Below are 61,756 nucleotides of genomic sequence, written 5' to 3' on the forward strand. Positions count from 1 at the left end.
AGGCTGTATGTTACGTACTGGCCCATCTAGCTCTCTGCTCTGAACTCTAGCCACGCGTTTCTCAATTTTTTTGAGCTGTTTGCTTAAAGCTACCATGTAGGTGGCTAGTGTTACTTCTCCAGTGTGGGTGGACATTCCCTTTTGAACTCTATATGGTCTTCTATAAAGCATTTCAAAAGGACTCAGCTTTTCTTTAGCTCGAGGTTTAGTTTGGATTCTCAATAGTGCCAGTGGAAGAGCTTGGGGCCAGGGTAGATTAACCTCCTGCCCAAGTCTCACAATTTGCTGCTTAATCAAATGATTATTTTTCTCTACCTGGCCACTTGATTGGGGGCGGTATGGAGTGTGAAGTTCCCAGTCTATGCCCAGGTGGCTACTAATCTGTTGCACTATTTTGGAAATGAAATGTGATCCTCTATCTGAGGATATTGTGGTTGGAACTCTGAAGTATGGTATTATTTCTTGTAATAACACCTTGGTCACTTCTCGGGCTTTGACAGTTCTGGTGGGGAATGCTTCTGGCTACTCTGAAAATGTATCTGTCAATACTAATAAATATTGATACCCCCCTTTCCTTGGGAGTTCTGAAAAGTCAATTTGCCACTGCTGTCTAGGCCTATGGCCTCTCCCAGTCTGACTGAGTTTCGGTTTGGGAGCATTTTTGGGGTTAGTCTGGAGGCAAAGATCACACTGTCGGGTTACTTGAGTAAGAGTGGCATATAAATTCTTAGCAACTATTCTTTCAATCAAGTAGGTGTATAGGGCATCTATTCCCCAGTGTGCTTCCTGATGCTCTTCCCTTACTAGTGACCACAATAAATGGGAAGGGATTACCAGCTTCTTTTCAATGGTAGCCCACCCTTCTTGGTTATATGTCTCTTTTTGATCTTCAATTAATTTTCTATCTCTCTTATTATATTCTGGATTACCTTCAAGGGAAATTTCTCCATCTGGAATTAGGGCTCCTTCAATAGTTACCTCACCTTTTGCTGCTTCCTTTGCCTCTCTATCCGCCAGCTCATTTCCTTCTTCCAATTCTGAGCTCACTCTTTGGTGTGCCTTGATAGGCATAACTGCTACCTTTTCAGGCAGCTGAACTGCTTCCAACAGCTGAATTATCTCTTGTGCATATTCAATGTTCTTTCCCTGTGAGGTCAGAAGTCCCCTCTTATTTCAGACGGCTCCGTGTGCATGCACGACTCCGAATGCACACCTCGAGTCTGTGTAGATGTTTATCTTCTTTCCTTTTGCCATTTCTAAGGCATGGGTCAGGGCAACTATCTTGGCCTTCTGTGCAGAGGTGCCTGTTGGTAAGGGTCTGGATTCTATTACTTCTCTGCAGGTGGTCACTGCATACCCAGCATGTCGCTTTCCACTGGCGACATAGCTACTCCCATCAGTGAACCGGGTCTCTGCATTGCCTAAAGGAGTGTCTTTTAAGTCTGGGCGGTTGGAGTAGGTAGCTTCAATGGTCTCCAGGCAATCGTGGTGCACTGCTTCTCCTTGATTTTTACTGAGAAAGGAAGCTGGGTTGACAATATTAGTCACTATTATTTCTACATCATCTTGCTCTACCATGATGGCTTGGTATTTCAGGAACTTCTGTGGTGAAAGCTAATGGCCACCTTTTACTTTCAGTACTGTGGACACTGTATGGGACACTAGCACAGTCATTTTTTGTCCCAGGGTAAACTTGCGTGCCTCCTGAATATTCAGCACGACTGCTGCTACAGCTCTGAGGCAACTTGGCCATCCTTTGGCCATCACATCTAGTTGCTTGGAGAAGTAAGCAACTGCCCTCCAGTATGGACCCAAGTCTTGGGCCAGTATTCCCAAGGCAATTCTCTGTTTTTCATGAGAAAGTAGAAAAAATGGTTTACTTACATCTGGAAGTCCCAGGGCTGGAGCTGTCATGAGGGCACTCTTTATCTGGTGAAAGGCCTGTGTGGCTTCTTTCGTCCACTGGAGATCTCTGTTTCCATTGACAATAAGAGCATAGAGGGGTTTGACGAGCAGTCCATAAACCCACAGCCAGCACAACCCTGCCATGCCCAAGAAGGTTCGGAGTTCTTTTATTGTCTGGGGTTTTGGGGTTTGGCATATGGCTTCTTTGCGAGCTTGCCCTAGAGTCCGTTGCCCAGCACTCACCTCATACCCCAGGTAGATTACTTTCTGTTTTACTACCTGTGCCTTTTTCTTTGATACTCTGTATCCTTGGAGTCTTAGGAAATTCAAAAGGCTTACTGTCTAGGCTACACACATGCTTCTCTCGTCTGAGTGGCTATTAGACGGTCATCCACATACTGCAACAGCCTCTCTTCTTCTTGTGGAGCTTCTCAGGACTCCAGATCTTTTGCAAGTTGCTCTCAAACAGAGTGGGGGAATTCCGAAGTCTTGAGGCACATGGACTATGTGAGTTGGGTTTTGCACTGCTTTCAGGGCTTTCTCCTTTGAATGCAAAGTTTTCTGGCTGGCTTTGTAGATAGGGAGGCAAAAGAAGGCATCTTTCAGGTCTAAAACAGTAAACCAGGTTAGCTCAGGTGTTAAACAAGTTAGTAAAGTATATGGATTTGCTACTACAGGGTATAAATCTTCTGTTACTTTATTGACAGCTCTCAAATCTTGTACTATCCGGTATGACTCATCAGATTTTCGAACAGGTAAAATGGGAGTATTGAAATCAGATTGGCATTCTTTCAGTAACTCTAATCGCAGAAAATTTTTAATTACTGAGCTGATTCTTTCTCTGTCTTCTTTCTTTAGGGGGTACTGCTTAATTCTCACTGGTTTTGTCTCTTCCTTGAGCTTAATTACTATGGGGGAGGCATTTTTTGCCTTCTCTGGTACATCGGAGGCCCATACTCCGGGAAATACCTGACTTAGTATCTCTTCATCAATTTCTTCTTCAATTTTAATAGCTGTTAAGGTCAAACTTAATACCTCTATGTACTTTTGATTATTTACCTCTAGAGTAACCTCTCTATTTTTGAAGGTAATGGTTACTTGTAACTGCTCCAATAAATCTCTGCCTAAAAGTTCTTTTGGTGAATTAGGCATGTACAAAAATTTATGAATACCCCATTGTTTTCTCAATTTATACTTCAAAGGTTTGTAAAAATATGCTCTTTCAGACTGGCCAGTTGCCCCCTACACTACAACATAATCATTTTCTACAGGTACTAGAGCTCTATTTAAAACTGAATATGTGGCCCCTGTATCAACAAAAAACTCTACACTTTTCTTTTTTTCTGGTCTCATTGCCCCTCGAAGAGGGGTTTGTTACTTCTTAGTTCTGGATGAACTGCCAGGAGGGGGATGGGTGCGAATGGGTATACCTTTGGAGCTTGAGTCCTCTTCCCTTTTGGGGAAGTCTTCTTTATCTTCTTTTACTTTAGGAGGAGTCTTTAATAAATTATAACTACTTATTTTGTGAGCTGTAATCGCTTTGCATTTCAGTATGATATACTTTCTCTGACTTCATACATTGCTGTCTTATGCTGCATGCTGAACAACACATTTCATTTGCTTTCTCTTTGCTTTGTTTTCTTTTTCAAGGGCTAACACCAGCAGGTCAGAGGGAGCTCTGAACCCACAGTTACTCTGCTATTCTGGGTGAATTCTTAAAATAAAACTACATCAACATATGGGACTTTATTTCATTTCCTTTATTTTAAAACAGCATTAACTATAATAAGGTGTTATAAATCCTTTTCTTTTCTGAGCTGCCCCTACTGGCAGCTTTCTCCCAGTGAGCCCCTCCCAAAGGGGCTAGTTCAGGAACCTCTTTGCTCTAGTTAGTTCTCATTTTCTCTTTCTCTTTATACTATCTTGTTTCTACCCAAGCCTCACAGTGTCGTCTTTTCTCAGTTTTTCCCACACACAGACCTTCAGGTGGCAGGTATTAGATGTGATCCTCCACACATAAGCTTTAAGATCTCAAGTTCTGAATTGGCTTGATCAGGAACCTTAAATTTACACTTAAGGCACAGAAATCTGCATTGCACGCAAGGTGCCAGCTTCTCAATGCTCCAAAAGCTCTCAGGAATTGTTTGCAGGCTATTCTATTTATCACTTCGGCATTTATCACTTAACCTCTACGGCGGGCTGTTTTCAGTTCAAACTTACTATATTACCAACTGAAGTCTCATAAACTCATTCATCTCTTCTATCTAAACTCTGTTTTACAAAATCGCAGTCTTTTCTAGTTCTCTTCTCGCACAGTCTAATTCAAGCATTTTTACTGACACTCACTTTACTGCCTTGCAATAGGCTGTGCTTGTTACAGCAAAAACTTTGATATGCCCACAAACACAGACACACACGGCTCTCCCCCTTATCTCAAATTCACAAGTCAGGGCTGGAATTGCTGTGGGAGGGGAATTCTTGGAATTCCTTTAGTTCAAAACATAAATCACCATACCCTAGTTCTTCTGTGTAAAACGCTACATTTGTTACAAACAAAATCTTAAAATCTCTACAAACACCACTATACAATTCGAGCATCAAATTACCACAATGTGGGAGAAGAACCACACAAACTCACCGGGAAAGGGCATATCTCTCAAAGTGCCCACTTTTCTCAACACAACACAGCATACAATACACTTCAGCATTTACCTACACGAGTTTCCTCTGGTCTTCACACACTCTGGACACAATCAAAATAACAGCGCACAGCAAAATTCTAGAGATAAAGTCTAACTACCAGGGCAGAGGAACTCCCTGAGTTCATACTCATGGTTAAAATGTGACCGATCTACACAATTCACTACCTTTAAACACAATACACATCTTGACCAACGTTTCTTCACTAGTTCCACTTCACCGCAGGGCACTCCCTGCTCTAACAGCCTGCCCTGGCTGGTACCTCAGGCCTCACTCGGCCCCTTCAGTCGCGGGTAGAAACTCCCCCGCACTGTAGATATACTTTTTTGTACACCATGCACTCACACAATTACAAACACACACAATGCATTAACTACACAGCAATACAGTGTCCGGACACCACACACATGAACGAGTTCACTCGAACCCACCCCCAGGGTTGCTAGCAGCCGCTCTATCGGACAGTGAACTCTCGCCTCTCAGTTGCTCTATTGACTGGTCTGCCTGCAGGCACAGGCTGAGCACTCAGACGTCTCTGAGTGACTTATTCAGCCTTCCTATCCTCCGGGGGCCCTCTTAATACATACCGAATCTGCACGTCAGCAGCAGGTCCTTGTCTGTCTCCGCAGAAGGCAAAGTGGACAGCGGAGCTCCTCCAGGAAGATCCCGGGGCACTTCTAGGAGGTCCCTCTATCACTCCTGCCCTGCGGGGACAGAGACGGAACCTCCTGGCTGGCTCCCCAAAATGTTTTGCGGAGAAAATCAAAAACTCCACAACTTTGTAAAAGTTGTAAAGCCGGTATGTTTATTGCAGCACTGGATGCATGCGGGGATTACTCCCCTTAAAAGGCATGCGTACCTCTGGGATCTTCAGGTCCCATTTTATCTTTCTCCCCAAATACATATGCATACAATTTCACAACAGGTTCATACATATTCAGTTTACAGACTTCGCATGACATTTAGCGCTAGTTCTTTTGTTATCAGAAAGAATTCCTAGGCCAAGTTAACCTGTCTCCCCCCCCTTATCTCTGTCTTTCACTGAAGCAATTTCTGAGCTCAGACTAAACAGCTAACATTCCAAGGCTTAACTAAAAGATGTACATTTAACCTAAATCAAAAAGGATTTCTACCCGGCAACCTGGAAAATTTCTACTCTGTCTCAATATCTTTGAATATGTTTGGGTCAGGTTTGTGTCTTGGTTTGGAAAGACAGGTGCCTGCTAAGGAAGGCAGAAGCCTCCCCTGAAATGGAGAATGCAAACCCTCCCCACCCCTATGAATTGCTATAAATTTTAAATTAAGGGGCTCTCAGGCAAAAAATATGGGAGCAGGAAATAACAGTTCTTTAATAGGGAAGAAAAATAAAATGATAAAATAAACAATGCAATACGCTAGAACAACACTGACAGAGTCAGAACTCAACCTTACACCCTGTTGGTCAGGGTGTTGGTAGCAGTCCAATTGAAAATGTGGCTGCAGTCCTCCTGAAGTGTCAGGTGTGGTTCTGTTGGAGCAGGGGGGTCCTGTAGAGAAAGGGTGTATTCTTCCTCCGAAGATCCAGTGGAAGAAGAGGCAGCTGCTGTTCCTCTGGGGAATCCAGTGGAGAAGCTGTGTTGATGTTTCAGAACTTCTGGATTATATCTGGGTAGGAATGCTTGGCTCCTCCCTCTGGGCAGAGCATCTCACAATGGGATGTTATAGTTTATTACTGCGGTTTTCTGAGGTCCCAGGATGAGGGAAGAGACGACAACGTTGACTCCATGCATCAGAAGGCTTTGATTTATTATGATATGATATATAAGATATAAAAACTATACTAAAAGAGTAAAGAGAAAGGTTTCACTACAAGGCTATGCTAAGAATAGAATAGGAATGTGTAAACTCAGTCTTCTCAGACTGAGGCCAGTCGAACAGGTGTCCTGTGATTGGCCCTTAATTGCAAACAGTCTGACCGGGCCAATTACAGATTTCTTCTGTTGCATTCCACAGTAGCAGATAAGAATTGTTTACAGTCTGCTCCTGAGGCTTCTCAGCTCTCAGGAGAGGAAAAATCCTAAGTAAAGGATTTTTCATAAAATATGTTGGCAACAACAGTTCTTCTCAGTCATGCAGTCACATTCAATAGCCTGTTATCAGCAGATGTCCCCTACTGAGGGAGGAGTGATTGTGATCACTCAGGGAGAGAAAGAAGGAAAATTGCCCACTTGACAAAAGACAACTGCCATACAGATGGTAATAGAATACATCTTGCCTTGCAATCTGGAACAGTTTGTCATGTTAGTTACTTTAAACAGTGCTTTCAGACCCAATTCCTTTACTTGTGCCAATATTCATGGGTGTAGCCTGGCCTGGAGCCTTATGTCTTCCACTGGTGTGAGACCTAGAAGTTGAGAGACCCCTGCCCCATAATGTGGGTTCTCACTTGGGAGCTTTAGATTTTTTAACCCCTGTTCTTCAGCACTGCTTTTCCATGCTGATTCAAAAACCATATATTGGATGGTTGAAAACATCAGTTTTGCTAGTTGCTTTATATCAAAGAGAGTTACCTCCTCGGTGGTTAAGAATCATAGCATATTAGCAACTTCAGTAGAACCCAAACCATGCTTGGCCACAAGCTGGCGTAGTTCAGCTAGAGCTGGCCATTGAAAATGGGTATATTTGTCAGAAGTAGTCCCATTGCCCCTTAGTTCAGGATAAGCTCCTGGTGTCTCTTCCTCAGGCTCCCAGCCCTCCAACATAGGAACTTGAATGAGTTCTGCTCTCTCATAATCCCCACTCATGATAGCAGCAAGCTTTACCTTTTCCCAGATGCTTGAAGGATCTGGCAGGGCTGTCAGCAACAAGACGACTGTGGTATTGTTGTGGTGTTCTGCAGGGGGATGATGATCTCTTCTGTCCCTTGCCAGCATGTAAGGCTGTAAATTCTGGTAGAGGTGGGCTGAGGGGATGGCTGCTTCACTTCCGGGTTTCACATCTGCAGGAGGTCCTGGTGGTGACATTCCCAGACCCACCCATGGGGGCAGGGTCGGGAGTGTGGTCACAGTCACTGGAGGCATGGCCAGGTTCCACGGAGGTGGGGCCAGGGGTGGGGTCAGGCCCCAAGACATTGGCTAGATGGGGGGTGTGGCCAGGTCGGCCGAGGAGGGTGCAGGGGCGGTCCCTTCAACCATGTGGCATGGAATGGCTGCGGGGTTTTCCCTTGTCCAAGGAAGGGTCAGAGCAGCCACCACGCAGTCTGGTCCCTTGTAGCAGGGCAGCATGGTGAGCCCGCCCAGATAGGCAATATACTGGCCCGAGGTGGCCACATAGTGATTACAGCAGTCTGGGGAGGTCACAGGGCATCTTGGAGCTGCCAGGGCTGTGCAGCCAGCCAGGGTTATGGCGGCCGCCATGTCTTCCTGTAGCAGGATTGCACAATCAGTCCTGCCGCCTTTCTGGACAATGCCAGCGTCCACAGCATGGGCAGCCCTTGGAATGCCTCTGTTCATCGGGATTTCCCCACTCCCTGGGGTTGCCCCACTCCCCAGGATTGCTCTGCAACATTCAGCCGCGATGCCACTGCAGCAGGGCATGTTCTCGCAGCAGCCGAGGTCCACTGGCTCCCGTGCAGGGGTGCATGAAGAAACAGCTGTGCTACTGCCCTTCACCCCTTGCCTCTCATATTCCAACTGTTTTAGCAAGTCTGTAAAGACTATGGCTTTATGACACCGATGGCTGTGTCCTTGCCATTGGAGGCTGCAGCAAGTATATATTGTCCAACTTCCTCCCAAAAGGTTACATTTAAAGCAGTCTCTTCAGATATATCCAGCTCATGGCTTTCACACCACATGAGCAGGGCTTGCAGAGTCCGTGCATTGTAATCAATCCCTCTTTTTTTAAAGGTAAGATCCGTACCTTTGAGACGGAGTTTTCTGGTGCTGAGATCCAGGCTCCCATGTTCTCCAAGGTGATTCCAGTCCACAAAAACAAGCTTTTAAAACCTCGCAGCACTTTCTGCTGTCTGCTGAGGGGGCTTTTTGCCACAGTCTACCAGTGAGTCATGTTTTTTCACCCTGCTGGCTCTGTCGCCGTTCCCAGCTCGCAGGCTGTATGTATTCCAGTTCTAAACACAGATCCTAGCTCCCACGCTGTATTTTTCTGGTTCCAAACACCGATCCTAGCTCTGACGCCCTTGTATTCCAGTTCCAAACACCAATTTCCAGCTCTATGCCAATTGCTCCAGTTCTACACCGATTTCCAGTTCTGATGCCATGTGTCTCCTTTGCTGTGTGCTGCTGAGTTCTGATCACTTCGGGGTTCACCATGTGTTGGATCGCATGAGGGGGAGACTGGTCAAGGAGACAGAGACCACTCACCCCTGATGTTTGTGTGCACAGAGAGCATTTATTTCCCAGGCTACTTCTTATATAGAGCATTTGAAAGACCCGGTCTGGATATTCTCATTGGTCTGAACTCCACGCCCCCTCAAGATCTGGCTGGTGAAATGCTTGCAGGTCCATGAGAGATCTGATTGGGAGAAGCCCCTGTAAGTCAACCCCGGGGCTTAGAGATACAGTGACGTGGGAAAATATGTGGAAGGGGCTAACAGCGGGCCCGTTAGCTAAAGGAGTGAGAAGCAAGAAGAAGCTGATAAGGAGCTCTCTCCAAGGCTGTCACCAAGGAGACCAACAGAAGTGAGGAACTGAAGAAAGATAGAAACTTTGCAGCTGGACGAAGTATTTTTAGAAATTAGTTAAGTCACCGTAATTTTTCACCAATAGAATTATGTTGATTTATTGTGGCCAATAGTTAAGGTAGAAGAAGCATAAACAATTGGAAAGTGTATAAAAGATCAGCCATGTTCAAGAATAAAGAGTTGCCAACTGAGACTGCTTGTGGTCTCTGCTTTGTGTCGTGACCGCCTCGACAGCGACAAAAATATTGACTGGGGACCACATAGCATCCTTAGAGAAAATGGGACAAATAAAAACATCCTTCTGTTCCAAAAGGCAAACCGCAGCATTGTTTGGCATGATGGTGGAATGGCCAGACCATTGATTCAATATTATCTAGGTAGTAATCAATCACGTGTTCACAAGCATCTGTGGAAAATGCTGTTACCTGCCTTCATTAATACCATATGCCAGGTGAACTTGAACAAGAATGCTACACTTGCTAATTTGACAGTACTAAATAATCACTAATGACTTGTACTTCACACCCATATATTTTTGCTTTAGCTAATGATTTTTCCATTAATTATAGGAATGGCTTTTATTTTCTGTCTGCTAATTCTTTTGTTTTCAAATCATGTGTAACCGATGAAGATATGAATAACTTTTCTGTTCTTCTTCCATTTAAGAGAAGATAGGAAATTTAGATACCTGTAAATCTGACTCAGACTTGTTTCAAGGTCCGAGGGACTTGGGAAGGACAAGAAGCAACCCAAAACTGAGGCTGCCAAGATACCGGGGAAATGGAGAAATGGACAGACAACCAGAGAACTCTGCGCAAGGACTGATAAGGACTAATTTTAATGCGAAGCAGGGCTAGTAAAGGAATATGCATGGACCTATTGCGAAACTTAATGCATATGCAACAGGTTAGGGGACAAAGGGGGGTCTGGACTCTCAGGAGGTGTGCATGTTCTTTGAAAAGAGATCCTGTATGCACCCAACGCTGCATAAAGATACATACCTACTTAAAAACTTTTATGAGTTGCGGAGTTTTTTTTTTACGCAAACCATTTTTCTGGCGAGCCAGGCAGGAGATCGTCTCTGTCCCCTGCAGAGGCAGAGTGGGGAGGCGGACCTCTTTGGCCCACCCCAGGGAAATTTCCTTGGAGGGGCTCCGCGTCCTGGCTCACCCCCCCCTTCAGAGGCAGACAACAGCCTGCTGGTATGTGGAGATAAACAGTATGTATCAAGCTTAAAATGGGCCTTGGCCAAAAGGGCTGCTGGTAATCCGCTCAGAGACATCTGGCGCACAGCTCAGTCCCTATGTGAGTAAAGGTTTGGGGCTTGCAAGCAGCCACCGGCCAAGCGTGGCCAGCGGGACGGGGAACGGTCCGCTTGCCAATAGAGTAGCTAATGAAGGGATTCACTGATCGATTGTGCAACCACTAGCGACTCTGGGGGTGGGTCGAGTGAATTTGGACCTTAGTGCTGCTATTCTACTTATTGCTATTGTGTGCTTGTGGTGTCCGGACATTGTGGTTAATGTTAGTGTGTTTTTTTGATTGTGTGAGTGAGTGGCTTTGTGGGCTCAGTGATATGAAAGAGGGGGCGAGTGAGTGAGTGAGTGAGCAAGCATACCCACGGTGCGGGAGGAGGCTCTACCCGCCACTGAGGCAGCCAAGTGAGGCCCAGGGCGGCAGCTGGGGTGTGCTGGATAAGAGGCTGTGGGGGCAGATAGCGTTCTGCGGGGAGGCAGCTGAGAAGCAGAGTGAGAGAAGTGTGGGTGAGGACATGTATTGTGTTTAAATGTATTAGTGTAGATCGTACATGTTTTAATCATGGCTAGACAAACTGAAGGGATTCCACTGCCTCAGTGGTTCGGGCTTGACCCCTGGGAGTTTTTGAATCCAGTAAATCCCTGGATAGAGAGGATGTACAGGTTTATTTAGAGAGGATTTACCGAACTTCAGCTGGTAATCTAGTTTCTTTGGATTGGGAACAACCTGCTGTAGAGAATTTATAAATTCACAAAGGGGTAAATGGAATAGCTTGCCTTTGCAGGCAATTCTTAGGAGCCTTGGGCACATCAAGAGGCTGGCACCCTGCGTGGGTACTATTGCAGTGCAGAGTTTGTGAGAGGAGATCGTATTGCTGTTCCAGTAGGTGGTGGGGCATATACCTGGAGTGTGGACTGAGGTTTCCTAATTGAGCTGATTTTGAACCTCAGATTTTAAAGCTTGTGTGTGGAAAATCACATCTGGTACCCATAAACTGGGGTTGCATGTGGGAGGAAGATTGGGAAAGGACTGTGAGGCTTTGTGAAGAGAGGTTTGGGTGGAACCGAGACAGGACAAGGAGAAGGAGATAATGGGAACTAACCAGAGCAAAGAAGTTCCCCGAGGTAGCCCTTTGGGGTGTATCTTAACCCACTGGAAAGAAGTCGCCAGTAGGGGTGGATAGGAGAAAAAGAAAGATGTAATCCAATACTGCATGTGGTGGTGGCCATTATTTAGGCTGGAAGATGGAGTAAAGTGGCCACCTGCCGGAACTTTAGATTATACCACCTTGTTGCAGTTAATGCTGTTTTTAAGATGGAAAGGGAAGTGGGATGAGGTCTCTTACACCTATATGTTTTTCACCTTACTAAATCATCTGGAATGGCAGAGGAACTGTGGGCTCAGAGCTCCCTCAGACCCACTGGTGTTAGCCCTTGAGAAGGAAACCAAAGCAAAGAAAGGCCAAATTAAGCAATGTTGTTCAGCATGCAGTATAGGACAGTGATGTACATAATCAGAAAAGGTTTACCATGATGAGGCTCAAGAACAAGAAACAATAGATTTGCTGAAAGCTCCTCCCAGGAGACGGGAGAATGAGGATGAGGTGGACTTTCCTAAAAAAGAGGAGGATGCAGGCTTGGAAGGCACATCTACTCAAAACCACTCCCCTCCTGGCAGTCCGGTTTCATCCAGAACCAGGAGGCAAGCAGTGTTACAGGCCCCTCTGCAAGAGGCAGTGGGACTGGAAGGAGGGAGACTAATGATTAAAGTACCATTCTCCACCCTTGATCTAAAGGCATGAAAAAGGCTAAAAATTATCAGAGTGATACAATACTTACTGCAAAGTGTTTACGATATGTTATCAAACAACACAACCCAGATTGGGGGGACATCCAATTATTACTGGATGCTTTCACCGAAACAGAAAAGAAGCTGATCTTGAAAACAGCAGGGACATTGGCAGAAAATCACTGTAAAAGCCAGCGATTGGGTGTAAGATAATTTTTCTCTCCAAGACCCAAAATAGGATCCAAATATATCGGCAGAATTAAAGAAATGAGCAGATTATCATGAGTGGATAGCAACAGGAGTGGAGAGAGCTATTTGTAAGACTATAAATTGGTCTGCCCTATATTCTATTAAGCAGGGGACTTCTGAGACTCTGTCCGAGTTTCTAGAGCATCTGAGGGATTCTATGTGTCGCCATACATCATTAGACCTGGGGTCTGAGACAGGAATGAATCAGCTAGTAAATTCATTTTTGGGACAGTCTACTGGAAATATTAGGCTTAAACTTCAGAAAATCTGGGGGCCGGAAGGGAGAAACCTTTAGGCCTTGCTAGAAGAGGCATGGAGAGTATTTAGTAACCCAGAGGAAGGATGCAAATGGCGAATGAAAAAGATAGTGGCAGTGGTACAGGAGGAAAAGCAAGAGAAACGCGAGCAGGGACCACCTAGACAAGGTCCACCTCAGTTGGGCAGAGACCAGTGTGAAATTTTCAGGAAGACTGGTCACTGGAAAAACCAATGCCCAGAGTGGAGATGAGGTGACCATCAGGAGAAAGAGGTGGTGGTTGCTCATGTGCAGGATGACTGAGGAGGACCGGAGGACTCCACCTCAGCGGATCCACTGGTTATAACAATGAGGCAGGGGGAAGAGGGAAGAAGGTGACATTTTTGGTTCACACAGGAGCAACATATTCCGTTTTAAATAAAGCTTTAGTGCCTGTGGGGAATGATTATGCTGTGCTGCAGGGGGCAACTGGCCAATCTGAAAAGGCATATTTTTGCAAACCTCTAAAATATAGACTGGGAAAACAGTGGGGCATCCACAAGTTTTTATATCTGCCCAATTCGCCAAAGGCGCTTTTAGGGAGAGACTTATTGAAACATTTACAAGCAACCATCACATTCAAGAATGGGGAGGTTACTCTGGAGGTAAATGATCAAAAGTACATAGAAGTGTTAAGTTTAATACTGACAACTATTGAACCTGAGGAGGAAATTAGTGAAGAGATATTAAACCAAGTGTCTCCTGGAGTAAGGGCCTGCAATGTACCAGGGAGGGCAAAAAATGCCCCTCCCATAGTAGTCAAACTTAAAGAAGGGAAACCACCAGTTAAGATCAAACAGTACCCCCTGGAAAAGGAAGACAGGGAAGGGATCAGCCCGATAATTGAGAACTTTTTACACTTAGGATTGCTAAAGGAATGCCAATCTGATTTCAATACTCCTATTTTACCTGTTCGAAAGCCTGATGGGTCATACAGAATAGTATAGGATTTAAGGGCTGTCAACAAGATAACAGAGGATTTATATCCTGTGATGGTGAATCCATATACTTTGATAACCTGCTTAACACCTGAGCTAACCTGGTTTACCATTTTAGATCTGAAAGATGCCTTCTTTTGCCTCCCCATCCACAAAGCCAGCCAGAAAATCTTTGCGTTCAAAATGGGAAAGCCCTAAAAGCAGGCACAAAACTCAGCTCACAAGGACAGTATTGCCTCAAGGTTTTAAAAACTCTCCCACTCTGTTTTGAGAACAACTTGCAAAAGACCTTGAGTCCTGGGAAGCTTCACCAGAAGAAGGAAGGCTATTGCAGTATGTGGATGATCTTCTAATAGCCACTCAGACAAGGGAGGTGTGTGTGGCCTGGATGGTAAGCCTTTTACATTTCCTAGGACTCCAAGGATACAGAATATCAAAGTAAAAGGCACAGATAGTGAAACAGAAGGTAATCTACCTGGGACATGAGGTTATTGCTGGACAATGGACTTTCAGGCAAGCTCGCAAGGAAGAGATATGCCAAACCCAGAAACTTCAGACAATAAAGGAACTCCCAGTCTTTCTAGGAATGATAGGGTGGTGCCAGCTCTGGATTTATAACTATGGGCTGCTCATAAAACCCCTATATGCACTTATTGCTAATGGAAATAGACATCTCCAGTGGACAAAGGAAGCCACGCAGGCCTTTCATTAGCTAAAAAATGCCTTCATGTCAGCTCCGCCTTTGGGACTTCCATACGTGAATAAACCATTCTTTCTATTTTCTCATGAGAAACAGGGAATTGTCTTGGGAATACTGGCCCAAGATTTGGGTCCATATCAGAGGGCAGTTGCCTACTTTTCAAAGCAACTAGATGCAACAGCCAAAGGATGGCCAGGTTGCTTCAGAGCTGTGGCAGCAGTTGTGCTAAATATCCAAGAAGCATGCGAATTTACCCTGGCACAGAAAATTACTGTGCTAGTGTCATATACAGTGTCCACAATACTGGAAGTAAAGGGCAGGCACTGGCTTTCACCACAAAGGTTTTTGAAATACCAGCCCATCATGGTAGAAACAAGATGATGTCGAGATAGTGGTAACTAATATTATCAGTACGGCTTCTTTTGTCAGTGGAAACCAGGAAAAGCAGTACACCATGGCTGCCTGGAGACTTCTTGAAGCGACTTACTCCGGCCTCCCAGACTTAAAGGACACTCCTTTGGACGATGCAGAGACCTGGTTTACTGATGGCAGAAGCTACATTGTCAGTGGAAAACTACATGCTGGGTATGTGGTCACTACCTGCAGAGAGGTAATAGAATCTGGATCCTTGCCAACAGGGACCTCTGCACAGAAGGCCGAGATAATTGCCCTGACTTGTGCCTTAGAAATGGCAGAAGGGAAGAAAAGAAACATATAACAGACTTGAGATATGCATTTGGGGTTGTGCATGCACATCGAGCCATTTGGAGAGGGAGAGGACTGCTGACCTCACAAGGGAAAAACATTAAACATGCACAGGAGATAATCCAACTATTAGAAGCAGTTCAGCTGCCTGAAAGGTAACAATTATCCCTATTAAGGCACACTAGAGAGTGAGCTCTGAATTGAAGGAAGAAAATGAGCTGGCAGACAGGGAGGCAAAAGAAGCAGCAAAAGGTAAGATTCCCACTGAGGGAGCCCAAATTCCAGATGGACGAATTTCCTTTGAAGGTCAGCCAGAATATAATAAGAGAACAGAAAGTTAATCCAAGATCAGGAAGGGATATATGACGAAGAGGGGTGGTCTACAATTAACAAGAAGCTAGTTATTCCTTCTCATTTGTTGTGGTCATTGGTGAGGGAAGAACACCAGAAAACCACTGGGGAATTGATGCCCTGAACACCAATTAAACTGAAAGAATTGTTGCCAGGAATTTATATGCCACTATCACCCAGGTGACCCGGCAGCGTGACTTTTGCCTCAAGACTAACCCTAAGAATATCCCCATGTTGGAACTCAGGACATCCCTCTGGGTGTCCAGAGTTGCCGGGACCCCTGCCAGGGGGCTCAGAGACCCTGGCACACAGCCCAGAATACCTGTGGGTTCGATTATGACCCATGGAGCAAATTACCAGCTTTGTTTGAAGACCTGCAAGCCACAGCAGTTTAAGTAGTGTAATAATAAAATTATCACTGGGTAAAAAAATAGATTTTTGGGGTTTCTAGAATGGGGGTTTCGGGGGCAAGATGAAGGGATTTGGGCGTGTCCAGCCTTTCTTCTTCTTCTCTGCCTCCATCTTCTGCTGTGATGTTGGCACTTTTAGATTAGTTTAGAATAGAAACTCACTGTCTAACATAGGTGATAGGTATTGGAAAGTAATTGTAAGCATGTTATACGTAGTTTTTAGTATAAAGAGATAACACCGCCCCAGGGGCAGGCAGAGTGCCTGGAACTGTCCTGCTGGACAGACCTCGGCAGGGCAGGAGAAAAATTTTTATAGATAAGACGCAATAAACAACTCTGAGACCGAGAACTGAAGAACTCCGACTCATTCTTCGAGCACACGGGCCGAAACAGAGACTTTTCATGTATCTCGGGGTTGCAGTAAATTGCACCTTTTGAGATCCCCAAACCAAAACTGGGCCAAATTTGGAGGGGCCATGGACCCTGGCAGCAGTGGCAAATTGGTTTTACAGAACTCCCAAGAAAAGGAGGGAATCACTATTTATTGGTATTGACAGATACATTTTCAGGGTGTCCAGAAGCCTTTCCCACTAGGACTGCCAAAGCTCAGGAAGTAACCACAGTATTTTTAAAAGAAATAATACCAACCTTTGGAGTTCCAGCCACAATATCTTCAGACAGAGGATCACATTTAATTTCAAAAATAGTGCAGCAGATTAGCAGCCACCTAGGCATTGATTGGGAACTTCATATTGAGACAGAGTAGAAATTTTCCAGGTTGCAGGGTAGAAATTCTTTTTGATTTAGGTTAAATGTACATCTTTTAGTTAAGTCTTGGAATCTTAGCTGTTTAGTCTGAACTCAGAAAATTACACCAGTGAAAGGCAGAGATAAGGCAGGGGATACAGGTCAACTTGGCCTAGGAATTCTTTCTGATAACAAAAGAACTAGCGCTAAATGTCACGCGAAGTGTGTAAAATGAATATGTATGAACCTATTGTGAAATTGTATGCATATGTATTTGGGGAGAAAGATAAAAAGGGGATCTGTAGGTCCCAGAGGTACGCATGCCTTTTAAGGGGAGTAATCCCCGCATGCGTCCAGCGCTGCACTAAACATACCGGCTTTACAACTTTTACAAAGTTGTGGAGTTTTTGATTTTCTCTGCAAAAAAATATCCCATACCACTCCCAATCGAGTAGCCAGGTGGAGAAAATGAATCATTTGATTAAGCAGCAAATTGTAAGGCTGGGGCAGGAAGCAAATTTACCCTGGCCCCAAGCTCTTCCACTGACATTGTTGCAGATTCGGACTAAACCTAGAGCCAAAGAGAGGTTGTGTCCCTTTGAAATGCTTTATGGGAGGCCATATGGAGTGCAAAAGTGAATGTCAATGTCTACCCACATTGGAGAGGTGACATTCGCCACATACATGGCCAATACAGCTCAGGGAAATTGAAAAACGTGGCTGGAACTCAGAGCATGGGGCTAGATGGACCAGTACAAAACATACAGCCTGGAGATTATGTATATGTTAAGTCTCTTACAGAAAATACTTTGGAACCACAGTGGGAAGGGCCATTCCAGTTGCTTCTTACTACTTTCACTACGATTAAGATCAAGGAGCAGGATGCCTGGATCCACTTTCTTTTGAGTGAAGAAAGCCCCAGAAACAGAAGCCCCTTGGAGAGTGACACCAGGAGACAATGAACTGAAACTAAAACTTACTCGAGCAAATTGAGTATATTGCGGCCAGGAATAGTCCATAATTTTATTTGCAGGAGTTTCTACTTTGTTTCTACTTTGAGACCAATCAAGTATCACCTTAGCGAGTCACATTATAAAAAGACCTGCTACTTTCATTAAATGCTTTTGCCTTCTGATCCACCTGAAGACTGGAGTCTTCTTTCTGTCCCTGACTCAACAGCGTCAGGACTACTCATAAGAAACCAAATCAAATTAGCGTTTCAGTCTTTCCTACATAGAAGCACTGGGAGGTTTGTGATAGTCCAAGTGAATCAGGCTGTTGTATAATTTCACATTAGTACAGCCTGTAGAGGTGATTTGTCTTTGGGCTCATGATGGTATCAGGTTCTCATTTAAATTTAAAATAGATGCTGCACCTCTTACAACAGCAAAGCCTCATACAACACACCAGTACTCAAACAGCCCAAACCCAAACTAAACTTGAACCTAAAGTCTATGAAGTAGGCCTATACATAGTAAGGAATATGGGCCAACAACAACTGTTGTTTAGTCCAGAGTAGTCTCTCAAACGTGTTGAATTACTAATGCAAATCAACATATCAGAAATCCAACCAGCCTGCTCCTGTCTCCTAAGGACATCATTCAAGGGCTGGACAATGTAGTTACAAAGACAAGTACACCTCAGGGGCAGAATGAGAAGAGATTTAACTGGAATATTAGGGACAGGATTGGGAATTTTAAATTGAATTGATTCAGAATTATAATGAACAAGCTGGCCACTTCAACAAGTGATTTATCAAAACTAAAACGGCCCCTACATTCATCTTTATTGGCATTAGGAAGTAGTCAGTGGCAGGTTTCAAAAGTGTTACTGAAATGGGAAAAGGCCAGGGACCAAGACCACAAGTTAATAGTAGAGGCACTTTTATGGTTCAAGATAATGTGTCTTTAGCTTTCAGTTGTATACAAACACAGTTATGGATGCAGGCAACAGCAGCCTTGATCATACGGGAAGGAGGTGAAGGTGAATTTCCAGTTGAAATTTGAAAGGTTGTTTGGGACAATGCGATTGATTCTGAAAGAAAATTTCAATCTTGGTGGACTATGGTAAATTTTACCTATGATCCTGCTTCTAATGTGGCCATTGCCTTTGTTCCTACAATATGTAATGCCACTGTTTATGTTATCCACCCCATCAGTGCACTAGGACCAAATCACGAGAGGACCGTGCTCTACCCCTCAGATCATAGAGCACGGGCACGAATGGTGAATGAGAAGTGGCAAACCATAAACTTAGAATCTTGTGTTACCCGAGAACTAGGGTTCATTTGTAAAAGTAATACTACTGATGCTCAAGATGTGTGTCTTGATACTGAGCAAGGTATTTGCCACTTTGAGATTCATCCAGTCACTAATCAGAAAACTGTGCTTGTGTATACTGGCCAAGGTTGTGTATGCTTAAGAACTATTTGTGCTTTTGTAGAAATAGATAACAAAGATGTAGCTTTGCCTAGTAGAAATAATTCTAATTATTGTATTTGTAATTTCATTAAGATCATATGGTGTGATTTTTTGTATCTGGCACCAATGACATCTCACCAGTGGATCAAAACAAATTTCACAATGTATGACAGGTTATCACCTACTCCTACATGAATGGACCTTACATTGGTAAGACAATTAATTAAACAGCAAGACCTAATTGAAATTTTGAAGAAAATCCAGGAAATGGAAAGAAAACTCTAATTACTATCCATCATGACACAGAGGAGATAAGCAGAGTTCTGCGAAGAATAAAACAAGATGCAGATTATCACTGGTGGGATGTAATCTTTGGATGGTCACCAACTGCAACTGGGATTTTTAATATGTTGTGTCACCCCATTGTAGTTTTACTGATATTAGTTAGGATAAGTTTAGGGTTATCTTTTCTAGTACCTTTTTGGAATTGGAGAATACTACAGCGAGTGGCAGTGCTAACCTCCTTGTCAAATGTACATGGTAAAGCACTGAGGGATACATATTATCAGAGAGATTTGCATTAAGTAAAAGAATTTACTCATTTTCTAGAAAAGGGGGGAATGAGACATGCGGTTAGAAATTAACTTGGGGTAGAAATCAATTTCACATAGATGAAGCGAGTTGTTTTAACTTGTTTGGTCTGTTAACTTGCTGTGCTCACAAAAGCCCGTAGACAAAAGAATGCAAAACTGCCCCAAACAAAGTGAAAGAAATGTGTGTTTCCAAGCTGGAGGGAGATAAGAGGGGCCCCTTGGACCTTGAAACGAGAAGCAAACCAAAACTGAGGCTGCCAAGATACCAGGGAAACAGACGGACAAAAACATTCTTCTCAGTGGAAATTATATCCTCAGTACTCTTGCAATTACCCAAGAAACTCTCTACCACATCTTCTCTTGCCGACCCCTTGCTATAATGTGATATGTATCCACACTTGCTGAAACAAATTGTCCCCCCTTTGACCTAACAGAAGGGGAATCAGAGCTAGTTTCTGGATTCAACGTAGAGTACGCAGCAGGACCCTTTGCCCTTTTTCCTAGCTGAATATGCCAACATTATCCTTATAAACACACTAACCACTATTCTATTCTGTCACCGACATGTTTTATGAAAAATCCTTTACTTAGGATTTTTTCCTCTCCTAAGAGCTGAGAAGCCTCAGGAACAAACTGTACACAATTCTTATCTGCTGCTGTGGAATGCAACAGGCGAGGTCTGTGATTGGCCCCGTCAGACTGTTTGCAATTAAGAGCCTATCACAGAAAACCTCTCCGGCCGTCTCGGGCGGGGAGGACACACATTCTTTTTCTATTCTTAGCATAGCTTAGTAGTGAAATCTTTCTCTCTATTCTGTTAGTATAGTTTTTATATCTTGTATATCATATAATAATAAATCAAGCCTTCTGATATATGGAGTCAACTTTGTCGTCTCTTCCCTCATCCTGAGACCCCTCAAAACGAGGTAAAACTATTCTTTAATCCAAGCCTTTTTAATCTCCCACAAGAACTATTCCCTGTAGTACTAGCCACAAAAGTCTTACTTCTATCATCAGGATTCTTATGAATCTGTGCCTCCTACCCATGATTCCGATATGCCCAACTGCCGCGCTGCTGCGTCGAGTGCACTTTTCTCCCCTGAGAGCGGGGGGGAGGCGGCGCCGGCTAGCTGGGAGCACAGCAGCAGCTAGCAGCGGGGGGACACTGTCTTAATTCACCGGGGCATCAGACAGCACCTTCGACAGGGCAGCAATATCGAGAGGAGTGGCAAAAGCGGAGAAGCTTGAGAGAAAAGAGGGTCTTAACTCGCCTGGTGCAGTCCAGTGGTTTATTGTCTCCAGGGGATCCAGGCGGGAAAAGGCAGAGAACAAAGAGTAACAGCAGTATATAAAGGGGGTGGAACATAGGTACAAGAACCAATGGGGGAAACTGAGGAGGGGAATCTGACATAACTGACACAGGCGAGAACTAATGATATAAGAGCTAGGGAGGGGCTCGGAGCACCTGCCCAATCACCTTCTGAGGAAGGGAGAAGTTTCTGGAGAAATGGGCAGGGCCCCGGGAGATGGACAGGGCTCTGGAGGAGGGGAAAATGTAACAAGTGGGGTGGTTTCTAAGGGAACGGGGGTGGAGACAAGGGCTTGGCAGCTTTCCCAGAACAGGAGGGAACCAACTCGGGGAGAGGGGGAAACCAGGGCTGAACCATCAACATAGGCTTAGGGATGCAAAATGGGGAGAACATTATAAGATGGGGAGAACAACACCAACAGGGAAAACAATACAAATGGAAACTGAACCCACACCACAACAGGGAATTGCCTCAACACCTGTGCTTCTAATTGGGAATTCTTGTCAAATATGCTAATTTGCTAAACTTCTAAAAACTGTATTCACCCTGTGTAGGTGGGCTTTTGTGGATATTTTTCCATAACTGCCCCTGGAAGCCCCCAATAAAGATCCACCTTTATATTACTTCCTATACTAATATTATCTCGAAAGTGTGCGTTGTTTCATTTCTAGGCGGAAAAAGGTATCTCTCCCTGTTACCAAAACCTTGCCATGCAAACACAATACAGCTATAACTCTATGAACGAGCTGGATCTATGAGGTATCACTATGGCTATTATTCAAGAGATCCGTGGACGCCTCTTTCAATCCCATCCAAGGAACCAGGAAAAGATCCAATTTCCTCCCAAACATAAAATATTAGAAATCAATATTAAGCAGCCTTTAGGTGTGGCATGCCACAGATTCAATCCCTCATTTTAAGTAGACCCAAGAGGGTAATTTTCCCACGCAATCTGAAATACTACACAAGCAAATAGAATTTATTAATTAACAACACTAGTAGAAATAAAATTTCTCCTCTTCAGCATCTGCGTTGAGGAAAGAAACTTTTATTTGACCTCTGAAAGCAGCAAGACAAGTCATAGAATCATAAAATCATTCAGGTTGGAAAAGAAAGACCTCTAAGATCATCAAGTCCCACCATTAACCCAGCACTGCCAAGTCCACCACTAAACCATGTCTTTAAGCACCACATCTATATGTTTTTTGAACATTTCCATGGACAGTGGCTTCACCATTTCCCTGGGCAGCTTGTTTCAATGCTTTAAAACTCTTTCTGTGAAGAAACCTTTCCTAATATCCAATCTAAACCTCCCCTGTTGCAACTTGAGGCCATTTCCTCTTGTCCTATAACTCACTACAGCGTCCTTTCAGGTAGTTGTAAAGAGAAAGAAGGTCTGTCCTTAGCCTCCTTTTCTCCAGGAAAAACAACCTGCCTTTCCTAAACCCATGTTGACTGGGCCTAATCCCCTGGTTGTCCTGTACATGCTGTGTGACGGCACTCAAGATGATCTGCTTCATAACCTTCCCTGGCATCAAGGTCACACTGACAGGCCTTGACAGGCCTGTAGTTCTCTGGATCTTCCTTCTGGCAGTTGGAGATGGGTGTCACATTTCCTCATCTCCAGTCAACTGTGACCTCCCTGGTTATCCAGGACTGCCGATAAATGAAAGTGGCTTGATGAGTGCTTCCTCCAGCGCCTTCAGTACCCTTGAGTGAACCCCATCGGTTTCCACAGACTTGTGTGCATCCAAATGGTACAGCAGATGGCTTACCATTTCCCCTTGGGTTATAGGGGCTTCATTCTGCTCCCTGTCTCTGTCTTCCGGCTCAGGGGGCTGGGTACCCTAAGAACAACTGACCTTACTATTAAAGACTGAGGTAACAAACAGATTAAGTACCTCAGCCTTTTCCTCATTGTTGAAGACATTTTTGACACTAAGCTCTCATCTCTATTAGATAGGTTTATTGGTACAGATCAATCCTGAAATCTGGTAGCTCAAGCTGGGTGCCTCAAAAGAGGGACCCAGAACAAAGAAACCCCTAAGCATTTATACCCTTACAGTCTATGCACCTGTTCTTTACACACTCTTTATGCACCTAGCACACGCCTTAGTCCAATGGTGATTTTTGGTCTGGGGTCTTCTAACACCTTATTGAATCCTTTCTCTGTTTCCTCTGTGTCCGTGCAAGCAGGCCATTAACAGTTCTTATCTCATCACATTGCAGCTTCTGGTGATGACCGCAACCTCTATCTTCTGGTTTGTACTTCTTGTGTATTATCTCAGTTGGCAGAGCATGGGAAACTAAGTCTTTGATTTTGAGTAAGCACTATTTAGAAACAATTACAACATCAGTGTGTTATCAACATTATTCTCATTCTAAATCCAAGCCACAGCACAGTACAGCTACTAGGAAAATTACTTAGAAAATTAACTCTATTCCAGCTGAAAGCCTCTCTAGGTGAAAGTTCACAGCTTGTGGCCCAAGGCTTCAGCAAATCCAGCTACTCATGCCAAGCAAGTAAATTTAAGCAAACAGCATACTAAATCACACAGTATTATAACTTTGTCTTGGTTTGGAATGACAGGTGCCTGCCAAAGAAGGCAGAAGCCTCCCCTGAAATGGAGAATGCAAACCCTCCCCACCCCTCTGAATTGCTATGAATTTTAAATTAAGGGGCTTTCAGGCAAAAAATATGGGAGCAGGAAATAACAGTTCTTTAATAGGGAAGGGGAAAAAATATAAAAGGATAAAATAAAACAATGCAATATACTAGAACAACACTGACAGAGTCAGAACTCAACCTGACACCCTGTTGGTCAGGGTGTTGGTAGCAGTCCAATTGAAAATGTGGCTGCAGTCCTCCTGAAGTGTCAGGTGTGGTTCTGTTGGAGCAGCGGGGTCCTGTAGAGAAAGGGTGTATTCTTCCTCCGCAGATCCGTGGAAGGAGAAGCAGCTGCTGTTCCTCTGGGGAATCCAGTGGAGAAAAGCCGTGCTGGTGTGTCAGAATCTCCAGATTATATCTGGGTAGCAATGCTTGGCTCCTCCCTCTGGGCAGAGCATCTCACAATGGGATGTTATAGTTCTTCTCAGTCATGCAGTGACATTCAATAGCCTGTTATCATCAGATGTCCCCTGCCAAGGGAGGAGTGATTATGATCTCTCAGGCAGAGAGATAAAGGGAATTGCCCACTTGACACCAGACAACTGCCATACAGATGGTAATAGAATACATCTTGCCTTGCAATCTGGAATAAACTTCATGTGACTTATTTAAATTTTACCTATTAAGCCAAACAACTAATATCTCTCAACATTCATCCTTTGTCACTATGTTTCCTCACACATACAATAAATCATGGAGATTCTCCTTAGCCCTACATTTGTTGTGAATGTATTTATGTAAACTTTTTTATTGTCTTTTACAGCAGTAGATGATTAGGTTCTAGCTGGGCTTTGACCTTTCTAATTTTTTCCTTGCATAACCTCATGACATCCTTGTAAGTCCTCCTGAGTTGCCTTCCCCTTTTTCCAAAGGTCATAACCTCTCTTTTTCTTGCATTCCAACCAAAGCTCTCTGTTCAGCCAGGCCGGTCTTCTTTACTATCAGCTCGTATTTCAGCACTTGGGGACTCCTGCTCCTGCACCTTTAAGATTTCCTTCTTGAGGACTGTCCAGCATCCCTGGACTCCTTTGTCCTTCAGGACAGTCTCCCAAGGGACTCTGTTGACCAGGCCCCTAAACAAGACAAAGTCTTCCCTTCAGAAGTCCAAAGTAGCAGTTCAATTAACTATCGTCTAATTCTTTGAGAATTGAAAACTCTTATAATTTCATAATTGCTGTGCCCAAGACAGCTTCTGACAACCATATCACCCACAAGTCCTTCTCTGTTCACAAACAGCAGGTCCAGGGAGGCACCTTCCCTGTCTGGCTCACTCCCCAGCTGTGTCAGGAATCTCCTAGGTGCCGTGCTGCTGCGTCGAAAGCACTTCCCTCCCGTCCGAGCGGGGGGGGAGGCGGCCGGGGCTAGCTCGGAGCACAGTAGCAGCTAGCAGCTAGGGGGGCACTACCCGGATCCGTCAGGGACGTCTGGGCAGCGCCTCGGCAGAAGCAGCAACAGTATCGAAAGGAGCGGCAAGGCGGAGAAGCCGGAGAGAAAAGAGGGTCTTAACTCGCCTGGTGCAGTCCAGAGTTTTTAATGTAACATTGTCTCCAGCGAATCCGGCGGGAAAAGACGAGGACAAAAAGGGGGGAAGCAGTATATAAAGGGGTGTACAAGAACCAATCGGGGGAAACTGAGGAGGGGAATTCAACATGACTGACACCGGTGGCAACAAGTGATACACGAACAAAGGAGGGGCTCGGGGCACCTGCCCAATTACCCCCTGTGGAAGGGAGAAGTTTCTGGAAGATTGGGGGCTTTCAGGAGATGAACAGGGCTCTGGAGGAGGGGAAAATATAATGAAAAGGGGCAGTTGCTAGGGGAACGGGGGTGGAGACAAGGGCTTGGCAGCGAGCCCAGACAGGGAGGACACCATTCAAGGGAAAGGGGGAACCAGGACTGAACCATCGAACTGGGTATAGGGTTGTAACTGGGGGAATCATCACAAAACGAGGGGGACAATACAAAACAGGGGAGATAACTCAATTGGGAACTGAACACACACCACAACATCTCACTCTTTTTGTTTTAGAGAAAAACAAAATTAAAATTGAGTCTTTAAAAGCTAATTTCGGAGCTTGTCGATGCTTGTTCGCCGGCATCATTGGTAGGTCTGGAGACTGCAAACCATTGAGGAATGGGTGAGATTGAAAGAGGTTGCATCTCCTCATAATAGAAAGTCTCTTGGTTAGAGCTCATAGCAGGAGGGAGGGAGACGTGGTTCACTTGTGGTGCGGCGGTGGACAGAAGACGGAGGAGCAGTTTATAAATCATTGAGAAACTCAAGATGACACACAAAAGGTTAAAAATGATAAGAAAAACGGAGCAACAAACTTAAACTGGCGAATCGGGTTCTAAGTGAAACAAACGAAGAAAATAAGTTAAAATCGAGGGCTCTGGGGTGGATGGTTCAGCTTGGGGGACACAGGACACGACATGGACTTTGTGCTTTCTCCTCAGGGCGGACTGGGTCACCTGAGGGGTGACCCTTGGTTTGTGTGCCTTCCCTGGGAGAAAGGGTTTTACCCACTTTGAGGGGACCCATTTGAGCCCGGCGGGGGTGGACACGCATGTGTATCCACAACCCCATGTTACCAGGTCAAATGGCCCCTCAACCTTCCAGGTTTCAGGGTCGGAGATGGTGAGGGTGTCTGTGAGGTGCAACCTGAAAGGGAAGGCACACAAAGCAGATGTTATCATTGGCAAAGTCTCATTTGGTGAAGTAGTCGTGTCTGGTGATGATAAATATTGGGTGGGTTGGAATGGGTAAGGGGTCCCCTCCCTGGATTTTTGGGGCTGATGTTAAAACTTCCCGCCTCATTTTTATCCTTGCGCAGGGGGGAACTGCGCTCGGGATTCAGTTTTTTTGTTGGTTGTCTTTGGATGCTGCCTGCTCCTTGCAGAACTGGAAAAACTGTTTCCGCAAGGGGCAGTCAGGCATCCAGTGTTCTGGGTAGCCACACAGATGGCAGTGTCCTTGGCTGGGCCTCTTGCTTTTGGGTTACGTCAGCTGCTGCTGGGCGGCCATCACATCGCTGTCGAAATTTGTTGTTTTTGCGAATGACACGCGACGGCTTGGAGGTGGAGTTTTTGGATCCTCCTTGGCAAGGGATGGTGCCTTTTTCTGGCAAGCTTCGATCATTGATTGGATGGTTGGAGGAGGATCGACGGGAAGGCTGAGGATGACTGCTTTGCAGACAGCGTTGGCATTGGCATTAGCTAATTCTGTTAGGATCTCGAGTTGAGCGCTCTTCGCTTGGACTTGATGGTTGATTGCCCTGCGGAGACGCTCGACAAAAACAATGAAAGGTTCCCCTGGCCCCTGATGAATTTTGGTGAAAGTGGGCTCCTGGGCGGTAGGGCGGAGCGCTAAGAATGCCCGTTCGGCCATCCTTGCACTCTCCCGAAGCGCTTGACGGGGGATATCTCTAGCTTGAAAAGCTCCGTCGGCCCAATTCCCAAGACCGACAGTAGGTCGGTGTAACCGTTTCACCACCGAGGGTTGTGGCAGTTTGGGGATTCTCCCACAATTGTGGGAAGAATGTCCCTGATTCCCTTTTTCCATGCCTCCTCCCACACTAAGAATTCGGTGGGGTTGAGGAGGCATGAAAAAAGCGTCCGCAAGTCGGCGGGTACAACATCAAATTCTAATAAAGAGGCCCGAAGGAGTCCCCGGAAGTATTCACTCTCCCGGGAAAACTCTCTTTGGGCCTTGCACAACTCCCTAATGGTGGAATGGGGGAATGGGGTCCATTGCGCTCGGGAGGGCCCTACGCTTTCTTGGTGGTAAGAAACAGGAGCGGCAGTTATTAAAGATGGCACAGTAAAATCCAAATAATCTTGATCTCCACTCCCGGAAGTCGGGGCGTGGGAACTGGGAGGCGGGGCGTGGGAACCCGGAAGCCAAGGGGAGGGGTCAGGTGTGGGAACCAGGGCGGAGCAAGGAGGCGGAGCTGATGGAGTTGGCTCGCCTGAGGGGCGTGTTTAAAAGGCGGGGCTTGGGAAGGAGGAGGGGAAAAGGGCGTGTAGGAAGGCGGGGGATTGGGAGAAGAATTAACATAATTAGGGGCGGGGTTATAGGAATGGGAAGGGGGAGGAGAAAGGGTTGGCGGGAGAAAGGAAAGGATTATGGGAGAAGAAACTGATGGTGGGAAAGCCATGCGGTCGCCGCCATTTTGGGCTCATGGTGAGCCATTTTGTGAAGAGGTCTGGGGGCTGCTGCTCTCTGAAACTGCAAATACAACTTTGGGATGCACAACTGGGGACTCGGGGGAAAAGGAATCGGGGGATTGGAGAGAGCTCTCCGAAGTCTGGCCAGGACTTTGGAGGCGGGGGGTCAGGGAACACTGAGGAGAGCCCGGCGGGTGGTAGGAAGCCGGCGCGGTGCTCTCGCGGGCTGCTCTCCTAAGGGTTCTGCTATTCTCAGGGAGAGAAGGGGTGGGACAAGGGTCTGGGACACGGGGGTAGGGAGAACACGAATGGGGGTGTGGTTGTTCCTTCAATTTCTGTTTTTCCCCAAGAGCTGTAATGATTTGGAAGGTCCAATAAATTAATTTTTTGTTTTTTGATCTCCCTTTAGATTCGAATTGTGCTAATTTGTCTCCAACTGAATTCCAGAATTTTATTTCATTAACTAAATCCGGGGAGATCTCTGGAAATTGAATGAACAACCATATGATTAAATCTTTTAACTCCCGCTTAACAATTTTAACTTTTCTCTCTACAAGGGTACCCACAACTTGGTAATAAACTCTTTTCTGGGGGACAGAGTGTTTGCCACCCATCTCTGCCCCGCAAAAACGAACTTTCGGAGTGAAACGAAAAAAAACGCTAACAAAAAACCCCAACCACTAGCCCCAACTTCACCGAGCCCAGGGCAAAACCTCGACTCGACTGGGTGAAACCAGGAGATAAGGCGGGGGGGGGAACTCTCGAAGTTGGGAAGCTGGAGTTACTCACCCCTTACTAGCGGGAAAGCGGGGAAAAAACTCCGAAGTCCGCGGCTTCGATCCCGGATCGGCTCCTGGGTGCGGGGACGTGTCGATCCGATCCCTGTCCGGAGCCCTACCCCTAAAACGGGGTCTGCTCCCGAGGCAGGGTAGTTTAACGACCACGGAGCAAGCGGCAGACGACGAAGAGGAGGCGAAACTCCTCTCGAGGCTGCTGACTCCTGCTGCAGGGCGAGGGGGTCTTCTCTTGCCGCACGGTGGGCGCCAAACTGCCGCGCTGCTGCGTCGAAAGCACTTCCCTCCCGTCCGAGCGGGGGGGGAGGCAGCCGGGGCTAGGTCGGAGCACAGCAGCAGCTAGCAGCTAGGGGGGCACTACCCGGATCCGTCAGGGACGTCTGGGCAGCGCCTTGGCAGAAGCAGCAACAGTATCGAAAGGAGCGGCAAGGCGGAGAAGCCGGAGAGAAAAGAGGGTCTTAACTCACCTGGTGCAGTCCAGAGTATTTAATGTAACATTGTCTCCAGCGAATCCGGCGGGAAAAGACGAGGACAAAAGGGGGGAAGCAGTATATAAAGGGGTGTACAAGAACCAATCGGGGGAAACTGAGGAGGGGAATTCAACATGACTGACACCGGTGGCAACAAGTAATACACGAACAAAGGAGGGGCTCGGGGCACCTGCCCAATCACCCCCTGTGGAAGGGAGAAGTTTCTGGAAGATTGGGGGCTTTCAGGAGATGAACAGGGCTTGGAGGAGGGGAAAATATAACGAAAAGGGGCAGTTGCTAGGGGAACGGGGGTGGAGACAAGGGCTTGGCAGCGAGCCCAGACAGGGAGGACACCATTCGAGGGAAAGGGGGAACCAGGACTGAACCATCGAACTGGGTATAGGGTTGTAACTGGGGGAAGCATAACAAAACGAGGGGGACAATACAAAACAGGGGAGATAACTCAATTGGGAACTGAACACACACCACAACACCTAGGCAGTTTTCTTTCTGCTGCATTGTGTTTCCAGCAGTCACCTGGTAAGTTGAAGTCTCCCAGGAGAACAAGGGCCAGTGATCACGAGACTACCCCCAGCTGCTTATAGAATATTTCATGTGCCTCTTCATCCTGCTTGGGTGGATGCAGTGATTGAAAGAAACAGACCATGCAGTGCAAGCAAAGCAAAGCCTGTTTTATTACACTGATTAGCAGAATTTACAGTTCTCTAACTTCCGCACAAAATTTTCCACTCAGACCCCTTTGTCCCTGTTCCCTTAGTAATACAATCTTTTTGGTTATCAAGTCCCTGTTGCATCTTCTTGCACCAGTGAGATCCTTGTCAACATACTCTCTCATCAGAGCGGTCAGACGTGTTGTCTTCACTTCTTGTTCTTGCCTTAAGTTTATCTCTCCCATGGCTTCCACTGTACTAGGGCCAGGAGGTCTGCGGTGCAACCCAGCTCAGTTTCTGTAGCTGTCTCATCTTCCACATCACCCTTTCTGCTTTTTTAGCCTTCGCCCTGGTTCTTACCCATAAACACTTTACATTGCCCTCAGTAAGCTCTAGATGATCAAAACATTCCTTAACATACAGGGCTACCTCACTGCCTCTCCTTCCTTGCTTGTCCCTTCTGAAGAGTTTATAGCCATCTATTGCTACGCTGCAATTGTGTGAGTCATCCCAACATGTCTCCATGATTGTAACTTTATCATAGTTTTCCAGAAGCACAACAGCTTCCAGCTTTTCCTGTTTGTTCCCCATTGCTGCATGCACTGGTGCATTGCCATATGGATCTCCATCCCCTACTTCCACTGAACTGGCAGACCAAAGGACCTCACTGGCACACTGTCCCTCAAACATGGGTGTGCTGTCCCCAGTCTTATTTTTAGAAAGCCTGGTTTTATCCCTTTCCCTCTTCAAATCTAGTTTAAAGCTTTTTCAATGACCCTTACTAACTCCTGTACAAAGATACTTTTCTCCTTTTGAGACAGATGTATCCAGCAGACTCAGTGTTGTGCAGACTGACCATGATGAAAAAACCCAAAATTCTGGCAGTGACAGCAGGCTTGGAGCCAGCTATTGATCTGCTGGCCCTTCCTGTTTCTTACCTCATCATTCCTTGCAATTGGAAGGACAGAGGAAAACACTTCTTGTGCTCCTGATCCCTTAACCAGTAGTCCCAAGGCCTGAGGTCTCTCTTGGTTGCCCTTAGACTTCTTGTTGCAACTTTATTGCTGCCTACCTGAAAAGTCAATAATGGAAACTAATATAAAGGCTGTACCAGGGTAGGAAGATTTCTCTTCACATAGAATCATAGGATGGTTTGGGTTGGAAGAAACCCTAAAGATCACCTAGTGACAATCCCCTGGGATTGGGACACCTTCCACTAGACCAGGTTGCTCAAAGCCCCATCCAGCCTACCTTTGAACACTTCCAGGGATGTGCTGATGTTTAGAGAGGACATAGCCTTCTGCCAGCTGGATATTATTGCTCCCTGATCAATTCAGCAGAACTAGAGCATCCTTCCTGACAGCCATGCTCCCTAGGGGCTTCTTTCATATAGGGGCCAGGGTGGGGGAGTGGGGCTATGGTTGTTCCTGGCTGTGCCCAGGTCCCATCAGCTGCTATCTCAGCCTCCTGGTGGGTCTCTCGGCTCCCCCAAGTTTCCCTGATTCAGGAAATTCCCCTGTGGACTGCGTTAGAGCAGTCTGTTGTGGATCATGCCGGCACAGGAGCTGCATGCCTCAGCGATGTGGTTTTATATGGTGTCATCTCTGATACAGCCCCTTGAATGTGCACTGTGAATCGACACATACAGGTAACCAAGGCAACCACCAAACCACAGCTGAAATGCAAAGAGTAGATTTATTTAATTACCTTGCTAACAATGCCTTGCAGCAAATACATGGGGACACAGGCTCAGTTCATCCTGGTGAAGGGCGGGCGGGGGCAGGGGGGTCCTGCTGCCTGCCCCAGTATATCAAAAGGCTTTGCCCACCCACAGATTATTACAAGGCTGTGCTTTTATGATATCTCTGTCTCTCCCAGCAGGAGGCTCAAAGCACGTCCGCAAGAGTGTGTTGACTTTCCACAGGAATTCTACTTCTCAAAACAGGCAAAGGATGAACAACACTAGGCATAATAAATTGAGTTTGGTAATGTTAAAATGGTAATGTTTTTCATCACAAGAGATAAAACTAATTTTTAGAATTTATTTTTCAGTTTCTAAATAAAGATTAGTTCTTATCTAGCATTTAAATAGTCATTGAACTTTTGATAAAAAGCCCATATAGTAGGTAATCATGACTGAAGCAAAGGGAAAACTTACAAGTACTTACACAACAACAAGAAATGTCAATACTGCTTTACTACTTTTGTATTTTATTGTGGAACTGTGTTTTTTCTTTTACATCAAATATGCTCAGTGGAAGAGGGGACATTGCACTCAAATATAATAAAAGCATTGCATATTACTTTCACTGGAAACTAATTTTCTACATTAGATATGACTGGATAGAAGTGATGCAGAATTATAAGACATAATACCATACATAGCTGCAGACTGACACAAACACCATTCAGAACAAGAGAGGGGGTATGTGAGGTGCTTCTCAGCCAGCAAGAAGACTATTTCTTTCCATAGTTTGGAAGATGATGGCTGCATGCAAATGAGTGAAAGCATATTTCAGATTTCCTCTTTTAAAATTGGGATTTCAGCCCAGTCCCGCAGAGTTAGCTTTGCCATCTGAACCTCCTAGATAGTCTAGAGCAGAGAAGCTGGGTTATTTCTCCTTTTTTTTGTTTCAGAATTTTTATGCCATTGTTTTATCTAGTTACTTTTTTTTAGATTTATTTTGTAAATTAACAACAGACTTTTTTTTAAATTTGAAACAAACTTACTATTTCTCTCAAAACATCATAGCAAGAACCTTTTGCAACAAAAGAACAAAGAGAAGCATATGACAGAAATATCCTATATGCACAGTAAGTGTTCTTTGGAGATGATTTTCTTGTGGTAGGATGGATTGAAAATTCAAATTAAAAAGTTTATTCAATCTTAGTAAATGAGTACCAGACCTCTCCTAAAATGCCTAAGCTATTGTAGACAATTTAAAAAACCCATTCATATATGCAGTTAGCTCCACTCAGCAGAGTATGCAAGATAATAAAAAAAAAAATCAAAAATTAATTTTATGAAAGATGGCATGAAAATTAGAGGTCAATGAAGTCAGGCCCTCCACAGGACTTTGAAAAGGCATGAAAGAGAGGCCCTGTCTAAGTTCAGGAGTGGGGTGTGACCTCTAAAATGATTCTTCATTGAATTTTATGAAGCAGTATAGTAATAGCATGAAGATCATGACTAGGCATTCTGTTATGGGTAATACCATCATTTAAATGGTGTGTCTTATTGAATCTTTATAATTAATCAATAAGAGACCATGCTCCTAGAAATCTATGCTGATCAACAGTACTCATCATTAATGTACACGGAACATTTTTCTGTTTCTAAACTGATTGTGTAGTCATTAGTACAGTTAGATTAGTTCCACAGGCAGGAAAGACATAAAGGCAAGAGGAGCTAATGGAGGAGTTCATTGCTGTGTTACACCCAGGCATGATTAACATTTAAAAGGGAATGGATGGAACAGGCATTACAATAACTCAGAATAGTAAGACTGGGTTTTTAATATTATTGTAAAGCAAAAGATAAATAAATATTTTAACAACAGCTGTAACTGCGTAATTATTATTTTAAAGTAAAATAAATGCTTGACCCATCACAAACTTACTTGGAGAGATTTAAGGCTTGATTATTATTTTATTTACAGTAGGACCTAATGACCGTAACTTCCCTGATTGTAGTGAAATTGCTCTTGATTCACAAGAATAAGTGGCATAAATGAGATTAGACTCAGGACCATTGCTGTACTTATATTTTCTACCAAAGCAGAGGTACAAACCATTTCAGATATTATCAGAAAATTAGTTCCCACCCACTTAAAAAGTTTGAAATCTGACCTGTATAAGAATGTAGACAAAGCAGAATTGTAAAAATTGTACAATTATGTGGATGCGACAGTTTAGAGAGAGAAACAGATAGCGTTCCCAGGCACCATCCTGGGGAAAGCTGTGAGAACACTCAGAGAAAATAATTTAAACAATTCTTATCTTAGTCTCTGCACCTGGTGTTTGTGAACATGTGGAATGCTTATACGTGATGTTTATGGAAAGAAGGTGTTGTTCCTAATTAACCAGTGGTGTGAGGGGTGTTGTTAAGAACCAATCAGGTTCTGGGTGAATGATCCTGCCTATAAAATATGTTAAGTTCCTAATAAAGCTTGCTTTATGCCTCCTGAGCATGGAGTCAATGTCGCTTTCCTTCAGCCGTTCCTAACTCAATGGCAACACAATTGTTCTTCCAAATATTTTGCCTATAACTTGGAAGACTATGTATTGCAAAAGCCATTTTAAGTGAATGAGCCCAACAAACATGCTTGTTTTCACAATACATTTTCATCTGCTTTTTCTACCATAGTAATTCTGAGTGAAGTTCTTCACTACTTAAAAGGTATAGCAATAAATAAAACAGCATTGTTAGAAATACCTAAAATGAAGAAGCCATTAAAAATAAATCAAAAACCTCAACAATGGACAAACAGTAATTCACAGCATTAAATAGGCCTCACGAACCCGCATATAAAGGGCCCTAAAGCAATACTAAAAAACCCCTCATAAAAATTAGGAGTGTAAACACATACCTATTAAACAAAAATATCCTAACAATGTAAAATGAAAACAAATTATAAGTAAAGAAAATAAAATGAGGTCATAGTTCACTACATTGTGAAGCTTAATACCAGCCATAATGGTCAATTGTACAGACCAGCACATATTTTTATTTTGGAGGCTTTTACACCTTCTATAAATTCAGATTTGCAAACATTCTACAGCGTAACAAGACTTTTTAATTGGGATAACTTCTGAGATTAAAAAGTTCAAACTGTCTTAAATGACATAACTGTTCTACATGCTTCTCTGCTGCAAGCAGTCTAAAGAAGGAAGGGAAGGGAGAAAGGAAGAGACAGAAGGAGGAAAGGAACTTATTTTAGCTTATCATTTATTCTATCCTTTTTCAAGATCTTGGGGGGATTGAACATATAGGTTACACTCTTGTTAATATTAGGCAACCAGCATTTCAAATCCCATTTTCTGTCATCATCAATAGGTTAATTTTTCCACCAGGGACCTCCTTCCCCCCTGCTTCCAAAAAGGCAGTTGATTATTGTCAACAAATCTTACCTCAATATCCATTCTCACTAGAACTTTAAATAACATTAATTTATCCTGCAAGACTACTAAAAAAATTGCCTTGGCCTGAAAAAACATTCTTTGAATTTTCCTTTAAATGAAAACTTTTCTTAAAAATGTATTTAAAGTTCATGCAGCACTTTAAAAAAGTTTTCTGAATGTTTGTACCCATATATGCTCTTAAATTAAACAAATAAGGTAAGACAGAGGAAGATTGAATACTGTACAGACTCACAGATAATCTTCATAATCCTGAATATTTTACCAAGTTTTGCAACTCTGATAGTGAAGACCACTTCAATCTTGCTTCCACAGTACAAAAGAACCTTGCAAAAAAAAAAAAAAGCTCATCTTGCCTTGTTGAGCTGTCCTGGTGTATCAATGTATCAATGAATTGTTCACAGAACTAACATATGTACTTCATAGCATCAAGCTGTTTGATCAGTCAGATAGGATTCTAGTATACACTTCATGCACACTCACACTTTACTGGTTCAGCTATGATCCTACACAGATGTTTTATAAATTTGCTGTGTCAACATTAAAAAATAAGTGCATCAAGTTTCTCTGTACATTCAAGTCACTTTCTAAGGCAAATTGTCTACTGTATGTACTCCCAACTGCTTTGGTATTTTGTTTTAGTTAATTGACAGTGGACATGGGTATTTAAGCATGTGGACTTGTCAGTTCTGACTAGAGTGAGTGGATTTTTGCTGGGAGCATGCCTTAGATCAACAATTTTGCATGTTGAAGTAAAGGTTTTAGAATTCACAATGAGGTTCAGACTACATGCATATTTGGCCTGTGATTGTTATGGGATGTCAGTATGCAGAGTTCAAATTAAAGTGGAAAACTGCTAATGAGCATTTAGGTTATACATCACTTCCTAGCCACATTCTGCTTATTTTGCAGCTAACCTAATTCTGTAAAGCAAGGACCTCCTTTGCAATAGCTCAGATTTATACACATTTCAAACCTCCTTTTCATGTGAGTGCATAAACTACAGTAAGTAATACAGCTGTTGCCATGAGATTACTGGAGATCTAATTATTTATTACTTTCTCCTCCTACCCTTTTCTCTCTTTTTCTCTCTTTGTAATTCTTTAGAGGGCAAATGCCTCTACCTGGCATAAGTCACTTGGAGTTGCTAGTACATGGTTTTCAAACATTCAGTGAAGATGAAACTGGATCTGTATTTTCACAGTAATTTTGACCCTATTATGGGAATGCTGTTATTTCCCATAGCAATCAGCAAAGACTAAAAAATCTTTGTGACTTGCAAAACTGTGATAGGATATAGCATTTTGCAGGTATACAGTTCAGCAGCTGAAATAGATGGGTTAAATTTTTAGAAAAGGTGTTTTCAAACTGAAGAATTTCTGGACAAAAATTAAATCTTGCAGTGCATGGTCTCGTTCTTACAGTTCAATCTTGCATGCGGGAAAAGATTCATCTTGCATAACAACAGTGCTGCTGCTTGCCAAAACCATAATGTTGAGGTCCTGCTGTTTCTCATGGGTGTCCTTGTACCATTCTCTCATCACTTCCGAGTCATGGGTTGGGATTAAGGTCACCTGCAACACAAAAGAGAATTCCTGAGGAATGGACAACAGAAGCAACTGATAAGAAAAATGTCTTTTTAAGAAGTCCTAACCAACAATTATGATTCCCTTTTGGAAAGAGTGGATCAGATAAAAGAAAATAAATAAATATGTAGATAACATAAAATGACTGAGAAGAAGCAGTTTATCAAAACAAAACCTTGGTTCTCTAAGGTACTGAGGTGCAACTTTCCAGAGAAGCAGCAGTCTGTAGTCTGCACTGATAGCTCTTCAGATTATGGCCAAATATTTTGTTTACTTATTTATCATGTTGGAAAGGCACATGAAGTTTCCATGTGTACACGCTGATGGTATAAACCATGAAGCATTCACTTTTCTTTTCTACTTAAAACCTGCAAGGTTTCCAAACTTGGATCATATATGGTATAGCAACAAGATCAAAGAGATAAATGGCCCTGTAAGCCAGTTCCCAACTGTTTTATTCTACAGAGACAGGTCAGAAGGGTCAGAAATGGAGAAGCATTTGAGCATGGTGCAGCTCTGTTCCTTACTTGGGTGTCCTCTCACATCACTCATGAAACAAGGCGTCCAAGCTGGGAACTCCTGTCTCCAGCAGCTGCTGTGCACTCCAGAGGCACTCTGGCTTCCTGTAGTTGCTTTCCAGAGAAAATTACATTTCCAGGTAGAAATACTAGTGAAGAGCCTACCTGCATATTACTGTCCCACTGGGCCTTGCCCTCCAGCAGGGAGTCCAGAACAGCTCTGCTTGGCTCCTCAGCTGCAGAATCATTCCCGCTCACCACATAGTAGGATGACCGCACCCTCTTGAAAAACTCAACATCAACATTCTTTCTATTGCTATGGTTGGGAATGTACACCAGATCCAAATACATTGGAGGTCCTGGAGGCACCGCTGTAGATTTTGATGACTTACTATTCCCAGCTCCTTTGGAAATCAAACAACAAACCAACATATCACAGGCTAGCTAAAACATGCATTTGTTAATTACCACTATAACTGCTGAGATTCTATTCTTAAAATTGCTTGTCTTAGTTAAACATTACATAGCTACGATTGTACTTCTGTGTCCCCTGAAACACTTATGGCATTACCCTCCTACATCTAACATGTTCCAACTTTGTTGTATGCCAATTGCAATTAGACTGGGAGGAAAACAAATGGAATAAAAATAACTAACTATATAATATAATAAAAGCTCACTACCATATAATCAACATTTGACCAAACCTTTCCCAGTAATATACTATTATCCAACAATTACTATGTAGGGCTGTGATTAGTGAATTACCATTCAATAAATGGAGGTATTATTTTCCGATTTAAAATGTACAACTTTTTGAAAGTTTCAGGTATGCATGATTATAAAAGCTAGGGTCACATGGAGCAATGCAGAAGTGGTCCTGAGATTTGGGGTATCAGCACATACCAAGACATATTAGCTGTTGATATGTTCAAACTGTCTTACAAGTGTATCAGGGAGATACTACATGTGAGAAGAAAGAGGGGCAAAGTGGAACATGGAAGAAAAGAGAAACTTCTTAAAGCAATTACTGCAGGAAACTGAGAACAAGTGTTTGTTTGCCTGCTGGTTCCTTATTTGCATACACAAACTAGCCACATCACAAAAAGTAGAGGGAAGCATGTTTTTCTGCTATACATAGCATAGTATCTGTTCTAAAAAGTCAGAAATAGCTGCTTTTGCTGCACACTGGATCATGGTGTGAACTGAAAATCAGGATTCAACCAGTAATTTCATCTAGATGATCACCATTTATGTTTTATTTATCTCTTCATGATGTTACAGAGGATGAAGTTTGGTGTGCTGGTTTTGCATTAATTGATTTGCGGTGAAGAGGGAAAAAGACACAGAAGTGATTTTTTTGTGAGGAGCTGCTATCAGCTTCCTCTGTGTCTGGCAAAACCAATTGCTAGCTAGCTCTGAGAATTAGCACACTGCTAAGCCAATTAGAAAAAAGCTGATAATGCCTGCATGATAACATATTTAAGAATGAAAACCCACTGGAAACTGTCTTGCTCCCTGCTCTCAAAAGAGGGGTGGAGGGGGCAGGCTGGGGCCCCTTCCCAGAGGGGGCCGCTGGACATCATCCCGGTGTGGTTGCTGGGGGCCATCCCAGCGCTGCGAGCAACCATGCAGCTGGGGTGGCGCTGCACGGCTGTGGTTGTGTCAGCATAGCTTGCAATTGACTTTATTTACTTAGCTGGTTTTAACCAGCCATGCTGTGGACAGAAAGACAAAAGCAGCTGCAGCAGTTTTTCTTTTTTTGGCATCCCTCATGAAGAAAAGGTGTGGAGTGGAGCCGGTAGGCAGAGACCACGTGACCAATAGAGAGAGAAGCATGGCGAGCAATTCCCCAATTGCAGAGCCTGGACAAGATTAGCCTTTCAGCACTGCAGAACTCTATAAAAACGGTTTCAATTGATAGAACTTTGTCACTCGTGCACTGAGGTCGGGGCAGGAACAGACGAGAGGCAGGATCGTAGCAAAGGCGAAGAAGAACTTTATTCAAAAGAACCGTGCGGTTTTTATAGAGTGGTACAATAGATTCTGTAGGAAAGATATTCTTTGCTGTTTTCGTGAGCTAGCAAAGGCTTCCTGAAGAAAAGGAGAAGCCCCATATCTCTCCTGAAGGAAGACCAAGGTTGTCACCATGGAGACAAGATAAAGGAGAGAAAGCTAAGAGATATGGACTCTAGCTAACTTACAAAGTGACGTGGCTCCCGGTCACCTACTGGGAACTTTGTTTCTCTGATATGACCAATGGACACTGAATGTGTATGCTGGATGGGTGTAACTGTCTTAAAAAGTATAAAAGCAACGTTGCAAATAATAAATCTCTCTCTTGCACCTTTTGATGGAGTCGAGTACTTTTGTATTGTGTCGTGCTCTATAGCGACATCTGGTGACCGTCCGCCGTGATTGCAATGGGACTGTAAAAAGAGAGTGAAGAGAAAAAAAAAATTTTGAAGGGCACCCTATAAAAAATGAGTGGAGGCAGCAGGGACGCTGTGGAGGTCCGGACCTAATTCAGACATCTGATTTGAGGTGAGCAATTGGGAAAAATAATGGGAAATAATTTATCAAACGAGGAAAATACTGTTTTGTCCACGTGGAAAACTTTACTGAAAAGAAAAAATGTTCAAACTTCTGATTATGATCTTCGTAGTTTACTGATATGGTGCAAATCACAGGACTTTGAAGCCGATGCCGACGCTGCCTTCAGTGTTTGTGCATGGAAAAGGGTTGGAAACAGACTATGGGAAGTGATATCTAAGGGGGATAAGACTGCTGTTGATTTGGCTACTACCTGGAGACTGTTGTATGAGGCACTGAAGGAATGGAAAGTAGAACAAGATAAAGGGAATGAATTGGAGGAGCAGGAAATAGAGCAAGAAACTGGAGTAGAGGAACAGCAGGAAGAGGTGCCTGAGCCTGTCCATGTATCTCCCCCTGAGGAGGCTGCTGCAGTTGCTGTGGAAGTCCCCCCGGGTTTGCGATCTTGAGAATCAAACAGCAGGCTGAGACTGTTCCTTGGTATTTATCTCCAAAAGACTATGTTAAACCTGTGTATACTTCGCCTGCTCAGCAGTTAGCTCAACTGAGTGCTAAGCCAAAGTATCTTACCCCTGCACAGCAATTAGCAGAGGTGAAGTTACAGAAGAAGCGAAGTGAAAAACATGCTGCCTCATCGGCCCTTCTGTCTCGCCCCGAGCCGTTTGCTCCCTCCTCCCCCGCCGCCCCTCGGTCGGCCACTCCTCCCCTACTCTCCCGTGGCTCGGCAGCTACCCCCCCGCTTTCCCTTGAGCCGTCTGCCCCGCCACTGCCCTCCTTCGAGTCGCCTGCTCCCTCTTTGTGTTCCCTTGACCCATCCACCCCCCCTCTGCCTCCCTGCGAGCCGTCTGCCCCCCCGCTCCCTCCCGAACTGACCGAACAAATGCAATCTTTAACATTGTGTCCTTCCCTGTCTAGTGATAGCTCTGACAATGAACTGCCGGTTATAAGTACATCAAAAAAGACACAGGGATCTGTTTCTGTTAGACCTCGTAGCAGATCTAGGTCTGCTGTTTCTTGGACTCTGCCTCCCTGTCAAGTGGCTGTAACTCCTCGACACCCTTTGCAATTTTGGGAGCACGTGAGAATTAAAGCAGCTGAAATAGGAGATTGGAATCTGTTAGAGAAAATAGGTGCACCTAAAAAGATGGGAATGGCTGTTTCTGCTGCTTCTGGTGAGCCTGTGGCTTTTCCTGTTTTCAAAGCTGCTCCTAATTCAGGACAAGAAGATAGCCATCAGGTCTTTGCCTGGAGGGTTGTACAGGACCTGCAATCCAAAGTAGATCAGTATGGTGTTAACTCTTCACAGGTGATGCAAGTGATTCGTGTCCTAAATGCTGATGTACTTGCACCTTATGATATTGTTCACCTTGCTACAATTCTGTTTCAACCAGTGCAGTATGGTGTGTTTCAAGCTACATGGAGACAATTAGTTGAAAGAGCAGCTTTGGACAATATGCAGTTACCTCAGCAGGATCCCCGTCACGCTGTGGGAGCTGATGCCTTGCTGGGCAATGGACCATTCTCTAACCCGGATTTGCAGGCCAGATGGGACCCCCTGGTCCTTGCACAGGCCCAGCAGCTGGGTATGAGTGCCTTGCTTAAGACAATGGAGATGGCAGCTCCTAAACCAAGGTATGTTACCATTCAGCAAGGGGTGAAGGAACCTTTTCTGCAGTTTGTGGAGAGGGTTGCTGCAGCCCTTGAGAAGCAAGTAGAAGATGACAAACTGAGGCAAATGTTATGCCAACAGCTAGCACGAGAAAATGCGAATGACGATTGTAAGCGAATTATTGATTCTTTACCAGGAGATCCCTCGCTGTCTGATCTTGTGGTTGCTTGCTCAAAAGTTGGTTCGGTTGAACATAAAGCGGCTGCTTTGGCAAGAGTCATGAAGTCCTCACCCAGATGTTCTGCTTGTGAAGGATCAGGGCATGTGAAGACCCAATGCCCTCAAACTGCTGGACGATGTGCACACTCTAGTGTAATTTGGACCAGTAAAGCGCCTTGTTATCGTTGTGGTAATTTTGGCCATGTTGCTAAATTCTGTAAGTTAAGATCTTTTCCAGGTGGTCGACATGCGCAGGGAAACTTCAGGAGGAACGCGAAGGGGCGCGTGGAGATAGAAATACCCCGACGACAATCGCGAGCCCTGCCAGCACTCCAAGGCCCTCCATTTGTGACCAGTACACAGGGGCCACAAGAGGCTCAGCAGGCATTGATATACCGGTAGCTGACACAGTGACTATTTTGACAAGAGGTATATGTAAAGTGCCTCTTGATGCTTATGGTCCTATAGGCAAAGGTTTGAGTGCTTTTTTGATGGGAAGATCTAGTAGCACTATTCAAGGCATTAATGTTCATTTGGGTCTTATTGATTCTGATTATGTGGGACAAATTCAGGCTATGGTGTCTGTTAGTGAACCTCCTGTTGTGATTCAAAAAGGTACTTGTATTGCTCAACTTGTTCCCTTTATGAGTTGTGTTCCAACTGTAGTGGACCGGAGTCGTGGCACTGGAGGTTTTGGATCTACAGGACCACCTCAGGTTCTCTGGACTCAGAAGGTGACAGATGAGCGTCCAGTAATTCAATGTTTGGTAGCTGCTAAGGGATGTCACCCAGAAACGACAACAATATCAGGTTTACTTGACACAGGAGTAGATGTAACTATAATTTCACAGCTTGTTTGGCCTCCAACATGGCCCCTCACCCAATCAACCTTTGGAGTTGTTGGGTTAGGTGGGTCAGCTGCTGGTGCCTTATTTGCGATTACGATCACTGTAACACATCCGCAAGGCCACTAAGCTAACATCAGATTGTATGTTACTAATGCTCAACCTAATTTATGGGGATGTGATTGCTTAACCCAATGGGGTGTTAAAATTATCATAGATTTTTAGTGGGGGCCACTGGGATGCAGGGCTTTAAACGCCTGATTGTGTCCTTGACATGGCTGACAAATGAGCCTGTCTGGATTGATCAGTGGCCCCTGCCTACTGAAAAGCTTCTTGCCCTGCGAGGCTTAGTGGAAGAGCAATTACTAGCTGGACATATTGAAAACTCATTTAGCCCATGGAATACACCTGTGTTTGTAATAAAAAAGAAATCTGGTAAATGGAGACTTTTGCATGATTTGCGGCGGATAAACGCTGTGATGGCCGCAATGGGTGCTTTACAATCAGGTCTCCCCACACCGGCAATGATTCCACAAGGATGGGAAATAATTATCATTGATTTGAAAGATTGCTTTTTTACAATTCCATTGGCTGATCAGGATAAGGAAAAATTTGCCTTTACTGTGCCTTCCGTAAATCACGAGGGACCGGCCCAAAGATATCAGTGGACCGTTTTGCCACAAGGAATAAGAAATTCTCCGAGTATTTGTCAATGGTTTGTGGCACAGGCTTTATCTAAGGTCCGAGAGCAATTTAGCAATTGTTATTGCTATCATTATATGGATGATATCTTGTTGGCATCTGAAAACAAACAACAATTGTTAGCTCTTGAAGATTGTGCTGTGAAAAATTTAGAAGCCTTTGGTTTGGTTATCGCCCCGGAAAAAGTTCAGAGACAGATGCCTTGGAAGTATTTGGGGTTGATAATCACCAACACACAAATTGTGCCTCAACCTGTAAAATTGGACATTGATATTAAAACTGCTGTAGACGTGCAGAAATTGGTTGGTGCAATAGGTTGGCTTAGGCCATACTTGGGGATAACCAATCATCAACTGCAACCTTTGTATGACCTATTATCAGGGATAACTTCCTCTACAGATGAGAGACATTTGACTGCTGCAGCAAAAAAGGCTGTAGAAGATATTGAATTGGCCTTGGCATCTAAATTTGTTACTCGGATAGATGCTTCGGTTGGTGTGCAATTATTTGTTTTGAGAGATCATGAAATACCATGCAGATTGTTATGTCAATGGAATGATGAATGGGAAGATAAATTGCATATTTTGGAGTGGATATTTTTCTCTTTCAGATCCCGAAAAACCTCTCCAGGTCTGTATGAGCTTTTTGCAGACATTATCATCAAAGGTCGCAGGCGCTGCCATGAGATCTTAGGCTGTGATCCTGTAACGATTATCATACCAGTACAACAATGGTATTTTGAGTGGTGTTTTCAAAACAATCATGAGCTGCAATCTGCTTTATCTTCTTTTACAGGTCAAATAGAATATCATTTACCTTCCCATCCAATTTTGAACTTTACCAAAGTGGTTCCTTTTCAGGGGAAACAACTTTGTTCTTCAGTACCAGTGGAAGGCACAACAGTTTTTACAGATGGATCTGGACGAACTGGAAAAGCTGCTGTAGCCTGGAAGAAAGATGACCGCTGGGAACATGAAGTGATAGTTCAACGAGGGTCTCCTCAGTTAATTGAACTTTGTGCTGTGCTTTTGGCATTTACTTTATTTCCTAGATCTGTAAATATAGTTACTGACTCTGTTTATGTTGCTAATTCAGTGAAGCAGTTGGATCAAGCTGTGTTGTATAATGTAAAGGAGAAAGCATTATTTGTCATGTTGTTGAAATTGTGGAACGTTATTCGTAATCAAAAGCATTCTTATTTTATTATGCATATTTGTAGCCATACATCACTACCTGGATTTTTTTGTTGAAGGTAATGCCTATGTGGATTCCCTTGTGGCTGCCTCAGCAGTAAAAACGGTGCCTAATGTGTTACAGAAAGCTGTTGTATCTCACCAATTCTTTCATCAGGGTGCACAGGCACTACGGCAGCAATTTAAATTATCACATAGTGAAGCAAAGTCAATTATTTCTTCTTGCCCTGATTGTCATATGTCTCATGTTTCACAGTATTATGGTACTAATCCTAGAGGCTTACTCCCTTTGCAAGAATGGCAAACAGATGTTACAAAAATGCCCGAATTTGGCCGTTTAAAGTATGTTCATGTCACAATTGACACTTTTTCTCATGCCATGGTTGCTTCAGCGTTGGCAGGTGAAACAGCTCTGGATGTTATCCGTCATTTCTGTCACGCCTTTTCCATCTTATGCGTTCCATCACATGTAAAGACGGATAATGGCCTGGCGTATGTTTCAAAGAAATTGCAAGTGTTTTTTCGTGCCTGGGGTGTTGGTCATTCTACTGGTATCCCTCATGCTTCAACAGGCCAAGCAATTATTGAACGTGCTCATGGTGTATTGAAGCACCAGGTACAAAAACAAAAAGGGACAATGCAGAAGGAGTCACCTCGAGTGAGATTAGACAAAGCTGTTATTGTCTTAAACCTTTTGTGTCCTTTACCTGACTTACAAGTCTCTCCTATATTCTATCATTTTTCGTCTTTGAATTCAAAACAGCCAAAGTTTAAGAAAGGTATAAAGGTATGGGTAAAAGATTGAATCACGGGAAAGTGGACTGGCCCCGTAGAATTAGTAACATGGGGAAGAGGATACGCATGTGTTAACAGAAAATGGCCCTCATTGGGTCTCTGCCCATTGTGTCAAACCTTATTTGGAGCGCACAGAAAAGGACAGAATGAGTGGTTCTACAGTGGGAGAAAAATGAATAGGTAATTGCATTGGTTATTAGATAGATGGAAGCACGGACCCTCAAGGAATGTGTGGTAAAGATGGTAATCCAAGACAGAGTAAAGGAAGTTACAGGTTTACGCTGAAAAATCAAAATATTAAACTAGTGGGTGTTACTTTTGCTTCTTTTCTTTGAATTCTCTTATAGAGAGGTTGGTAGTATTGAGAAATGTGTCTTGTACCATTTCCTTTTGCAGGGCACCGACAGTCCCAAAATAGGGGAATTGAATGTACCTAAGGGAGAAGTGTTGCCTTTGCATAGGAGTTGAACTAGCAGCTGAAGTCCACACTTTGAGCAACTAGGTTGGTCGCCTGTTATGAGAGCAGCAACCAGTTGCAAGGTTAAGTGGATGCTACTTAGTTCTGAGTGGTGACTAGGCAGATGACTTGGTCTCTGACTCTGTGTAGGAGAAGGTTATTTGATTAGAGGTGAAGATGTCATTCTGCTATTAATGTGTCATCGAAAATCACGAAATCTGTAATGGTATTTGAAGATCTGTCTTGATGTGCCTTGTTTGTATATGAACCTTAAGATTGTGAGGGTATGTGTTGTGAAGTGAGTAGAGGTTGGTTATTTGTAAGTGAATGAAGAATGGATCCTCCATCTGCTTGGATTTTTGCAAGGGCCCTGCAGAAGTCCTTAGCAGTTGTGTTTGCTGGTCAAATACAAAAAGGGGGAATTGTAGGAAAGATATTCTGTGCTGTTTTCGTGAGCTAGCAAAGGCTTCCTGAAGAAAAGGAGAAGCCCCATATCTCTTCTGAAGGAAGACCAAGGTTGTCACCATGGAGACAAGATAAAGGAGAGAAAGCTAAGAGATATGGACTCAGGCTAGCTTACAAAGTGACATGGCTCCCGATCACCTACTGGGAACTTTGTTTCTCTTATATGACCAATGGACACTGAATGTGTATGCTGGATGGGTGTAACTGTCTTAAAAAGTATAAAAGCAACGTTGCAAATAATAAATCTCTCTCTTGCACCTTTTGATGGAGTCGAGTACTTTTGTACCGTGTCGTGCTCTATAGCAACAAAATTCTATTCTATTGGCTAACTAACAGAAACATCTTTCTCACGCACTGTCCTTGAGAGGAATGGAAAAACAAGGTAGAAAAACAGCACCTGCAAATTGTTTATAGTCAACAGGTTATCACATCTTTCCAGCTCCCTAAAATTTCTCACAAGCCGCTGTGAGAAACGCTTGCAGTTTCTCTCTCCCTGTTCCATGGCATCCACAGAACTTGAGAACAAATGAACCTACAAACACTGATTCTCTCCCAAGTTCGAGAAAAGGAAAAAGTGAAGACACGTGAGGAGAACAATATGGCGTCACTAAGGTCAGTACAAAAGAGGTGGGGAGGAGGAAGTGCTCTGAGCATTGGAGCTGAGATTCTTCTGTAAGCCGTGGTGAGGATTACAATACAACAAACTGTTTCTCTGTGATTCATGAAGTGCATGGGGAGGATGAATCATTCACCCTCAGCCCATGAGAAAAAGGCACTGGTGCTGGAGCATGTGGATACTGAAAAGCTGTGATCAGGTGAGGGGCTTAAACAGAAAACCCTTGCTTTCAGAAATAGAAGAAGACCCTTGCTTTTATACTAGAACAACTTGTCCTTAAAAACTGCATCTCATAAGCTAAACAGCCCACAAAAAGCAGTTGTGGGAAGACTGCAAGCTGTGGGAGGGACTTCACATTGCAAGCAGGTTCTGGGCAGACTCTTAGCCATGAAAATTAAAACCACATTGGAAAAGTTCACAGAGAATTGTTTCCTGTAGGGAAGACCCCATGGCACAACAAAAGAGACTCCTCTCCCTAAGTAAACTGATGAAAAGTTTTTAGAAGTGACAAACTAACTAAAACCTCCATGTTTTGTCTCCCTGCACTGTCGGTGAGAAAGAAAGAAGGGCTGGGGGGAGGAAAGCTGTTCTAAGAGTTTATTTTTCATTCTCGTTATTCTCTTTTTATTCTGTTAATAGAATTTTCTTTATACCTTTTAAAGTTTTAAGCCTGTTTTGCCCTTAAAGTATTTTTCTCCTAATCCTTACCTCACCCCATGAATTTTCTTTTCCCCTCCTCTGCTTAACTATAGCAGAAGAAAATGAATAAATAATTATTTAGGTGCACTGACATTTAGTCAGCATCAACCCATTGCATTTGATAAACTAAATTATCTGAATAATGTACACTATTTAGGATTACATATTGAAAATACAGGAAAGTCCAATACAATTGTCTAGCAGGACATCATCACAAGGTAATAAGTCAAATAAGCATCATAACATGATAGGATTTTCTGAATTAGAGAGTTTTTAACTATCAAGTATATTAAAAAAACTTTTATCATCTTTTATCATAAAAATTCTGTGATACATCTTTCTGAATTGTATATGCTAACATTGCATAATTTATTAGACATTACACTTAAATGTCATTATCAAATAGACCCTTGTATTCAGTGCTAGAATATACCTTAGAAGCATGCCTCAAGGAAGAAGAATCTAATATAAAACTGAAGTGCTGGAGAAATGTACAGCATGAGGAACTGCACTTCTGCTTTGAAAAACATCTACTAGGAGTGACATGCAAATAATTGTGTAAGAAAGGAATAGTGGACCAGTTAAAATGATGAAGCTACAGAGACCTGAATGCTGGTTTGCTTGTACTGAATCCTATACTTGCTCTTTGTAAAAAGTTTTCAATAAAACATCAATCCTGAAAACAGCAAAATCCAAGTATCCCCAAACACTCTAACAAGATGTGCCAGAAACAAAATGCTAGCACAATGTCTCTTTTGGTAATCTAATTCATATTTTATTACTACTTGGAATACACAGCAGTAATTCAAAATTGCATTAGTTTTCTGGATGTTTAGTCATCAATGATGGCGTAAAACTTTAACTGTGTATTGGTTCTGGCTGAACTGGAATTCATTTTTCCATAGCAGCCCGCACAGTGCTGTGCTTTGCATTTGTAGATAGAAAGGTGTTGACAACATACCAGTGTTTTGGTTACTGCTGAGCAGCACTGGCACATCAGCGCTAACACTCCCTCCCCCCCATCAGGGAGCTGGAAGTGGGCAAGATCCTGGGAGGGGACACAACTAGGAGAGCTTACTCTAACTGATCAAAGGGATATTTCATACCATCTGACAACAGCTCAGATAAAAAAGCTAAGGGAGAGAGGAGGAACGGGGGGGCCATTGGTTATTCTAGAATGTTTGCCTTCCAGAGCAACTGCTGCATGAGCTGAAGCCCTGCTTCCTGGAAACTGACTGAACATCATTTGCTGATGGGAAGTAGAAAATAAACCTTTTTCTCTTTGCTTGTGCTTGCGCAAACTTTCACTTTCACTTAAGTAAACTGCCTTATCTAAACGTACGAGTTGTTTTCCATCTGTTTTTCTCTTCCCTGTCCAGCTGGGAAGGGGAGTGGCAGAGCAGCTTGGTGGGCAGCTGGTGTCCAGCCAAGGTCAACTGATCACAACTGGATTATGTGATGTACATGCTCAGCTCATTAAAAGTGCTCTTACTGTTATTATAATTTTTAAAAAATACTATTTTTAAGCAAAGTAATAAAAGCATCCAATGTCTGATTGTACCTATGCCTCTCACAATATTGAATTGCATTACTTTATGTTAAGAAGATTATGCCTATCTGATTCTTACTATAAATAAAGTAATTTAGCTTACTACTGATTTATTTTCACCTACAGAAGTGGTACTTTTAATTCTAATAGTTGGTTAACAATTCAGAGAGTATTAAGTTTTTTATATTTGATGTACCCTCTCTAATTCTTTGCATCTTAGCAAACTGACACATCAGATTTATCAGATTGAAAAACTTGAGTGAATTTCATTCATTTAAATGTAGCTATAATATGCCAGATTTATATTTAAAACATGAACTTCCCTTGGGGGTTTGCTACCAACCACATTGTCAGCTGATGTAAAGGCAACCTAATTTCACTGCAACAAAAAAGAAAATCTTAACATTAGGGAACTCCTGTCTTTACCTGTGGTTGCAGTCTTTGCTGACTTGTATGTTGTTGTATTTGCTGCATTCTTGGTGTCCTTATCTTTGTCTTCCACTCGAGACTTTACTTCTGGATTAGAGATATTTTTGGTTGCTTTCTCCTTAGACTCCTTTTTTTGAGAAACTGTTTTGGAATTTTTGTCCAAAGATTCCTTTGCAGCTGGTTTTGGTGAAGCCACTTGCTTTGATTTACCATCACTTTTTTTAAAAGCAGAAGACAGCTTGGTCTTAGTATCCTGCTTTTTTGTCTTTGCCTTTTCTTTGAGGTCCTTCTTCAAAGGTTTACCCAAATTCTGATCAGTGGGAAAAATCTCTGGATCAACCATGGAGATGTCAGGGTGCCTAGGGGAAGGACTGTGATCCTGGATTGGGGCAGGTGGAGGGTCAATTTGTTTGTATGTAATTGTCTTGTCTGTCAGAATGGTTTCTGACTCATCTTCAGAATCAATGTTAGCATCTGCAGTGATGGAAGGGCATTCCTCAGTCTCAGGGGGAACATCTGAATCAGTCTGAGATGGGGCAGACTCACTCATGGATGTGGGAGGAGTTTCATCACACTGCCACCTTTGCTGCTTTTCCCCAGAAGGTGGCTGAGATCTCATAGATTGAGTTAATGGTTTCTTTTGATATTGAGACTGTTCTTCACTTGCAAACCACTCAAGGGGGTTTGGGTTGATAAATGATGGTGAAAGTTCAGTTTTAGGATGTTTATATTCACAGGAGGACACAAGGCATAAGTCAACATCTTGACGGGATTGTGCTAAAGATTTTTCTGGAGTAAAATGTGCACTTGCTTCATAGGAATAGCTAGTAGCTTTGGATGACCTGGTGGTTTTCCCAGTTGTCTCAAATGAGAAATCTGTGGCTTCAGGTGAGTTGGTGGCTTTCCCTGTTGTCTCATAGGAGCAATTCATAGCATCAGGTGATCTGGTAGCTTTCCCAATTATCTCATAGGAATAATCTCTGAACTGAGGTGATCTAGATGTTGAAACTGCCTCATAGGAGTAGCTAATATCCTCTGGTAACCCAACCGTTTTCTCTGAGACCTTGTAAGAATAACTAGGTTCTTCTGGTGACCTGCTGCTTTTCTCTAAATCTTCTTTTTCTGGGCTGATTAAAGATTCTGGACTGTGTTTTGTTAGGGGTTCTAGGTAACTAAATGCTTTGAGAGAGGACACTTGCAAAGATAATGAAGATGTGTGAGTAGCTGACACAGCTTCTGTGATTGCAGGGGGTGAATCTGGAAAACTAGGAGAGTACAGAGAAGATTCCCTTTGAGTTAATGGAGACAGGTCAGACTTTGGTGAAAGCTTTTCTCCTAGGCTCTGCATCTTTTTTGAAGTGAAAGAAGAATGTAGTGACATATGTCTGGGTGAAGCAACACCTGAAAAGGTTTCTTCTGGCAGTGGTGAAGTTAACTGGGAATGTGTATGAGCTGATGAAGTCGAGGATGAAGCTTCAATTTGAGAAACTGAAATAATTTCTGAAATATCCTTCTCCTGAGAGTAAGATGACTGCTCCACAGGGGAAGTCTTCCATGCAAAAATTGGCTCCTGTATATTTGAAGGGCTATAATCTACTTCTGTCAGTCCATTTTCAGATATATGGTATATACTAGTGCCTACAGCAGGATAGTCTGGAGATTGCCTACTAAAGTCCATTGTTAAAGACTGCTCAGGGGACTCATGACCAAATTCTACTGACATAGTTGACTGCTCAGGAGATCTGTCATTGTGCTCTGGGCTTCTTGATTTTGTAGTTTTAGGTGAGAAATCTGGTGGAGAAACTGACATGGGTCTTGGGCATTCTTCCTTAGATGGAGACATGTCTGTTTCCTGAAACATTGTTGGTGTTTGTACAACTGACACTGAAAGGGAATCATCAACTTCAGTAGAATGGGGGGATCCAACCTCAGCATGCAAAGAAGGAGATACATCATCAGTAGTTGGTTCTAGAAATGAGCTAGTAGCAACAGATGCTGTAGAGACAGAAGCTACACCTCCTATATGGGAATAGGTATCTTCTGCTACAACTTCATCAACTGGAGTTGCGGATGTATCAGAAACAGTGCCTTCTGAAATTGACATTTTGGTGTCTTCCTTTAAGGAACCAAACTGACTGATATCTATTTGAGTTGGTGAGAGATCATCTGCTAACTTCTGCTCATCCAAGATCAGTGAATACTGAGAGCTGCTGGGTATTGTATCATCCATTTTCCTTTCTAGGCTGAAACCTTCCTTAATTACCATAAACTCCATATTTTTTTCACCTTGTTTTCCTTGGAAAGGGCTCACAGAGCTGTCTTCAGAAGCTGGGTTCATCTGAACAGGGGATTTTTTTTGGGGGGGTTTCCCCTCAGAAGGATTTCCATAATCTTTGGTGGGAGACTTTCCATAAACACTCAAAAATGCATCATAAGTGGCCTCTGAACCCATCAGTGGTGGACTCCGTAGAGGCGAGAGAACCTTTTCAATAGGAGATTCTGAATCTGGCACAGGCTCATCCATAGGGCTAATTCTGGGTTTGGCAGACTCATCTTTGTCTTCACTGGGTTCAAAGATAACAGGAACTTCTGTTGACTTATCACTGGTTTCAGAGGGAAACTGACTGGATTTTTCATCAGTGGGAGATTGATAATAAGGCGTGTGGCCAGCACTACCAGCAGCAGACTGTGAGGGAGATGCTACTTCTAATGTTTTATCTTCAGGGCTTGCACAGTGCTCTTTGGCAACTTCTTGATGTACATCAGACAATGTAGCAATGAGGACAGGCTCAGCCAAGACTTTAATCTCATTGGGAGCTAGTGAAAAGTTCACACTGCGTTCACTCAGTACTGTTTTGGCAACAGGTGATGGAGGGGACAAACTCATAGCTGGGCTCATGGCTGGACTGTGTTTTCCAACATCTTCTGGATAGGGTTCTTTGATTTCTAATTTGTCAGTGCCTTGTATTTCACTTCCTTTTTGAAAATATACATATTGGAATGCAGATTTACAGAATTTGTCTTCCTCTAATGAAGGTGGTGAGATGGTAGAAGCTGAGGCATTATAACCTTTACCTTCTGTGGCCTCTGTTTTAGATCCCTCTGATAATCCATTAAAAGCATCTGGAAGTGGAAAAAGTTTAGGTCTAGAAAATTCTTGAGAGTACAGTGACGTCTCATACTTGGTAATGTACATATACTCTTGAGAAGGTGACTCACTTTCCTTGTTGATAGTTTCATCACTCATGACATCCCAGGGCATAGACATTTCATCCATTGGAGTTGGTTCACTGGCTATTTCGATGGTAGACTGTGTATAACCTGAAGTAGCTGTGAATTCCTCAGGTGGATTTTCTCTATCCTCTTCATCAGAAAAAGCGGCTTCACCTTCTGAGCCACCAGGTAATGTTTCTTCATGGACGGAAGAAGCCAGTTCAACTGCTGGAGACTGAGGCTCTGAGTGTTTTGTTGGTGTAAGTATAAGTAGGCCATATTTATCTTCAACTTCACCAGCTTCTGCAGCTTTGCCTACTACAGCCATCACACAATCTTCTTCAGCTTCTATTTTTCCAGTCTCCTCTTCATCTTTAATGTCTTTTGCTTTGTCTTCCTTGTCTTCTTCAGTCTCTTCAGTTTCTGACTTTTCTACTGCTTCTTCCCCATCTTCCTCAGCCTGTTCATCTGATGCCTCATCATCTGCCTTTTCAATATAATTTTCGGCTTTAATATCAGCCATTATTTCTTCTGAACTCTCTTGCATTTTTCTTGCTTTCTTCATATATGGTTTTGTAGTGACCAGTTGTGTCTTTACCTCCTCATCTTCACCTTGCTCTTCAGCTCCCTCTGTCTCTGCCTTTTCCTCATAATTTCCTCCTTCATATGATTCTTCCAAGACAGTTCTCTCATCTTCAAACTTTGCATGGTCATCAACCCTGTGCTTTTCTACTGGTTCCAATTCCTCAGGTGTTTGTTTACACTCTGCCTCTGTGGTAGTTATGCCTTCATCAGAGGACTCAGCAGGTCCTTCATGATCTAATTTTTCTTTTTGGACTTCAAAGGTCTCTTTTTGTTCTATGCCAGTAAGTCTTAGTTCATCCTCTATGAGTGCAACTTGAGGTTTCATTTGTTTTATTGTTTCATCTTCTTCAGCTTTTAATTGCTCAAAATCCTTTGTTAAATCCTCTGGTGAAGACAAAAGGGATCTCTCAACTTGAAGTTCTTTTCCACTAGCTGCAATTTCTGCAGCTGCTACAGTTGTGGTGGTGGCTCCAACTGTTGCAAGGGCAGCTTGAGCTCCACTGACTTTAATCTCCTTCTTGACAGTCTTAATTTTTACTTTTTCCTTTGGCTTTTCAGCAGATATAGCTTCTTTTTTAGTAGGTTCCTCCTTCTTTTGTGGTTTAGGCTTTGCTGTTGGCTTTTTGACTTCAGTTGAAGCAGCAGATGTCTTTGTTTCTTTAGGAACCTTCTTTATGTCTTTTTTGATTCCTTTTTCTTCCTTCTTAATTTCCTTTTCTTCTTTTTTACCTTCTTTTTTAACTTCCTTTGGTGGAGCTTCTTTCTTGACTTCCTTCTTAGTTTCCCTCTTTTTTTTTTTTACCTCTTTTTTAACTTCTTGCTTGATCTCTTCTTTTCTGTGTTTTTCCTCTTTTTTGATGGGTATTTTCTCCTCCTTTTTAGAAACCTCTTCCTTTGGTTTTTCATTTTTCTTTTCTTCAGGTTTTGCTTTGACTTCCTTTTTCACTGGCTTGTCCTTTGCCACTCTTGCTTTTACATGTGTAGCTTGTTTTTCAGGAGTTTCAGATTTTTGTTCTTCTTTACTTTTAACATCTTTTTCTGCCACTATAGGTTTGGTCTCCCCTTTTTCTGGTTTCTCTTTTTCAACTGAAACTTTTTCTTTGCTTTCCAATTTCTGAAGCTTTTCCGGTGCTGGACTAGGTTTTGCAGGCTCCAGTGTTTCTTCTTTAGATTCCTTTCTGACAGGCTTGCTTGGTGTCTTTGCAGCAGGCTTCAGACTCTCCTTGCTGTCTGTTCGCTGTTTCAACTTTGCTTGTTTCCCAGCTGGACTAGCAATGTTTCCAGTTAGGTCTTTTTGTGTAACCATTGGTTGTTTAAGAAAGTCTAAGTGTTTGAGTTTTTCTAGTCCTTCTAGAATATTATATTGTGTGCTGTTTCCAGGAAACAGAACTCGGATTATTTTTTCTACAGGATTAGCTGGATGCCACACAATGAGGGATGAGACAGAGGTGAAACAGGATAATGGAATGTCTAGTTCTTGGCCATTTGGTAGCAGGAATTCAGCTTTATCTTTGCTAGTACCACTCCACTGCTGCATAAAATATTGCATCTCTTTGCTGTTTTTGATAGGATTAAGCACATACATCTCAAGTTTGCCAACTCCCATTTTCTGAAATAAAATTATAGGGTCAGTGGTATTTCCTATGTTTCTGAAAAGAGGTTCTGGTTTCATAGACAATTTATTTAAATATTGGAGAGTAAACCAAGCTTCTTCTACACTCCTATTTACTCTAAAGTTAGGATCCAGGTTCTTCAGGTTCTCAGGTATATTAAGGAATACAACACCTAAATCAGGTGAGATCAGATTTTTCATCCAGTCACTGTTGGTAGTAGACCCTTGGGACTGTTCCTCTTCTAATTCAGCTATCTTTCGCTGAAGCATGCTATTGATTCCTGGCAGGTTATCATCTCCAATGTGAGTGAGTAGAATGGAATCTACCCTGTCCAAGTGCCGGATAAGTTTCCAAAAGCAAGATTTTCTTTCAGATCCTCCATTGATAAGCATGTTGAATCCGTTCACTGCAAACAATGCAGAGTCACCTCTTCCACCTGGGAAAATATAACAGCAGGGTTTGGAGAGTTTCAAGAAGCCTCCTGAAGTTGGAGGTTCCAAAATGTCGAAGGGTGATGGCACTTCTACTGATTCTGACAGATACTCAGTGAATTCAGAGAGTCCTTCCATTTTGGGCAATATAGAAGCTGAGTTGAGCTTAATGTTAATAAAGTCTTGAAGGTTGTGTCTGTCAAGGTTAGAATTTTTCCATTCTCCTTCCTCAGGGCAGAAAAGAGTTAAGCTGGCTTTGTTGGCAGGGTGCGTGGTGCTCAATAATTCACCAATCTAAGGTTGGAAAACAAAACCACAAGATGCATGTAAATTCCTTTTTTAATTACAATTAATATCAGAACATAATAGTTCCTGATCAGATAAAACCTTTTTCATTCACTTCTGCACTGTTGAGTACCCATCCCAGAAGTTAAAGGAACCAGCTATCACAATTAGTTTTCTACTGCATTTTTTAAAATACAAAGGATCAGCTCATGAGGAAATGTCCCTTCCTCACTATCTAAAAGGGGAAAGTACCCCAATGTTCTCCCCTGCCTCCTCTACCCTTTATAGGAGAACAGTACAAGTTTTAATTTAGAGGGGATGAGGACTATGAAGATAATGTTGCCAGAGGTGCCACTCCCTCTGCCATTGGCTCACGAGTCTCCCTGCTGCCCCTGTCCATTCAGAAGAGCCAGAAAAATATCTAAGGAAAATAGCACATCGTCTTAACAGGCAGAAAGAATAACTGCAGCCCAGAGGAGGCTAGCGTCCTCCTGGAGCAGCTGCCTTCTGCATCCCCTCCTTACACAGCATGTATTTCACAACACCACAGTTCTTTCTGCAGATTGGCTCCTGGTTCCCAGACTTCAGGACAGTTTTCCACAACACTAAGAAATTATTTATTCCATCAAAAATGCAAAAAGTTGCAAGTTTTGTATTTGTGAGATTGTGAGGCAAATATATTTATATATGTTCTATTTTTCTGGTTTTGGCTGGGATAGAGGTAATTTTTTTCATATTAGCTAATACAGAGCTGTGGTTTCGATTTGTGCTAAAAAAAGGTGTTGATAACACAGGGATGTTTTAGGTGTTGCTGAGCAGGGCTTATATAGAATCAAGGCCTTTTCTGCTTCTCATATCACACCATCAATGAGTAGTCTGTGGGTGCACAAGAAGTTGGGAGGAGACACAGCTTGGGCAGCTGACTCCAACTGACCAAAGGGGCATTCCATACCATATGTCATGCTCAGCATATAAAGCTAGGGAAGGAAAGAGGAATGGGAGGATGTTTGGAGTGATGGCATTTGTCTTTCCAAGTCACCATTACCCATGATAGATCCCTGCTTTCTTGGAAATGGCTGAAGACCTGCCTGCCCATGGGAAGCAGTGAACTAATTCTTTATTTTGCTTTGCCTATTAAATTGTCTTCATCTCAACCCACGAGTTCTCTCATTTTCCCCCTCTGTCTCGCCAATCCTACTGTGAGGGAAATGAGCAAGCCACTATGTGGGGCTTAGTTGCCAGCTGGGGTTAAGCTATGACAAATATATATAAAAATACATATATAATATTATGCAATATATATTTATAATGCTTTATATATATAGTTTTATAGATTAAAAAAATATAAATTCAGTGATGAAGAAAGAGCCAGAAAAAAAGTGTTATGGTTAAAAACAATCTTGTCACTATTTTTATTTTCAACTCATGGATCACAAAAGTGAAAATCTAGAATAACTCCATTAATTTTGACAGTGTTTGAAAATATGTGTCCTAGTTTAGGCCAGGACAGGGCTAATTTTTTACAGTAGTCAGGAGGGGGGCATGGCCAGACCCCAGTGTTATTCAATACCACCTTATGTCATTGCTAGGGATGGGGGAAAGGGACTGTCTCCGGCTTCAGAGGAGGAGGGTGACCTTTTTTTGGTCAGGAGAAAAATGTGGTCAGGAAGAGCCAGTCAGTATTTGTCAAAGTTTTCCATGTAAATAGTTTCTTTGTCTTACAGCTTTTATTATTAATATTCTTGCTGTTACTGTTAGTTTTCTTATGTCATTGCTGTTTCCAGTATATTGTTCTTTTCTCAACCCATGATCTTTGCCTTTTGTGCTTTCAATGGGGGTAGAAGGGGAGAGAGTGGCATCTGGTTTGGGAGAATCTTGGTGGGGGCACTAAATTGGGGAGTACCATTCCTAGAGCACAACATGCTAGTACTAACATGATTTACTGAAATAAAGGCATAGAAAACAAAACTTTCTATGCCATAGTATGAAGAGCTTTTGCTCTATTCCGGTGTGAACTAAAATCCAATATTTGGTGTTTCCACATTAGTACGCAAACATGAAAAGGTATGATATACTTTTTATATTCTTCCAATTCCACAGACACATTTGACTTTTTTTTTTAACAGGAAAATAGGTCAAATGTAGCCAATTTCTGTTTTATTTGCACTTAACAAAGACACCACCAAATTATATAAACTTTATTGAATTAATTCAGACATAAAATTCAATGCAAAATATACCCATATGGTATTATGCAAAATACCCCAACCTTCTTTGCAGACACTCAATTACTAGTTCAAGCTATAGGAGTAGCTTTCATAAAGATAATATTGATTAGAATGCAGCTGAATAATTTGAAGGTCTTGGACTACAAACTGAATCAGAAGAAATGGATATATAAAAAAAGATGCTTGATTGCAGCAGATCTCTGTGGTCCTCTGTGTGTCTTGCTTCCTTTCTTTGTTACATAATTTATTTTCAGCACTTACCAATAATAAAATGCAACAAAGACAATGGCTGTAATTGAAAGAAAAATTATCATACCAATAACTAAATAAAGCAGAAAATACATGTTTTCTATCTTTGTTGCATTGAAACCATTTGACAGGAGTATAAATCTCACTCCTATGTCAGACATGGCTTTTCTGTAAAAAAGCAAAGCAAAAAGAACCTAAATGAAACTTGTCTCAACCAGCATGCCCAGATCCCTTTCTGCAGGGTTGCTCTCCAGCCACTCATCTCACAATCTATACTCATGTCTGGCATTACTCTGTCCCAGGTACAGAATCCAGCAATTGGACCGGCTAAATTTCATCGCCCAATGCTCCGATCTATGTAGATCCCTCTGCAAGGCCTCTTGTTCCTCAAAAGAGTCAACAGCGCCTCCCAGTTTGGTATCATCAGCAAATTTGCTAATGGTGCATTTAACTCCTGCACTGAGATCATTGATAAATATATTGAACAGAATTGGCCCTAGAACTGAGCCCTAAGGAACACCATTAGAGACTGGTCACCAGTCAGATATAGCCCCATTTACTACAATCCTTTGAGCCATGCCCTTCAGCCAGTTCTTCACCCAGCTCACCATAAACCCACTCATCCCATAGCTGGGCAACTTCTCCAGAAGGATGCTGTGAGGGACAGTATCAAAAGTCTTACTAAAATCCAGAAAAACTACATCTATCACCTTCCCATCATCCACTAGGTGGGTGACCTTATTGTAGAAGGTCTACAACCTCTCTGGGCAACCTGTTTCAGTGTTTCACCACCTTCATTGTAAAAAAATTTATTTATTATATCTAATCTAAATCAACCCTCTTTTAGTTTAAAAACATCACTTCTTGTCCTATTTCAACAGGCCCTGCTAACAAGTCTGTTCCCAAATGGATACAACAAGGTCACACTGGAACTCATGCAAACTTTTGTCAGTGCTGAGCTTTCAAAATTCACTCCACTGAAATGCTCCTATTTAATTTTGGGAACTAAATACCTAGGGACGAAGCCATACAGATTATTTAAATATATACTTTACACAGCAGCCAAATGAAGTGTGACAGCTTGTTTACTACAGGTTCCTGCCCTACAGGGACATTTAGACAATACATTAGGCAAAACAACAAAATAACAAGTCATGAAAGAAACAGCATTAAATATTGGTATATTTCATTATTATATTTTTCTTTTGTAAATCCCACAAGATTTAGATTTCACTATCAAAATGTTAAGCACTACAGTAAAGAAGCCAAACAGGTGGGTGGTGCAAAAAACTAGGGCCATTCCAACAGTCAGTCTGTCTTATTTCATGTTATTTATTACTAACTGCCATCAGGAAAGAACCTGCTGTCAAATTCAACTGTTTTGTATGTGCACCTTAGATAAACAAGCTGTATATTTTAAACACAACACTGTCTCCTTCCATTGTCAAAATGTTCCTTGGTTTTCTCTTTCTTGAAATTCCAATTTAATTCCCCAAATTAAAATGTAATTCCTTTGTAAAGCAATTTATGTCAAAACTGAAGTAAATTAAATGTCTTTAAAGAAAGCCTATAATAAAGAGTAAAAAGCATCAGCATTAGTTAGTTAATGCTAATTCTAACAAGAGGGCCAATTTTAGTCTCTTAAAAACCTGTGCCATCACATGACAATATATGGAAAGCACTTTTCTGAACACACCTCTTGATCTGTGAAGATCTCAATAAAATTATTAAAGGAGAAGGTCCCTGACTGAAGAATGAGTTGTCCTGTGTTTTCAAAGCACTGTCCAGTTAGTACAAGGAGCTTGTGTCTTGCAGCATCTGTGATCATTAAGCGCACCTAAAGAGGAGAGGAACACATCAATAATGGGAGTTATCATGTGTTTGTACATTCCTCTGAGAATATAAGGTTTACCGCATTTAATTTAAAGCATATTTTGCACCAAAGCCTACATAAGACTGTCAAAACATTTTCAAGTTATGGAGTGTTTTTATTGTCTGGAGCTTGATGATGGCACAAATAGAGTTGAGTGTTTATGGGTAAGAACCAGGAGAAAGGTAATCAAGGCAGATATCCTGGTGGGAGTCTGTTATAGACCACCCAACCGAGATGAAGAGGTAGATGAAATATTCTATAAGCAGCTGGGAGAAGTCTCACAACTGCTAGCCTTCATTCTCCTGGGGGACTTCAATTTACCAGATATCCACTGGAAATACAATACAGCAGAGACAAAACAGCCTAGGAGATTCTTGGAGTGTGTGGAAGAAAATTTGCTGACATAACTGGTGAGGGAGCCAACTAGGGAAGGCACCTCCCTGGACTTGCTGTTTTTGAACAGAGAAGGACTGGTGGGTAATGTGATGGTTGGAGGCTATCTTGGGTATAGTGATCATGAAATGATTGAGTTTTCAATTCTTAGAGAAATAAGGAGGGGTGTCAGCAGAACTGCCACCTGGGACTTCTGGAGGGCAGACTTTGGTCTGTTAAGGAGACTGGTTGAGAGAGTTCCTTGGGAGGCAGTCCTGAAGAGCAAAAGAGGCCAAAAAGGCTGGAAGTCTCTCTCACATTTTTGCTACTACTATTTATATTATATTATATATATATTAGATTATATTATATTATATTATATTATATTATATTATATGATATTATATTATATATATAGATTCTATTATATTATATTATATTATATTATATTATATTATATTATATTATATTATATTCTATTATATTATCTTATATTATTATCTTATATTATATATAAAAATGTTTTTATCTGAACCCATGTTTTTTTTTCTTTTCCTGATTGTCCTCCTCATACCACCAGGGTGGGGGGAGACTTATGAGCGGCTGCATGGTACTTAGTGGCCAGTTGGGGTAAAACCATGGCAAGCGAAAAAGAGAAAGGAAATAAAAGTAAAGGCACAAGGGAAAATAGAGTAAGGAGCAGAAGAGAACAAAATTTGAATGAAAAAGTATATAGTCCTTCCATAACTCTTGTTGAATTTTAATAACACTGTATCAGGAGACCCTTGGGTGACTGTATCCCACATGCTAATATGTCAGACTGTTTTTGGAAGGCCAAATTTCGTTTCCCAATGTACAGCATTGCTTGTCATTCTGTTACAAAAATGTCACTAAAAAGCAACAGCCTTAAATCACACAAAGAAGTTGCATATTTAGACTGTCATTCTGTTAAATTCCCTACAAAGTTAAAGGATGTTTCTGTTTCACCATAATTATAATCAAGCACTCAGATACAGTCACATGTACTATTTACATCTCATGATACCACTAACTATGGACACAATAACTTTTTTAAGTGAACCATCGCAAGATCTTTTTCAAAACAGTAATAAATTATGTAGATGCCTGATGGCTCAAAGGAACTTGCAATGGAGAAATAAACTTCTGCATTTTGAAACAACTGTTAAATATTTTAAACTAGAGCTTTGTTATTTTATTTTACCCTCACTATAGCTAGTAATAATCACTATTTCCCTCCAGAGGGAGATTTACTTGCATGCTAAGAAAAATCCATATATTCAGTATACTTCTGTATCCTTCTATACTGTTCAGTAAACTTTTTGCAAATGTGACTGGTTGACCTTCAGTGGCCGCCATGATCTCACCAAGCCTTTTTATGACATATTGTATGTAGTGTCCTATGACTTCATGCTCTTGTAAAAAGTCACTCTCCAGCTTTCTTGTAGGTTCCCTTTAGATACCAAAAGGCTACTATAAGGAGCCTTCTCTTCTCCATGCTGAGCAGTCCCAATTATCTCAGCCCATCTTCATTGGTGCGGTGCTCCAGCCCTCTCATCTTCATGGTCCTCCTCTGGACTCTTTCCAACAGGCTGATGCCCTTACTGTGCTGAGGACTCCAGAGCTGAATGCAGTACTCTAGGTTAGGTAGGGTCTCTCGAGAACAGAGCAGAGGGGGAGAATCACCTCCTTGAATCTG

General features: G+C 42.7%; 1 protein-coding gene across 1 annotated transcript; it reads right to left on the bottom strand.

Annotated features, from left to right (window-relative positions):
- Window positions 1–31,740: 31,740 nt before the first annotated feature.
- Window positions 31,741–59,744, bottom strand: LOC103824875 (microtubule-associated protein 1B-like). The gene is made up of 4 exons (XM_050986316.1): window positions 59,491–59,744; window positions 49,188–55,326; window positions 37,225–37,463; window positions 31,741–36,529 (listed from the first exon to the last, which is right to left on the bottom strand). The coding sequence occupies exons 1-4, from the start codon at window positions 59,620–59,622 to the stop codon at window positions 36,374–36,376; spliced, it is 6,666 nt and encodes a 2,221-aa protein (XP_050842273.1). The 5' UTR covers window positions 59,623–59,744; the 3' UTR covers window positions 31,741–36,373.
- Window positions 59,745–61,756: the final 2,012 nt, after the last annotated feature.

The sequence above is a fragment of the Serinus canaria genome, chromosome W (assembly GCF_022539315.1).
Source record: "Serinus canaria isolate serCan28SL12 chromosome W, serCan2020, whole genome shotgun sequence".
Classification (NCBI taxonomy): Eukaryota; Metazoa; Chordata; class Aves; order Passeriformes; family Fringillidae; genus Serinus; species Serinus canaria.

What these genes read in the sequence shown, in the direction of transcription:
- LOC103824875 (XM_050986316.1), bottom strand. Translation starts at nt 59,622, where the DNA reads ATGATCACAGATGCTGCAAGACACAAGCTCCTTGTACTAACTGGACAG. An exon ending in AGATCTTCACAGATCAAGAG is followed by an intron (nt 55,327 to 59,490) that starts GTGTGTTCAGAA and finishes TTCCAACCTTAG; the next exon opens with ATTGGTGAATTATTGAGCAC. An exon ending in AGTGGGACAGTAATATGCAG is followed by an intron (nt 36,530 to 37,224) that starts GTAGGCTCTTCA and finishes TTTGTGTTGCAG; the next exon opens with GTGACCTTAATCCCAACCCA.